At 33.5% G+C, this 72,089-nt stretch overlaps 5 protein-coding genes across 7 annotated transcripts in view; 3 read left to right on the top strand and 2 right to left on the bottom strand.

The window, feature by feature from the left end:
• Positions 1-32,143: 32,143 nt before the first annotated feature.
• On the bottom strand, positions 32,144-33,020 carry LOC130937788 (glyoxylase I 4-like). Its single transcript, XM_057867105.1, has 3 exons — positions 32,823-33,020; positions 32,633-32,738; positions 32,144-32,480 (listed from the first exon to the last, which is right to left on the bottom strand). The coding sequence occupies exons 1-3, from the start codon at positions 32,978-32,980 to the stop codon at positions 32,232-32,234; spliced, it is 513 nt and encodes a 170-aa protein (XP_057723088.1). The 5' UTR covers positions 32,981-33,020; the 3' UTR covers positions 32,144-32,231.
• A 9,326-nt stretch (positions 33,021-42,346) lies between these two features.
• On the top strand, positions 42,347-45,854 carry LOC130945679 (uncharacterized). Its single transcript, XM_057874385.1, has 4 exons — positions 42,347-43,461; positions 44,615-44,794; positions 44,889-44,940; positions 45,037-45,854. Exons 1-4 carry the CDS (start codon positions 43,199-43,201, stop codon positions 45,124-45,126), a joined length of 585 nt encoding a protein of 194 aa, XP_057730368.1. The 5' UTR covers positions 42,347-43,198; the 3' UTR covers positions 45,127-45,854.
• A 7,743-nt stretch (positions 45,855-53,597) lies between these two features.
• LOC130973256 (F-box/kelch-repeat protein At1g55270-like) lies at positions 53,598-57,109 on the top strand. 3 transcript variants are annotated; one of them, XM_057897722.1, is made up of 4 exons: positions 53,598-53,776; positions 53,936-53,988; positions 54,264-54,424; positions 55,275-57,109. In XM_057897722.1, exons 3-4 carry the CDS (start codon positions 54,398-54,400, stop codon positions 56,532-56,534), a joined length of 1,287 nt encoding a protein of 428 aa, XP_057753705.1. In that variant the 5' UTR covers positions 53,598-53,776; positions 53,936-53,988; positions 54,264-54,397; the 3' UTR covers positions 56,535-57,109. The 3 variants fall into 3 exon arrangements, with proteins under 3 accessions (XP_057753705.1, XP_057753690.1, XP_057753697.1); XM_057897714.1 differs by lacking the exon at positions 53,598-53,776 and having other exon boundaries at positions 53,799-53,988; XM_057897707.1 differs by lacking the exon at positions 53,598-53,776 and having other exon boundaries at positions 53,791-54,424.
• A 73-nt stretch (positions 57,110-57,182) lies between these two features.
• LOC130934685 (probable ethanolamine kinase) lies at positions 57,183-60,325 on the bottom strand. Its single transcript, XM_057864230.1, has 12 exons — positions 60,170-60,325; positions 59,576-59,703; positions 59,389-59,480; positions 59,180-59,286; positions 58,864-58,969; positions 58,663-58,785; positions 58,433-58,524; positions 58,226-58,310; positions 58,000-58,105; positions 57,847-57,913; positions 57,650-57,742; positions 57,183-57,568 (listed from the first exon to the last, which is right to left on the bottom strand). The coding sequence occupies exons 1-12, from the start codon at positions 60,323-60,325 to the stop codon at positions 57,407-57,409; spliced, it is 1,317 nt and encodes a 438-aa protein (XP_057720213.1). The 3' UTR covers positions 57,183-57,406.
• An 11,554-nt stretch (positions 60,326-71,879) lies between these two features.
• Positions 71,880-72,089, top strand: part of LOC130934678 (DEAD-box ATP-dependent RNA helicase 52-like) — a 2,697-nt gene continuing 2,487 nt past the window's right edge. Inside the window, exon 1 of the mRNA XM_057864225.1 lies at positions 71,880-72,089. This exon is cut by the window's right edge and continues 444 nt beyond it. Within this exon, the coding sequence (XP_057720208.1) occupies positions 71,880-72,089 (210 nt within the window).

Here is a 72,089-nt window from a genome sequence, read left to right as displayed (position 1 = left end):
TGGTTGCAAATAACCAATTCATGTACACTTCTGAAAGGAATCCTGTGAACAATGGGACTAGTCAGAAGAAAGGAGTTCTTGAGATTGACACTCTGAATGCCATACTGGCTCAGAACAAGATATTGACTCAACAAGTCAATTTAATTTCTCAAAGTCTGTCTGGAATGCAAAATGCACCTGGCAGTACTAAGGAAGCTTCATCTGAGGAAAAAGCTTGTGACCCTGAGAACCCTTCAATGGAAGAGGTGAATTACCTAGGAGAACCCTATGGAAACACCTATAATTCTTCATGGAGAAATCACCCAAATTTCTCATGGAAGAATCAAGAGCGACCTCAACAAGGTTTCAATAATAATGGTGGAAGAAACAGGTTTGGCAATAACAAGCCTTTTCCATCATCTTCTCAGCAACAGACAGAGAGTTCTAAGCAGAATACCTCTGACTTAGCAACCATGGTCTCTGATCTAATCAAAACCACTCAAAGTTTCATGAATGAAACAAGGTCCTCCATTAGAAACTTGGAAGGACAAGTGGGTCAGCTGAGCAAGAAAGTTACTGAAATCCCTCCAAGTACTCTTCCAAGCAATACAGAAGAAAATCCAAAAGGAGAGTGCAAAGCCATAACCATGGCCGAATATGGAGAGGGAAGAGAGGAAGTGGACGCCACTGAGGAAGGCCTCAATGGACGTGCACAAGCCTCAACTGAGTTCCCTAATGAGAAACCATGGGAATCTGAGGCTCAAAATGAGACCATAGAGATTCCATTGGACTTACTTCTGCCATTCATGAGCTCTGATGAGTATTCTTCCTCTGAAGAGGATGAGTATGTCACTGAAGAGCAAGTTGCTAAATACCTTGGAGCAATCATGAAGCTAAATGATAAGTTATTTGGAAATGAGACTTGGGAAGATGAACCTCATTTGCTCACCAAAGAACTGGATGACTTGTCTAGGCAGAAACTGCCTCAAAAGAGGCAAGATCCTGGGAAGTTTTCTATACCTTGTACCGTAGGCACCATGACCTTCAAGAAGGCCTTGTGTGACTTAGGGTCAAGTGTAAACCTCATGCCCCTCTCTGTAATGGAGAAATTAGGGATCTTTGAGGTGCAAGCTGCAAAAATCTCACTAGAGATGGCAGACAACTCAAGAAAACAAGCTTATGGACTTGTAGAGAATGTTTTGGTTAAGATTGAGGACCATTACATCCCTACTGATTTCATAGTCCTAGAGACTGGGAAGTGCATGGATGAATCCATCATCCTTGGCAGACCTTTCCTAGCCACAGCAAAAGCTGTGATTGATGTTGATAGAGGTGAAATGATCATTCAAGTGAATGAAGAGTCCTTTGTGTTTAAGGCTCAAGGATATCCCTCTGTCACCATGGAGAGGAAGCATGAAGAGCTTCTCTCAAAACAGAGCCAAGCAGAGCCCCCACAGTCAAACTCTAAGTTTGGTGTTGGGAGGCCACAACCAAACTCTAAGTTTGGTGTTGAACCCCCACATTCAAACTCTAAGTTTGGTGTTGGGAGGTTCCAACACGGTTCTGAGTATTTCTGAGGCTCCATGAGAGTCCTCTGTCAAGCTAATGACAGTAAAGAAGCGCTTGTTGGGAGGCAACCCAATGTTTTATAGTTAACTATTTTCTTTTGTTAATTTATCTTTTTTGTAGGTTGATGATCATAAGAAGTCACAAAAACAATGAAAAAAGCAAAAACAGAATGAAAAACAGGAAGAAAAACAGCACACCCTGGAGGAAGATGCTGCTGGCGTTCAAACGCCAGTAAGCCTAGCAGTTGGGCGTTTAACGCCCAGTCTGGCACCATTCTGGGCGTTTAACGCCAGAAAGGGGCACCAGACTGGCGTTAAACGCCAGAAAAGGGCTAGAACCTGGCGTTAAACGCCAGGAATGGGCACCAGCCCGGCGTTTAACGCCAGAAATGGCTCAAAACGTGGATTTTGATGCCATTTGGTGCAGGGATGACTTTTCCTTGACACCACAGGATCTGTGGACCCCACAGGACCCCCACCCACCCCACCATCACTCTCTCTTCTTCCCCCATTCACCAATCACCTCAACACCTCTTCCCCAAAAACCCTTCACCTATCAAATCCCATCTTTCTCTTCACCACTCACATCCATCCTTCATAAATCCCCACCAACCTCACCCTTCAAATTCAAACCACTTTCCCTCCCAAACCCACCCATTATGGCCGAACCATTACCCCCCTCTCTCCTATATATACCCTTCTTCAAACCTTCATTTTCACATAACCTAAACACCACTTCTCCCCCTCTTTGGCCGAACACACCACCATCTCTCTCTTCTTCATTTCTTCTTCTTCTACTCTCTTCTTTCTTCTTTTGCTCGAGGACGAGCAAACATTTTAAGTTTGGTGTGGTAAAAGCGTTGCTTTTTCGTTTTCCATAACCATTTATGGCATCCAAGGCCGGAGAAACCTCTAAAAAGAGGAAAGGGAAGGCAAAAGCTTCCACCTCCGAGTCATGGGAGATGGAGAGATTCATCTCAAGGGTGCATCAAGACCACTTCTATGAAGTTGTGGCCATGAAGAAGGGTCAACTTTGATCAAAGGTTGGACCAAGTCCTCATAGACATTTATGAAGAGGGCGTTCAATGAAAGAGAGATTCAAGAGGGAAGCCGGTTCAACTGAGAAGGCATGACCTCAAGCCCATCACTAAGAAAAGGATGGAGCAAACAAGAGAACTGAGTTCCAACATGGGACAACTAAGGGTGGAGCATCAAGAACACTCCATCATCCTTCATGAAATTAGAGAAGATCAAAGAATCATGAGGGAGGAGCAACAAAGACAAGGAAGAGACATTGAGGAGCTCAAGCACTCCATAGGATCTTCAAGAGCAAGAAAGAGCCGCCATCACTAAGGTGGACCCGTTCTTTGATTTCCTTGTTATTTGTTCTTCTGTTTTTCGATTTTTTATGCTTATGTTATTCCATGTTTGCGTCTTATGATCATTAGTGTCTTAGTGTCTATGCCTTAAAGTTATGAATGTCCTATGAATCCATCACCTTTCTTGAATAAAAACGTGCTTAATTGAAAAGGAAAGAATTGCATGAATTCTGAATTTTATAATAGTTTAATTATTTTGATGTGGTGGCATTACTTTTGTCTTCTGAATGTATGCTTGAACAGTGCATATGTCTTTTGAATTTGTGGTTCATGAATGTTGGCTCTTGAAAGAATGATGAAAAAGGAGACATGTTACTGAGGATCTGAAAAATCATTAAAAATGATTCTTGAAGCAAGAAAAAGCAGCGAATACAAAAAAAAATAATTAAAAAAAAAAGAGGAGAAAAACCGAAAGAAAAAAAAAAGAAAAGAAAGAAAAAGAAAAAAAAAGAAAGAAATAAAGTTGTGATCCAAGGCAATAAAAGTGTGCTTAAGAACCCTGGACACCTCTAATTGGGGACTCTAGCAAAGCTGAGTCACAATCTGAAAAGGTTCACCCAATTATGTGTCTGTGGCATGTATGTATCCGGTGGTAATACTGGAAGACAGAGTGCTTTGGGCCACAGCCAAGACTCAATAAATAGCTATGTTCAAGAATCATCATACTTTACTAAGAGAATCATTAACACTATCTGGATTCTAATTTCCTAAAGAAGCCAATCATTCTGAATTACAAGGGATAGAGTGAGATGCCAAAACTGTTCAGAGGCAAAAAGCTAAAAGCCCCGCTCATCTAATTAATACTGATCTTCATAGATGTTTTTGGAATTCATTGCATATTCTCTTCTTTTTATCTTATTTGATCTTCAGTTGCTTGGGGACAAGCAACAATTTAAGTTTGGTGTTGTGATGAGCGGATAATTTGTATACTTTTTGGCATTGTTTTTAGTATGTTTTTAGTATCTTTTAGTTAGTTTTTATTATATTTTTATTAGTTTTTAATTAAAATTCACTTTTCTGGACTTTACTATGAGTTTGTGTGTTTTTCTGTGATTTCAGGTATTTTCTGGCTGAAATTGAGGGACCTGAGCAAAAATCTGATTCAGAGACCAAAAAGGACTGCAGATGCTGTTGGATTCTGACCTCCCTGCACTTGAAGTGGATTTTCTGGAGCTAAAGAAGCCCAATTGGCGCGCTCTCAACGGCGTTGGAAAGTAGACATCCTGGGCTTTCCAGCAATATATAATAGTCCATACTTTGCCCAAGATTTGATGGCCTAAACCGGCGTTCAAAGTCACCTCAAGAAATTCCAGCGTTAAACGCCGGAACTGGCACCTAAATGGGAGTTAAACGCCCAAACTGGCATAAAAGCTGGCGTTTAACTCCAAGAAGAGTCTCTACACGAAAATGCTTCATTGCTCAGCCCAAGCACACACCAAGTGGGCCCGGAAGTGGATTTTTATGTCATTTACTCATTTCTGTACACCTTAGGCTACTAGTTTTCTATAAGTAGGACCTTTTACTATTGTATTAAGAATCTTCGGATCTTTGGAACCTTTTTCTGGAGATCTTTTGATCACATTGGGAGGCTGGCCATTCGGCCATGCCTAGACCTTGTTCTTATGTATTTTCAACGGTGGAGTTTCTACACACCATAGATTAAGGTGTGGAGCTCTGCTGTACCTCGAGTATTAATGCAATTACTATTGTTCTTCCATTCAATTCCGCTTGTTCTTTGTCCAAGATATCACTTTTCTTCAACTTGATGAAGGTGATGATTGACGCCCATCACCATTCTCACCCATGAACAAAGTGACTGACAACCACTCTTGTTCTACAAGCATCTGAGGCTTAGTGAATATCTCTTGGATTCCTGATTGCACGATGCATGGTTGATCGCCTGACAACCGAGTGCTCGCCTGACAAACGAGCCAACCATTCCGTGAGATCAGAGTCTTCGTGGTATAGGCGAGAACTGATGGCAGCATTCAAGAGAATCCGGAAGGTCTAACCTTGTCTGTGGTATTCTGAGTAGGATTCAATGACTGAATGACTGTGACGTGCTTCAAACTCCTGAGGGCGGGGCGTTAGTGACAGACGCAAAAGAATCACTGGATTCTATTCCGGCCTGATTGAGAACCGACAGATGAATTCCGCTATGCTGTGACCAGAGCATATGCAATCGTTTTCAATGAGAGGATGGGAGGTAGCCACTGACAATGGTGAAACCCTACACGAGCTTGCCATGGAAAGGAGTAAGAAGGATTGGATGAAGGCAGTAGGAAAGCAGAGAGACGGAAGGGAAGGCATCTTCATGCGCTTATCTGAAGTTCCTACCAATGAATTACATAAGTATCACTATCTTTATCTTTTGTGTTATTTTCGTTCATCATCATATACATTTGAGTTTGCCTGACTAAGATTTACAAGATGACCATAGCTTGCTTCAATACTAACAATCTCCGTGGGATCGACCCTTACTCGCGTAAGGTTTATTACTTGGACGACCCAGTGCACTTGCTGGTTAGTTGTGCGAAGTTGTGTAATGCCATGGTACTGAGCTACCACGTTCTTGGAGCCACTACCGGGAATTATGAGAGTTGTGAAGCAAGTAGGCATATTATACATTTAAGCAAACTGCAAGTAATCAAAGCAAACAAGCACATAAGAGATGCATATGACGAATGCCTATCCTATTGGCTATAATATCACATGTCGGTTATAGTGCCAAATCTGACACAAAATTCAGTCGGTAACTCCCGAATTAGTCTCTCTGTTGCGCATACTAAGGATGATTAATTCCGAGGGATGAGTACCCTACCACCTTCTCCATTCAGAGGGAAATGTTTCGAGGGAGAGTGCCTTACCACCTTCCTCTGGATGCCAAATGATTCCGTGGGTTAGTCCCCTACCACCCTGCAACTAGAGAGAAATGTGAGTGGGAAGCCCAGCTTCAACCCTCACATCTCAACGTAAGCGGGAGACTGCCACAAATCCTACGCTGGCACCGCTATCTCGACAAGAGGGAGACTACCACGGCCATTGCCTGAGGCGCATAGCAACTTAACAAAATAATACATGTCACGTGAGTGGGAGATTACCACAGACCTCACATCCGAACATAGATGGAAGTCTGCCACAGCCTCTACGACAGAAAATAATGCATATCACAATCATATACTCCATCTCAGAGATCACTGCTCATAGCACAAGTCTACTTATACTCATCTCAATAACCATAATAATTCATTTTCAAGTTCCAATCTCATCATCCATCATCAATATCTCAAATTCATCATCAACCCAATTTCCCATTAGTTTACAAGACAAATCCACCCAACTGACATACCAAGCCTAAGTCATCGTCTTCTAAAATTTGTATATAAATCCATTAATCTCATATATAAACCCATCTATACTAATCTTAGGGCCTAATTACTAGTCACAAGTCTTAAGGAGAAGTTAAAGAAGTTTAGAAAGCTAGAAAACCTTTAAAAGTGAAGAAAAACACATTTTCAACAAAATAGGGATTGTACGTATGCACCCCCTATCGTGCGTACGCATACGTTGAAGAAAGTGCATCTGCGTATGCGTGCCAATATGCCACGTACGCATCCAAAAAAAATTAGACCATCCCGCGTACGCATGCATAGGCCACATACGCGAGAAGGCTTGGCAGAGACGCATGTCTGCGTATGAAGGGGTCTGCGTACGCATGTACCTCAAATTGCAGAAAAATGTCAAGTTGTAGAAATTTCAGTTTTAAACACCAAACTTTAAACGTTCATAACTTCCTATACAAAATTCCGTTTTCCAAAACTTTATATCATTTTAAAGATCTTGAAATCATCTTTAATTTAAAATAAAAATTATTCAATTTCAATGTTTGAGACTCAAGTTATGATCCGCCAAAGTTCACCTAAAATAAATTTTTACACAAAAACATCAAAGTTCTCTAACTTCAAAATTTCATAACCAAACCAAACCAAAACATACCCAAACATTCCAAATTCAACCAATTCAATACCAAAACATACTAAATCTAGACCCAAAGTCTCTCAATCACTTTCTTACCATTTAACTCAAGATAACCTCCTCTCCACTCAATAAATCCATATATCCAATAAAGTCTCAATTTCAAACATACAACTCCAACAATTTCCATAATTTCAATCATTATTTACCAACACACATATGTATATATCTTCCTCAATACTCATCAATCTCAAAGATCATCAACAATTCTCAATAACATCATTAATCAATATCAATTATCACAATCATCAAATTTATCATATATCATCAAATCCACAATCATCAACAACCATTTCAATCATATCTTAAGGTCTACTGGCCTAAAGTTCATGAAATATTACATATTACATAGAAAAAACAAAAATCATACTTTAGTCGATTTCCAAAAGCACCAAACACCAAAACAAAGCCATCAAGCTCGATTCAAAAGCCTCAAACCAGCTCCAACAAATACCAAAACTCATCTAACATCATACAATATACCAACATCAAATCTAGAGTTCACAAAAAGAACTAAACACAAGGGTTTAGTGAGACTTTACCTTACCCAACGAGATTAGGAGCAAAACTTAACAATATTCAAATACTAGATCACCTCTAAACAAACAAAATCACAAAATCAACTCAAAAACCAAACGTAAAAATGCGAAATTGTTAAGGCTGGAAACTGGAGCTTGAGTTCCAAAATCTTACCAACAAAACGTAGTTAGAAATGATAGGGTCAGTGAGAGCTTCACGTGGCCACAACCAGCTCGTCAATCGGAGCTCCGTAGCTCAAGATATGGCCAAAAGAAGGAGGAGATGAATAGTAGCAACTCTCTTCTTCCTCCCTTCTCTCACTAGCTCCCTTTTCTTGTTTTAGCGCTAGAAATGAGCTGAAATGCTCATTAGTTGTATTTATATATGTTAGGCTTGGGCCCAACTTGATCCCGGTTCAACCTGTTAGCATTTTATGTCTGTGTTGGCCCACTTTGGACCAAAATCTTTAAGATTAGTGCCCGATTTTCGATTCTAAATTATTTTTGTCCTTTCAAAGCAATAAATTAAATTTTTCAAAATCTTATTTTCTCAATGCATGGTATACCGGTCAGACTAGAGCTGGTACTGCTGGCTTAAGTGCTGATACGCATTTTTACAAAATTTTTTTGCAAAAGATGCATTTTCCCACTCAGAAAAATCCATTGAATTCAAACTTTACCTTTTATTTTCAAAATATCATTTCTATATTTTTGAACCTATTTTGAGCAGTTAAAAATTATTATTTTATTAAAGCGATTATTCCGGTTCTTACAACACACACCCCTTTTAGATCTATTATGACTTGAACGTCGGAATGTCTTTGCAGGTACCACCCTCGCCGCTTCAGAGCTCGGATTGTGCCATCATCAAGACCCATAAGTTGCCAATCTCTTACTCAACCCGTACGAATAACCTCCTGTACATTGACGCTACCTGTGAGGACTTGCAGAACTTAGTGGCACGGCGAATGAATGCGGGGAGCAGCGTTCAAGCCACAATGACCACCCAAACTCACTAGAGAATGAACTGCGAAATGATGGCAATCCCCACCTTATGAGAGGATAGCTAGTGTAAAACCCGGTTAATTAACGGCTAATTAACCCATAAATGAGAATTTATTCTAGAAAGCCTAAAATGTGATTTTTATGGCTAAATGTGATAGAGGAGACTGAGACGAGAATTTTGGTACCAATTTTATAGAATTCGGACCAAGATTGGACCGAACGGGCCAAACCGGGCCAACCGGACCCAAAGTGGGCCCTTGACCCAACATAACTTAACCAAAACCCTAGTTTTCAGCACTCTCTCTCCTCATTTGTTACACACACAAGCTGAAATTAGAGAGAAAGGGAGGAAGAACACTCTCTCAAGTTCTCTCCCTTGGTTGATCTTCAAACCATCATAACTTTTGATCTAGAGTTCCGATTGCCGCCCCGTTTGCGGCCACGCGTTCACCGCGGAGAGCTCTACAAAACCCATATAATCAATCTTGAGGTAAGCCACGTGTTGCTGTTCGAAATCTCAGCCCTTATTTTCGAGTTTCATGGGTGAAATGTTGAGATTTTGGGTTCTTTGATGTTATAGGACCAAACTCTCTTGAAGGAGAAGGTTAATCTTGTCTCCTTGGACCTTGGGTGTGGTAAGATTCTCAACCCTAGTGTATTTTGTTGTTTTATGATGCTTGGGTTTTGAGATGTTGTGTATGGGTATGATGGTTGTGGCTTAGGTTGTGTATGTGTGGATATTGGAGCTTGATTGGTGATTTTGAAAAGCTTGGAAAGGGTTTGGTGGTGAAAAATCTGTTCTTGGAGGTATTGAGGCCTTGAGAGCTTGTGGATATTTGGTTTGGAAGTGCTCCGGTGGAGCTTGGGAAAATCGGCTAAGGTATGGTTTCGGTTTCCCGTATCTAATATGTAATGTGGTAGGAAATACTTAGACTAGAGGCCCTAAGATAGGCATTGAATGGTTGATGTTGTTAAATGATTGAGATATATGATGTGGTCATATATGTGACGATGATTATTGATGCCTTAATGGTATGATGTATTAGAAGTATGCATGTTGTGATATATGCTTGATGATTGGTTATGGTTGAATTGTGGGTTGAACCATGTTGATGGTGAATATGATATTGATTATGTATAATGATGGTTAATTGGGATTGGTGTTGTTGAAAATTGGCATGAGGAATAGTATATGATATGTCAATATGTTTGAGTTTGAGCCACTTGGGTGAAGTGGGCTAAAATGATGAGATAGTGATTTTGTATATTGTGGTAATGTGTCAATGTGTGAGTTGAGGAGGCTTGATGTTGAATTTGACACATTTTGATTGATTTCAAAGAAAAGGGATGAAATTGGCATGTTTTGATTGATTTTGAAAAGAGTTGAAAATGGTTTGTTTTGAAAATGGCATATTGTGGTTTTGTATGAAAATATGGTTTTTGGGCATACTTTGACGGGACATAACTTGGACTACGGATCTCCGTTTTGTACCAAATCTATTTAGAAATGAAATTGGATCCGGGATGTCCATACCGTTCGAAGAACGGGTGAAAAACGATTTAAAATGAGGAAGTTATGTCCGTTGGAAGATTGGGGTGTAAATCTGTGAAATTCTGCAGCTTTTAACTTAGAAAATTTTTAGCAGAATGACCCCTTGCGCGTGGGCGCACCTGGCGCGTGCGCGCCGATCTTCCGAGAAGTGCCATCCACGCGTACGCGTGATGTGCGCGGGCGCGCCGATTGTGCTGCACCCAATGCCCAGCCATTTTCCAGAGAGTTATGCCAGAACTGTGCCAGTGTTGTGCCTGGGGCACGAGAACACCCGCGCGTACGCGTGGTTGACGCGTGCGCGTCGATTGGCAAAGTTGTAATCCACGAGTCAGCGTGCATGACGCTTGCGCGTCGATGAGTTTTTGAGGCCATCCACGCGTGCGCGTGGAGTGCACGTACGCGTGGCCCTGTTTTCATCCCAAAGTTGATTTTTGAGTTTTAAAAGCCAAATCTCATACTTTTAAGCCTCCGATCTCACCATTTATGTCTTAAATCATTATGACATGCCTAGCTATTAGAAAGGGGCTAGTGAATGAGGTAACTTGCGAGTGAAGCAAGGGAAATATGAATGATCAATGAGGATCAAGACGATTATGTGAGATGCGGAGGATGGTGGTGGAAGTGCTTGTTATGCCATGGGCCGAAAGGCTGTAATTGTTAATGAAATGGCTGGTTATGGATTTAACCGTGAGCCGGAATAGCTGTGTATGCTATGAATATTGGCTGGTTATGGATTTAACCATGAGCCGAATGGCTGATATGGATGTTGATCCATGGATGAGAATTCATGCATGTTTATGCTGAATTATTGATAATTGTGATTTGCACTTCCACTATCTGAGATACGAGTTTCCCTGGGTAGTAGCAGTGGCTAGCCACCACGTGCTCCAGGTTGAGACTTGATACTCTGTTTATCCTATGTCGTCAGGGTGGCCGGGCACTGTGAAATTCCCGGACGAGCTCACTCCCAAATATTCACCTGTGATGGTGATGGATAAATATTCACCTGTGATGGTGATGGATAAATATTCACCAGTGATGGTGATGGATATGGATCATGATTATGATCAAGCTCATATTGAGCATACTCGAGTTGGGGAGACACGACAGAGGGACAGTCCAATGGTTAGCTACCAGGACTTGTCGGGTTGGCTCTATAACCGACAGATGATATCATCGGCCACTAGGGACAGGCATTCATCATATGCATACTATGTGAATTGTTTGAGATTGCCTATTTGACTGCATATTACTTGCTAATTGTCTAAATGTCTTAACTGCTCCTATTTGTATATTCTTTGTCTGATATAACTGTGTTTGCTATAATATACTCCTGCTGGTGGTTGGGAGGTTTGAAGGAATTGGAAAGGGAAGTATTAGTTAGACTGAAGAATTTTTAGTCAGATGCCCTTATATGGTTTAGCTTGTTTATAAGCTTTGATATTATTTGGAGGAAGTTCTAGGATTGCCTTTGGCTTTCCTCTATTATTATGTATTATATATGTGGAAGCTGTTACCATGCTGGGGACCTCTGGTTCTCACCCATGCGGATTTTGTGGTTTTCAGATGCAGGACGCGAGGTTTCCCGCTGAGGCATGCTGGAGACTTCTAGATTTGCGAAGATTCCTTGTGCTTGGGGACTATGTTTTGGTTTATATGTTTTGTTTAGATACTCTTATCTCCATTAAATAATACAAACTGTGATGACTCCTCTTATGGGAGATTTTGGAGAATAGGTTTTATGTATTTGTGTCCCTTTGGGTTTCCTTTGGGGTTTTCCTTATTTTATCATATGTATATATATTGTTATGCTCAGACCGGTTATCTTCGCAGCCGGATTTTGAGTCTTGATATTCCTGTTTTTGACACTCTTTTGTATATATATAATCTCGCGTTGGTTTATCCTTGTTCGTTGCGTTATCGATCGGAGTGTTGCGCTTTTGAGTTGCGGTTTTTGTTTACCCCTTTTTCTACAAAGGCTCTTAGTTATAATCAATCATTCATACTACTATACGTACTAAATTTTTATTTTAGAGGTCGTAATACCTTGCCATCTCTGAATTATGACTTAAGCATAAGACTCTGTATGGTAGGGTGTTACAGCTAGCGCCGCCCATGCCAAACCAAATCACAATCATAAAAAAGGACCACCGCGAGAAGGAGACCACATCTCTAACAAAAGTAGAATGCTCGACAGTCTAGGAGAGCAAGCGAATTGGATCATTTAAGAGATCCAAGATTGGATGTAGACCTTGGAGGATCGGATCGCCTCTAAGGAACACTACCAACCGGGGCACACAAGAAAAGTAATCTCCTGGATCGTATTGCAAAAAGAGCAAAGGAACGAGAGATCGCCAAACCGACATCACGTTAGGCACTAGAACAGAAGCAGATCACTAAAACATAAGCACCAAATTAAAGAGATTCCAAACAAAGAAGGAATGAACATGTGATAATGGCGGCCACCTTATTCACCGAAAAAGTCCTAAAGGTCAAGCTGCCAAAGGGTTTCGACAAACCAACTGACATGAAATACAATGACACTATGGACCCTTAGGAACACTTAACGGCCTTCGAAGTTAAGAAGAACCTAGAGGGAGCAGCCGACACAGTCCGGTGTAGACCCTTCCCAGTAACATTGGCTGGACTGGCCATCAAGTGGTTCAATGCTCTCTCAAACAGCTCGATATCCTACTTCGATGACTTCTCTAAGAAATTCATGACGCAATTCACCACACGGATTGCGAAAGTAAAACACTCGATTAGCATACTGATGATTGGATTTTTGACGGTTTAGAATTCACAAATAAATTCTCGTTGCAAGTATAGTTTCTAAACCAATCACTAATCCTTTCATACAAAAAGTTGTTTGTCACTAAAACAAACCCCTAAAATTAATAAACCGAAGTATTCAAACCTCGGGTCGTTCTCCCTAGGAATTGTAATAAAGTGTCTTGTTATTGGTTATGAGATATTTTGGGGTTTTTAAGATTTTAGACAAGAAATATAAATGGCAAAGAAAATAAACTAACAACTAACAAAACTCTTGGCAAGATATGAGAACTAGAAGTCCTATCCTAGTCATTCTCCTCAATTGTGATCACAAATTGTTCATTGCTCCCACTTAGTTAACCTCTAACCATGGAGAAAAATCAAGTGGATGAATCAATTTGATTCCTCAAGTCCTAATCAAATCCTAAAGGAAAGACTAGCTTTAGAGGCATTCAAATCAATTAGCAACTTCTAATTATCAATCAACAAAGGAATTAGATAACTCAAGAGTCACTAATTACTCAACCAAAGCCAAGAGGAACAAAAAACTACACTAAAATCCAACCAAGCATTTCATCAAACACTTGGAAGGCACACAAGAAAAGCATAGTAAATTGACAACAAGAATGAAATCTAACAACAATTATTGCAAAGAATTAACAACAACAATTAAAAGAAACACATTGATTATGAATTACCTTTATTGAATTGAAAGAGAGTAGAAGGAACAATACTAGATCTATAACAAAATACAAGAACAACATAAGAGAGATTACAACAAAAGAATGGAAGAAGAATGAATGTAACTACAAGGAATTGAGGTGTAGAAGTAGAAGAAAGCAAAGATTAAAACCTAGATCTAAGAACTAAACCTAATTCTAATCCTAATTCTAGAGAGAAGAGAGCTTCTCTCTCTAGAAACTAACTCTAACTACTAAACTAAACTAATAGTAAAAAGTTTTTTGATTCCTCTTCAATCCTTGGCTTAAATAGCATCAGAAATGAGTTGGATTGGGCCCACAAGGCTTCTAAAATCGCTAGCCACATGTTGCATTAAGTGGGTCATGTGCCACCATCGGCGCATCCGCGTACTGTGCGCGTGCGCGCCCCTATGCGCAATGAAACTATGGCAAATCTTATATCGTTTCGAAGCCCCGGATGTTAGCTTTCTAACCCAACTGGAACCGCATCAGTTGAACCTCGGTAGCTCAAGTTATGGTCGATTAAGTGCGAAGAGGTCGGCTTGACAGCTTTTGCGTTTCCTTTATTTCTCCATGAGTTCTCCATTTCTACATGCTTTTCCTTCATTCCCTTGGTCCAATCTTTGCCTCCTAAACCTTAAGTCACTTAACAAACATATCAAGGCATCTAATGGAATCAAGGTGAATTGAATTTATTTATTTTAAGACCTAAAAAGCATGTTTTCACTCTTAAGCACAATTAAAGGAGAAGTTATAAAACCATGCTATTTCATTGAATAAATGTGGGTAAAAGGTCATAAAATCCCTTAAATGAAGCATAAGATAAACCCTACAAATGGGGTTTATCAACCTCCCCACACTTAAACCAAGCATGTCCTCATGCTTAAGCCAAGAGAAAGCAAAGGGCATCAACATTTATTCAATGTAACCTATCTATATGCATCCTATCTACATGAATGCAACTAGATACAAAATGATTCTACCTACTTGGTTAAAATAAATCAATCTCCAAGACATACATGCACAAGTAGGGCTTAAGATCATATAACGATTCATGAGTCCTACCAATTGAAGTATAAACATGAAGTTCACATAGATTTGCAAGAGGAACGCTCGTGAAAGCCGGGAATCAAGGAATTGAGCATCAAACCCTCACCGGAAGTGTTTGCACTCTAGTCACTCGGTGTTTGGGGTTGATTCACTCAACTCTCCCCTAATCATGCTTTCCAAGATTTGTTTTTTTCATCTAATAATCAACAATTATTCAATGCATGCATACATGTATCATGAGGTCTTTTCTTTAGGTTGTAATGGGGCTAGGGTTAAGGTAGGGTCATATTTGGCTAGTGGACTAGGGTTTGAATCTTTGATTAACCTAGACTTTCCCACATAACCTATATAATGACCTAATACAATTAAGTACTAATCTAACTACCCATTCCTCACTTTTTCACATACTCATGCATTTTCTTTTCATTTCACAACACTTATGCATTGATTCTTATTGAGCTTCACTTTGGGAAATTTTGTCCCTTTTATTGCTCTTCTTTTTTTTTCTTTTTCTATATACATTTTTTTCTTTTCTTTTCTTTTTTTCTTTTTCACTTTTATTTCTTTTTCTTTCCATTTTTTTCTTTTTCTTTCAAACTATACACAAGAACATCAATGCATAAGGTCTATACATTTAATCAATACATGAGTATGTACCAATTCTCCAATATAAAAATACAAAACACAAACACCCTTTTATCCCAACCAATGTCCCAAAATTTTCCCACTCTTGGATGACACTCACACTCACTAGCCTAAGCCAATCAAAGATCCAAATAAAGGACATTCATTGTTTTCCGCTTTAAGGCTTGTAATGTGCTAAAATAAGAATAAGTGGGTTAAGCGTAGGCTCAAAGTTGGCTAACAAAGGAAGATAAAAGGTAAGGCCATTTGGGTAAGTGAGCTAATGAAATGATGGTCTCAATCATATAAATGCATGAATACACAAAATAATGGACATAAAGAATCAAACAAATCGAAGATTACAATCATAGGAAGAGAATAATGCACACAAGAAGGAAAAATAAGTGGTTATAAGATGTAACCACATCATTAGGCTCAAATCTCACTTGCTTGTGTTCTTAGCTCAAAAACCATGTTCCAAAATACATTCTTTCAAGCAAGTTCAACAAAAAATTTTCAAATTGGTAGGGTGCCCTAAAACGGTTTTTTGGGAAAGAAATCATCACCCTAACCAAGTAGTCCTAATAAGAAGAAGGTAGTAAAATATGTACAAATTCTATCTAACATGCAACCTATCATGCAAATGCAATAACTAACTAACATTGGTGTTGAAAAAGAAAATTGTTACCCATGGAGATCGGTCGAACGACCTCCCCACACTTGAAGATTGCACTGTCCTCGGTGCACGCAAAGAAGAGCAGAGTGGATGGGTTGCTACAATTGATGAGCTCCTCAAATGGTAGTGCGGATGACTTGTTTGTTGCCCCATTTAAAGGTATTCATTTCTCCCTTCTTGGTGGCCAACCTAAAAGGGGAGGAAAGAAGAACGACAATTAGGCCTACAACAAAGATATCAAAACAAGTAGAACGTAGGCCTGGGCTAATGCCAAATAAGAGTAAGGTTCTCACGACATGTTAGCTACGCATGTAGGTGAGAAAACAATATAAGCTTATGGCATATTAACTAATACTTGATTCAAGAGTAAAGTTAAAGCATGAAAAACATATTGAGCATCAAGAACAAATAAGAATTGACACAAACAAGATTAGTGATAAGTATGAGGGCATATGGTCCCAACCTAACTCAATGATGATGAAGCACAAAATCAAAGGATAATGAGTTAGGAAGGACTAAAGCACTACCTTGTGTGTGGAACAAAACATTTCAATTAATGTTAAACAGGTCACAAAGCACGAAGATAAAGCAAGAGAGTCTCAATAATTGAGTATAAGAATTCAACACCATTATTGAAATGACACTTAGAAAAAAAACTGAAAACATGCTATAGAAACAAAATGAAAATGGAAAGAGTAGAAGTATGCGAATGTAATGAACAAAAGAAAATGGAAGATGAGAAAAAAACTCTTTTTTTTTTTTGCCGACGCGTGTGCGTCATGCACGTTTACGCGTTAATGGGCAAATTGGTTGAAGGGCGCGTACGCGCCAGGTGCGCGCACGCGTGCGTCGAGTTAGGCCGGAGGCATAGTGTCGGCCCAAGTCTGGCACAACTCTCGGGTAAAAGTACCGGGGGTGCAGATTGTGCAATCGACGCGCACGCGCACAGTGTGCGTGCGCGTGCATTACGAATTTAAGATCATGTGCACGTACGCGCCAGGTGCGCGCACGCGTGCATAGACTTGTGCCCTAGGCCCAATGTTCGCACAGTGCAGGCCTGACTCTCGGGTTTTTTGGCTGGGGTCGAATTTTTCGCATCCACGCGTACGCGTACAGTGCGCGTCCGCGTGGGTGGTCGAAAAATGCTCAGGTGCGCGTACGCGTCATGTGCGCGAATGCGTGGATGGTGTTCTGTTTTTCAAAAAATATTTTTCTAAGTTCTTACACCAATCCAAGCATTCCAAACCTCCAAGCTACTACCAAAACACCCTAAAACCTTATTTAACATGTTAAAATACTAATTAAACTCAACCAACTAATCTAAACATGAAATTAAACTAGTTCTACCAATATGTACAAAAGAGAAAATGAAAGGATTTTACCATGGTGGGGTGTCTTCCACCTAGCACTTTTGTTTATTGTCCTTAAGTTGGACTTATGGGGAGCTCCTCATTAAGGTGGCTTGTGCTTGTACTCATCTTGGAACTCCCACCAATGCTTGGTTCTCCATTGTGCCCCAAGATTTCTCATGGATAGAGCCAAGTGTTGATGGAGTTCTTCACAAGCTTGGGGCTCCCAAAGTTGATCCTCTTTTTCTAATCCGGGATCCCACACTTTATTTTCACACCCGTCTTGAAGTTGATCATAATTATTAGTCCATCCGGGTGGTAAGTAAGGTGAATTCTCTATATAATGGCCAACAATCCTCTTAGACCCATCTATTTGAGCACTACTCCAACCTTTATATCTCATGTTTGATGCATCAACTATAATGAGCCTTGATTTGCAACGCCCACCACAAAACCTTTTCCGCTTACGCTTCATCCCACAAACTTTCCTAAGTTGGCCATCCGTTTCAAGAAAACCATATTCAAGTGGGATAATAAAACTAATAGAAATGAATTTCACCCACTCAAATGAAGGTGTAGATGGCAACCTAGGCAAAGATGCTTCCAAAGATCTTGACAAAGCATAACCAACCCTCGTTCTTCCATTTCTAGGGACTTCCACCTCTTCACAAGATCTCTTAATCTCAATCCTTTGTTCAACAATTTTATCTAAACCTTTTCCTTTACTCAAATCATAATAGGGAGGGTGAGAAAAATTTACCTCCTCAACGCTTTCAAATCCAACCGGAAAAGGTTCTTTATGCTCAAAGGATTCTTCACCACTAAGACTTGATGCTTGATCTTCATCACCAAGGGAACTCAATTCTTTCTCTATCCCATCCAAGTCTTCATATGGAATATGCCTTGGAAGGTGTGCACTTTCCTCCCTAGCATCAATTTCAATCATCTTGGAGGGGTTTTCTTCAACTCTATGTTCCCATGGAGGCTCCGCATCTCCTAAGTCTTCTACCACTTCTTCCTTGTTTTCAACAATTAAAGCTTCCTCCAATTGTTCCAATACAAAGCAACTTCCTTCATTTTCCACAGGAGTTTCCAATCTCTCCTTCATACTATGTTCTTCATTTGATTCTCCACATGTAGCCATGGGAGTTCCTTGAGTGTTCAAGCATTGGGAGGCTAATTGATTTGTTACCGCATCCAAGGCGGCCATGAAATTTTGCACATCCCTTTTCATCTCTTCTTGCCCTTGAACAAGAACACCAAGGGTTTCATCCATTAGAGATTGGGGTGGGTGGAAGGGTTCATCAAATTGGGGGGAGGGTTCATAGTAGGAAGGTGGTTCTTCTTGGTAGAGTTGTGGTGATTCAATGTTTTCCATTCTTTCCACTTGTTGCACAACACACTCCATGGTTGCTTGAAATTGATCCAATGCTTCTTTGAGATGATCCCTTGACTCTTGTTCCTCTTGGATTATATGATTAGGATCATGTGGCTCTTGGATCAATGGATATGAGTATTCTTCCATGGGAGGTTGTGGTGGAAAGTAGTATTCATCTTGTGGTTGAAAATTTTTATATATTGGAGGTGGTTCATCTTGCTAATAATATGGAAGAGGTGGCTCTTGAAAAGATTGATGTTGGAATGGTGGTAGCTCTATGTGTGGTTCATATGGCTCATATGGTTGTTGGTAGGATGGATATGGGTTAGGGTCATATGAAGGTGGTTGGTGAAAATGGGCTTGTGAGTGTGGTTGAGGGCTATGTTGAGGATATGATTCATAGGCATATGGTGGTGGTTCTTGAAAATCACAAGGAGATTCACCATAGCCATTGGATTGATATGCATCATAGAATGGCTCTTCTTCATAGTGCATTGGTGGAGGTTGTTGCCATGAAGATTGATCATATGTATATGGCTCCTCCCACCTTTTGTTATCCCATCCTTGATACATTTCTTCATTGTAATCTCTACTTCCTACAACATAGTTGTAATCACACTCATAGCCAAAATGAGAATTCATAATGGAAAGAGAAGATAAAAACAAAAAATATAGTAACAAATAAAGAGAACAAACTAAAAACTAACAAAGAAGCAAAAAGCAAACATATTCACAATATTCACATATATACAATAACCAATAACATAACACCATTGCAATTCCCCGGCAACGGCGCCATTTTGATGATTGGATTTTTGACGGTTTAGAATTCACAAATAAATTCTCGTTGCAAGTATAGTTTCTAAACCAATCACTAATCCTTTCATACAAAAAGTTGTTTGTCACTAAAGCAAACCCCTAAAATTAATAAACCGAAGTATTCAAACCTCGGGTCGTTCTCCCTAGGAATTGTAATAAAGTGTCTTGTTATTGGTTATGAGATATTTTGGGGTTTTTAAGATTTTAGACAAGAAATATAAATGGCAAAGAAAATAAACTAACAACTAACAAAACTCTTGGCAAGATATGAGAACTAGAAGTCCTATCCTAGTTATCCTCCTCAATTGTGATCACAAATTGTTCATTGCTCCCACTTAGTTAACCTCTAACCATGGAGGAAAATCAAGTGGATGAATCAATTTGATTCCTCAAGTCCTAATCAACTCCTAAAGGAAAGACTAGCTTTAGAGGCATTCAAATCAATTAGCAACTTCTAATTATCAATCAACAAAGGAATTAGATAACTCAAGAGTCACTAATTACTCAACCAAAGCCAAGAGGAACAAAAACCTACACTAAAATCCAACCAAGCATTTCATCAAACACTTGGAAGGCACACAAGAAAAGCATAGTAAATTGACAACAAGAATGAAATCTAACAGCAATTATTGCAAAGAATTAACAACAACAATTAAAAGAAACACATTGATTATGAATTACCTTTATTGAATTGAAAGAGAGTAGAAGGAACAATACTAGATCTATAATAAAATACAAGAACAACATAAGAGAGATTACAACAAAAGAATGGAAGAAGAATGAATGTAACTACAAGGAATTGAGGTGTAGAAGTAGAAGAAAGCAAAGATTAAAACCTAGATCTAAGAACTAAACCTAATTCTAATCCTAATTCTAGAGAGAAGAGAGAGCTTCTCTCTCTAGAAACTAACTCTAACTACTAAACTAAACTAATGGTAAAAAGTTTTTTGATTTCTCTTCAATCCTTGGCTTAAATAGCATCAGAAATGAGTTGGATTGGGCCCACAAGGCTTCTAAAATCGCTGGCCACATGTTGCATTAAGTGGGTCATGTGCCACCATCGGTGCGTCTGCGTACCGTGCGCGTGCGCGCCTCTATGCACAATGTAACTATGGAAAATCTTATATCGTTTCGAAGCCCCGGATGTTAGCTTTCTAACCCAACTGGAATCGCATCATTTGAACCTCTGTAGCTCAAGTTATGGTCGATTAAGTGCGAAGAGGTCGGCTTGACAGCTTTTGCGTTTCCTTTATTTCTCCATGAGTTCTCCATTTCTACATGTTTTTCCTTCATTCCCTTGGTCCAATCTTTGCCTCCTAAACCTTAAGTCACTTAACAAACATATCAAGGCATCTAATGGAATCAAGGTGAATTGAATTTATTTATTTTAAGACCTAAAAAGCATGTTTTCACTCTTAAGCACAATTAAAGGAGAAGTTATAAAACCATGCTATTTCATTGAATAAATGTGGGTAAAAGGTCATAAAATCCCTTAAATGAAGCATAAGATAAACCCTACAAATGGGGTTTATCACATACTCATAATCACACAAAGACAAGACGAACCCACAAGAAAATACCTTGACAAGTTCAACGACAAGTTCTTGACAATCAATCGACTCACAGAGTCCGCGGCCAGTCTTTGCCTAACCAACGGACTAATGAACAAGGACTTCAGGAAGCACCGCATAAACAAAATCGATATGGACGATGCACGAAATTCAGATCGTGGCACAGGAGTACATAAACAATGAGAGGTAAGTCAGGTCGTAGTAGCCAATAAATGGTACCACGGCAACATCGCCGCACAAAACAATCCACCAACTAAAGAATCCCTAAAGTAATGACATCGGCCCGCCTCCCGGGGAGGGAAAGCTAACCCCCAATTGGGAAGGACCCAACCAAGTTGGTAAACTTTCTTTTCTTTTTTATTTTATGTTCTTTCTACTTTGTTTTAAGGGCACTCTTTCCTACCCAAAAACAACATGAGGTTTTAACCAAGCCCTAACTTATTCAAGTTTTAATAAAGCAAGTTATCAATTCAGAAAACATTCTTTTCTCTTTTACGTTCATACCAACACAACAAACGGTATAACAAAACGGCCACTCTGGAGACTGATCATCCCCGAGGCCAACAAAATGGATATCCAAATAACAAAATGGATATCCCAATAGGTACACAGCTACCCGGGAATCGATCACCTAAAGGCCAACAAAACGGATATCTAAATAACAAAATGAATATCCAAATAAGTAAACGGCTACTCGAAAATCGATCACCTCGAGGCCAACAAAACGGATATCCAAATAACAAAAAACGGTGATCCAGAAATCGATCACCCCGAGGCCAACAAAACGGATATCCAAATAAGTAAACAACTACCCGAAAATCGATCTCCCTGAGGCCAACAAAGCGGATATCCAAATAAAAAAGTGGATATCCAAATAAAAAAAACGACGACCCGGGAATCGATCACCCCGAGGCCAATAAAACAGATGTCCAAATAAGTAAACGGCTACTTTGGAATCGATCACCTTCAAAACCAACAGAACAAATATCTAAATAACAAAACGAATATTCATATAAGTTAAACGACTATCCGGGGATCGATCACCCCGAGGGCAACAGAACGGATATCCAAATAACAAAATACAGTGACTCAGGGATCGATCACCTGCGAAACCAACAAAGGGGATATCCAAATTTGTTAAACGGCTACCCCCAGAGATCGATCACCATGAGGCTAACAAAACAGATATCCAAATAACAAAATAGATATCCAAATAAGTAATGGCTACCCGAAAATCGATCACCTCGAGACCAACAAAATGATATCCAAATAACAAATAAACGGTGACTCGGTGATCGATCACCCCGAGGTCAACAAAACGGATATCCAAATAAGTAAACGGCTATTCGAGAATCTATCACCCTGAGGCCAGCAAAATGGATATCCAAATAACAAAATGGACATCCAAATAACAAAAAAAGGGCGACCTAGGGGTCAATCATCCCAAGGCCAACAAAGCGGATATCCAAAAAAGTAAATGGCTAACCAGGTATCGATCACCCCTGAAGCCAACAGAACAGATATCCAAATAACAAAAAGAATATCCAATTAACAAAAAATGGTGACCCGGGAATCGATCACCCGCGAAGCCAACAAAGCGAATATCCAAATAAGTTAAACGGTTACCCTCAGAAACCGATTACCTCTGAGGCCAACAAAATAGATATCCAAATAAGTTGAATAAGAAAAGTATAAAAACTGGTCTACCAAGAGGCCTAAAATAAGTTCACAATAACGGCCCAAAATGACCACATAAAACAAGCATAAGCTGACTGTCTTCCAACTCGCAAAAAGCCGAACTCACCAACATTCTGCCAATCGGCGCAAGATAATGCCACACCCTTTCAAGATCCCTCACGGCATCCCGATAATAAAAAAACCAAACTTGTAAGCAGCATTAAGGTCTAAGCTAATGACTTTCTAACTCATGGAAAGCGAAACTCACTAACATTTTGCCAGTTAGCGCAGGATGACGTCACGTTCTTTCTAGGCCCCTCACAGTCTCCCGAACTACGAAAAACTGGGCTCTCCAACAACTCAGCATTGAGACCAAGCAAGCATGCTCTCATATTTCGGGGGCAACTGTTCCAAACTCGATCTCCAGGTTCTTCCTCGGAATGGTCACTGAACCCGACAATCTCAAAATTGGGCCATCTTCACATCCCAAAGACGGATCAATAACTTCTAATATTCTGACCCAATATTCAAATTCAAATTCATCCCTTATCTTAGCTAAACAAAAATAAGATAAAATAACTACCACAAACTATATAAAGAGGAGTTAGAAATCCCCTTAAATACTCACTCATTCCTCACACACACATCTCTTAAATCCATTTTGATTTAAATTTTAGAGTGTCTTTATAAATACCATCCCTACTACTTTAGAATTCGAATTGCGCCATCATCAAAATCCGCAAATTGCCGATCTCTAACTCAATCCATACGAAAAACCTCCTATACACTTTCTTATAAGTGGTATAACCTGTACACCTTATAAGTGACATAAAATTATAGTTATTGGTCGAATATAAAATTTCCAAATACATCATTATTAATAAGGAATCATTCTTATGTAATCGATGTATAACGTTATTACTTTTAGTATGATACCTGAATTATAAATTAGTTACAACCGAATTATAACAACAAATCAAAATAAAATTACAGGAAGTGATAAATATAATATAAAATTAACATGAATTTTCAATTAATATGTTAATTTTAAATTCCCTTGATTTACAGCCTTCTATAATAGATAAGAGAAATAAGCCAAAATACATTTGAGTTTTATTTTCACACTTTGTCCCATGGTATCTCTTAGTCTGATATGATTCGAATTTCTAACACTTATTTAAATAGATTAGTGAACTCATAACGCTTATTTAAACAGACTAATAAGTTAATCATTAAACCAATCCAATCAATTTCACACTTTAATTTACAGATGTTAAGCTGCGTTTGTTTACATAGATGGGATATTGAAACAAAGATATTGAAATACAAAATCATGTTTGACAGATGAGACATAAACAAAGACATTGTATCCAAAAACATTAAATTAGTGTATTTTGTGTCTATCCTGACAAGAAGGACACAGAGACACTAACAAGAGACACAACTTATTTTTCATTTTTTTCTTTTATTATTCTCGTTAATTTTTTATAATTATACTTGTTATTATTATATTTTTCGTCTCAAAACTTTTGAATTAAAAAAAAGTGAGGATAAATTTTATTTTCATAATTTGTTTTACTTTATCACTAAACAGAATATAAGAATACTAAATTTTATGTCTCTATTTTTTATATTTTGTTCTTAATATCTTGTTTTGTCCTGTTCTCAAAAATAAATATAGTGTTAAAAATAGAATATTTAAAGAGCCGTGCACTGTAATAATAATTAGAATATTATTATATAAAATTCTCTTTGTACAAAAATAATAATAAATAATTCCATTTATTGGAATAAATTATTTTATATAATAATTAAGATATTAATGCAAAAATAGACTAATTTCTTTATATACGAATAATTTTAATGTGAAATACAAAAATAATTTATTATTTTAATGTTTTACACTGTTATATTATTATGGATATAAAATGATAAAATATCATTAAAATTTTATAGTAAAAATATTTTTTAATTATATAAAAGTGTAGTAAAAATATTTTTTAATTATAAAAGGCAATTGAAAAAATAAAAATAATTAATTATGAAAAGGCTGACATTTTATAAATTAAAGGCTTAGAATAGTATATAATATAACACATAATTTGAGTTATTTTTAAAAAAAATTCACTCCTAATAATTCAATATTAAAAAAAAGTTTGCAAAAATGTGCATGCAGAAGCTCTCATTATTTCTGTGGTACATTGGTTGTAAATGTGCCAGCAGGGACATAGTTTCAGACCAAGATTCTAATCTCCTTACAGAGTTACAGTTTCCACACACAATTTTCCCATGATGAATTGTGGTCCTTCTCTGTTCCAATTCCTGTCTTTTTCCATTTTCCGTTGCAGTTTCTATAAAACACGTTTCGTCACTTCAAGCTTTACTAATAATGAAAAATAAGGCTCAACTTAGAGGTAAAAACGTACCTAGTAGCTTTTCATTGGCTATAAATTCAAATATACTGCATCAAACTTTACTCAATAAACTCTTCTTTTCTTTTTTGTTTTGTAAATAAATTGTATGATTTTTCTAGTCACATACATATATTTCAATAAATCATCATGGTCCCTCTATTTTGTATAATGTTCATTTTCACTTTTTTATCCATTCTTTTAACTATATATCTAAATACTATGAATGGAATGAAGAGACTATATACTTATAATAATAAGCAAATAGCTTGCAGTCCAATTGATATGGCAAAGTCTTACTGAAAAGGATTTTAAGCAATTCTCACTCTGTTTCATTAATTGCTTGCTTGCTATATCGGCTTTGTGATGGGTTAAAGCCTACAAGAATATTTAGTTGAGAAGTCATAAAATAAAGTGGCAAATATAATCAATGGAAAAATTGTTGAGAGAAATTGCAGATTAAGATATCTTGTGGCTTCTCATAAATCTGACTCCACTTATTCTCTAGCGGGGTTATTTTGCTTGAATTTAAATTTAAAAACTTGTATGTGTATTTATATGATGAGTAATATTATATTTACTTATTTATTATTGAATAATATATAAATTTCACACTTAAATTAAGTCTACAGAATTTTTTACATTAATAACACACCTCTTTATATTTATACTACCTTTTATTATGAAAAATTTATATTCCCTCTGTTTCAAGATAGACAACTACAAACATGAAATTATCTTTATATAAAAATAATAATTAAAAATTATTAGATGATAATTTAATTAAATATGATCAATTATTTAATAATTTTTATTTATTATCTTTATATAAAATAAACTTCATGTGAATGATCATTTTTAAAATAAAGAGTAAAGTATCATTTTTGTCCCCGACGTTTGGGGTAAGTCTCAAAATTGTCCCTAACATTTCAATCGTCCTATTTAAGTCCCTAACGTTTCAAAATTGACTCAATGTTGTCCTGCCGTTAGGGATCCGTTAACAGAATTGACGGCAGGACAAAATTGAGACGATTTTGAAACGTTAGGAACTTAAATAGGACGAAAACGTTAGGAACAAAAATGATACATAAAAATAAATTTTATTTTTATTTTATTTTTCAATAATATTAATTTTTTACTGTACATAGTATTCAATTATTTTTTAATTACATCTAAATAAATTACACTTAATCACATTACTTTTATTTTAAATAAATTTATTTTTTATAATTTTAAAGAATTTTGATACATTATAGACAAAAGGTATAATTTATATATATATATTGCAAGTTTATATACTAGTTATTCTACAAACATTTCATGATAACTAAAAATCTTTAAGAGTAAAATTATAAAAAAATTAATTTATTTAAAATGAAAGTAATATGATTAAGTGTAATTTATTTAGATGTGATTAAAAAATAATTGAATACTATGTATAGTAAAAAATTGATATTATTGAAGGATAAAATTAAAATTTATTTCTATATATCATTTTTGTCCCCAACATTTTTATCCTATTTAAGTCCCTAACGTTTCAAAATCGTCTCAATTTTGTCCCGCCGTCAATTCTGTTAACGGATTCCTAACGGCAGGACAACATTGAATCAGTTTTGAAACATTAGGGACTTAAATAGGATGATTGAAACGTTAGGGACAACTTTGGGACTTACCATAAACGTTAGGGACAAAAACGATACTTTACTCTAAAATAAATGTCTCTTTTATATTTTAGTACCATGAGAATTAAGTATTGTTTTTGTCCTCAACGTTTGGGGTAAGTCTCAAAATTGTCTCTAACGTTTGAATCGTCCTATTTAAATCCCTAACATTTCAAAATTGACTCAATGTTGTCCTGCCATTAGGAATCTGTTAATGGAATTGACGGTGGACAAAATTGAGACGATTTTGAAATGTTAGGAATTTAAATAGGACAAAATCGTTGGGGACAAAAATGATACATAGAAATAAATTTTAATTTTATCCTTCACTAATATCAATCTTTTACTATACATAGTTATTCAATTATTTTTTAATCACATTTAAGTAAATTACACTTAATCACATTACTTTGATTCTAAATAAATTTATTTTTTTATAATTTTACTCTTAAAGAATTTTACTCATCATGAAATATTTGTTAAATGACTAGAATCACATTATTTTATTGTATATATATCATTTTTTTCCCACAAGTTTATGTACTAGTCATTCTACAAATATTTTATGATGAGTAAAAATTTTTAAAAATAAAGTTATAAAAAAATAATTTATTTAGAATAAAATTAATGTGATTAAGTGTAATTTACTTAGATGTAATTAAAAAATAATGGAATAATTATGTACCGTAAAAAATTGATATTATTGAAAGATAAAATTAAAATTTATTTCTATGTATCATTTTTGTCCCCAATGTGTTCGCCCTATTTAAGTTCCTAACGTTTCAAAATCGTCTCAATTTTGTCCCACTGTCAATTCTGTTAATAGATTCCTAACAGCAGGACAATATTGAATCAATTTTGAAACGTTAAGGACTTAAATAGGACGATTCAAACGTTAGGGATAACTTTAAAACTTACCCCAAACGTTGGGAACAAAAACAATACTTTACTCCTACCATTATTACAAGAGTGGAACTAGACTATATTTTAAGAAGTGACAAAAAAATAATTTCGTAGTATAAAAAAAAGACTAAAATAAATATTTTAGAGAACTAAATTAAAAGTTATTTATAATTAAAGTTTTTGAAAATCGGACCGGATGGACTGGTTTAATTGGATTAATCGAAAATTGGTCATCTGATTGGTCCTGTCCATTTCAAAACTGTCCTGCAAAAAATTGGTAAAAAAATTGGTCGAATCGATAGTTAACTGCCTAACCAGCCGAATCGACCGGACTTTTTAATGTTACGGTTTCCAAAATCCACCAAAACGGCATCATTTTGACGTAAAAAAAAAACTTACATAGATGATTGGCCCACTCAACTCATTTTCAAAGAGCACTCACCACACCTCCTCAATCCTAATTTTCTCTTCCAACTTTCTTCAACAAATTCCACCGTCACTACTACAATTAACGCCAGATCAAAACTGCTGTCAGTGTGCAGAAGGAACTCCAATAGACAGAAGAAACTCACCTCGCAGATCGAAGCTACTGTCAGTGGCATTGTCGCTGAACTCTGAAGCTTCTAGTGTCGGCGTCATCTCGTCGTCCTGGTCATCTGTTTCAGTCAATATCGTCATCGGACATTTGTTCTGCCGCTGTGAATTCTAAGCCTCTATGTTCTTTGTCGTGGTGAGTTTTTGGGTTTTTCAATTAATTTTTCTATTTTTTGTCAATTAACTATATGAATTGCTGGTTGCTGCAGTGAGAAATTTAGTCTACTGATTTAAGTTCAGATAATTTTTTATTTCGTTAATTATATGAATTGATGGCTTGATGTAGAGTTCTTCTTCTGCTTTTCAATTTTTTTATTTTATTAATTATATGAATTAGCTATTCTATAATTCTGAATTTTGCTAAATATAAATTTGATATAAGTTCAATTTTGGATTCTGAATTTCGAATGCTATATATAATTGATAAAATTTTGGGACTCTGGATTTTAAATGCTATATTAAATTTTGCTAAATATAATTCTGAATTTTGAATGCTGTATGAATTGATATAATCGTCTGAATTCTGAATTACTGTCATAACAAACTTTGTTTCATTTCATAAAGATACATGTCATTAATATTGATTTTTTATTGAGTTTTTTTATTTTATTTTATTAGATGGAGGAGACATGGAAGTTGAAGTGGATATGCCTGATGTTGTAATTAAATTCTCAAATACTTCTTTTGGTGGTACTTCTAAAAGATGGTGGCTTTGGATTACATGTTTATGATGGAGACATCAAAACAATTAATGATGATTATGATTTCTGATGAGTAGTATTTTTGTTTAGTTGAAATATTATTTGTTTAATGTTGTTTCTTTTGGTGATAGAACATTTTGTGTTTATCATTTATGTGTGTTTTGATTTTCTTTAGTTATAAATTTTGATATTTGAAATTATTTATGGACTTTTAATAATAAATTATATTTAATTTATTGTATAAAATTGTCAAATTTTAAATTTTATTAATTTAAAATTATTGAATTTAAATATTTAGAATTATATATAAATTTTTTTTTATAATTTTTTTCTATATTTAATCAAATAAATTCAATCACGGTTTGATTTCAATTAAAATGACCGGTTCAGTTATCGCAACCTTGAATTATAATTTATAAAGGAAGTGTCATCAGATCTGGGAGGGGGATTGCCCCATTCTTTCATTGTTTTATGTGATGCTCCGTCTCCGATTATCTAAATACATTAATTTTTTAATGAATTTAAATAAAAAAGACACTTATTTTAAAATAGAAGGAATAAGTTGATCCAACATCGACATTTTTTTCTTTACTAATTTTACTTGCTTTCCTACATTTTAGGGTGGAAAACTTCTTTCCTGTTAAATTTGTTAGTACCTAATTTCCATTTCAAGAACCACATCTTTTATTAAGTAGCTTTCGTTCAACATATTAGAAAGCTTCTTGAAAAAGCTTATAAGATGTTTAAATACAAAGTTGTTGTGCTTGACATACATCCATGATCCATCTTATTGTAATAGATGCAATCATAGTAGATGAGATTCTAAAAAATAATGAAGTTAAACTATTTTTATTCTTTCAACAACAATTACATATAAATTTTGGTTCAATAATAAGCTATTGATCTAACATATATAATAAGTCAACGAAAGTAGTGATTGATACAATTTTCCATTTTGTTTGTTAGCTGTTACCCTACGTATGAAGGAAGAAAAAGACCTTAAAAATAATGAAAAGCTGAAGGCAAAGGCTAGAGCCTAGTTGAGAGTAGGGAGAATCAAAACCATGAAAGCTTGGACAAGAGAGAATTATGCACAAGAGGCAAAAAAGAAGGGACACTTTCAAAAGTTTGATACAATTTAAATAAGAAGCTAAAACTATCCACTGGCTAAATTTTAAAGAGGAATCAAATACATTGAAAAGAGTAGTAGTAGTAACAAGGGTAGGAAGGAAAGTGGATCATAAATGTTTTGTTGGAAAAGCAAAATGCAGTTCCTATCACATGCTTAATAATGGAATCATGGTAGGAATGCAATCCCATCCCTATTCCTTGATTGGACACAAAGAAGAAAAAATAAATATATTAATAAGTTTGATATCAAATTTAAAGGAGATTTTGAGAATCCTTGTGCAGATTAGTGGATATATGTAGCAAAATTCTGAGAAGGCCAAGTTAGGGACCACAAGATAGGAATTTCAATTTATAGATGACAAAGCATAAGTGCATACCCACTTTACTATCTCACTCAAAGTGGAGGAATAAACAAGAGAAATGAAATTTTATGTAATGTTATAAGTATTGTTTCTTGCTTTCATGTAGTAAATGATAGATAACAAGATTAATTATTCCCTTGTTTTTATAGTTTTATCATATTTATAATTATATCTTTATATATATATATATATATTTTTAAATTGCGTTTATATATTACTCTTAATTCTGTAATTAAGTTTTTTTTTATATCAAAAATATTAAATTAATAGAATATTTTTTTTTAAATATTTGGTCAAAAATTTAATTAGATTCTTAATTATAAATACTTTTAATTTGCGGATAAATATTTCGTTAACTTTAACATTTTTTATATTGGTAAGGACCTAATTACAATGTTAAAAGCAGTATTAGAGACTCAATTAAAAATATATATATATATAAATTTAATTATAAATTTAAAAAATTATAAAAATCAAAAGAATAATTTAACCAGATATAATATCACCAAAAACGAAATTATTAAAAAAAAAAGGTTTTTTTTTCTAGTTTGCTAGATGGTTCTTGAGGGACAAGAAAGCACGCATTGTCAAAAAGGATGAGGACACTATAGTGGGCTAGTAACGGTAACTTGATGTTAATAAATGAGTCTAGTTAATTTTCATTTATAACTCAATTGTTTTTGTAGATGGAAGGAATTTAATTTTAAAGTGAAAGTGAAACTAAATTAATTAGGTCCATTATTAATTGAATAAGAAGCAAGGTAAAACACCTATTGAGAGTAGAGTTGTCATCGTATAAAAGGACTCATTTACCCCTCTTCTTGTTACCTACACACAACAAAACACTCTCATTCAATTTGTGATATGAAGATGATTGATGATCTAATTATGAAAGTTGTAGAAATGGGAGTTCCTTGCAGCCCAAAAGCATGTCCATCAAGAACTCCATGCTCTCTTCTTTTGGACTGAAGGGAGCTCCTAGTTCTTCTCTTTCACCATATCTCTGTTCATTCATGCCTTCAAAAGTTGCAAGCTAAGTAAGTTGATGCATCAAAATAATATATATGGGGTGACCTGGCCTTCAAGATTTCTGGATTAATTTTGCTTTCTTCAGTTTCATTAATCAATATTCTTATTATTACTTATTACTTGATTTGAGCCTTTCTCTAATAGATTATCACAAAGAACCTGAAGCTGATGCTGAGGTATACAGTTTTCATTTTTGGTTTTCAATTTTTCATTACTGCTTCTTATGTTCATTATTGTTCAAGAACCTAATCCACTAATTCCTTTCAGATGACAAAAGAAAACTACTGTTTTGTGTTAATTAAGGGGACAAATTAAACCCACCGTTCTAGTGTTGTTGATAACCATAGGAATATAGGATTACTATATTCATTGATCTTATCATATATATTATTGCCATGCTTTGATTTCTGTTTCCAAATGAAAACTCAAAGCTTTGTCTTCTAATAGAATAAATTATTTTTTTAATAGAATTCATAAATGAATACCTTATCTGTTACCTGATGAGACAATCTGACATTAATTAAATTGAATGTCAGATGTAAATCAGGATAAGAATTATATGTATATCTCCTTAGCTTGTTATAGCTTTATGAATTGGAACACTGATCTTTTCTAATTTTGTTTTGTTTAATTTTTCTAGTTTCCATTCAGCCCAATTTCCTAGTTGAATTATTATGAGAAAAGAAAGAGAGAGAGAAGATAAGATGGAAGTTTTACTTTGACATTCATAATTAACAAATGATAACTTTTGTATGTACATTAATTAATAACATTAATATAAGTTTGTCACTGTTGGTCCATTGTGAGAATTTGTTGGTGAAGATGGTGGTTTGGGATATTGCAATTGAAAGGAGAGGAAGAAGAGCACAATGGCACCACAGGGAGTTTGTCACAGTTGCAGATCTCAATCATCCATCCATCTGGGTCATGGAAGAATAGCTGATCAACATAGATCCCATTTTCCTCTACTATGTTCTTCACATACTTGATCTTTATTTGCTTCAATCTTCTCTCCACTGCTGCTATGCTTTCACACTACAATAATACAATGCATAAGTATATACATACACATTATTAATTTTGTATATATATGTTTATATCAAGATAGAAATTATATATATATATATATATATATATATATATATATATATATATATATATATATATATATATATATGTGTATATACTTGGAAAGAAATGTGGTTGTCCTTGGGATTAATCTGAAGAATCTTGGGCATGCCCTCTGGATCTTCTGATTGGAGGAGGTGTATGCCAATGCCATAATTGAATAACCTACACATACATAAACATCATCATCAAAAATCATATATAATCATAAGGATCTTTGCATTAGAGAGTTGTTAATTAGAGACATGCCATGCACCGTTGAAGTCAAAGGAAGTAGGCCTCTGAATGGGGCAGAAGCCAAGAATATTGACGTAGAAATCAATAGATTTGTCCACTGATCCACACAGCAAGGAGATGTGATTCAATGACTTGAGTTGCAGAGGATTATTGTTATTGTTATTGGCCATTGTAATCTCAAAGGTTAATGAAATTATTGAAAGGTGATGATGTAGCTTAGTGCCATTGGCGGCTTTGCATGCCTTCTATTTATAGCAATAAATCAAAGTATATTATAGAAGCTTCTGATCTTGTTCTTATTACAATTTACAATGTTGGATTTGGAGTGACACGTAGATTTGACGTTGGTGAATCAGACCACCATGGACAACGCTTATCTACCATCCGACACGTTACTTCCCTCTAATATCTTTGACTTATGTATATGATCACGGTGATTATTACAAGTTCTAGCTCTCTTATTAATATAATTTTTAAATGATTTATGAATATAAAATAATTATTATCTTTAAAATTAATTTTTAGAATTGAGTTAAATTTAATTAACATGCATGTTATGATACATAGACACTAATATAGATATAGAATATATAATATGTAATATACAGATACACAAATTTTAAAATTTTATAAAATACAAAGACATGTTATATATATAAAATTATAATAATATTTTAATATTTTATTATTATTAAAATATAACTTAATTTTTTAATTATTTTAAATTTTTTTAATTGTATAAAATATTTAAAATATTTTTATTTTTGATAAAAAAGAATGTTAGAGGATTATAACAATTATTTATTATTTTTGGTCATTAGTTAATCATTAATATTTAAAAATATGGGATAAAGTATGATGTTGCATTACTAAATTAAAAAAATTAAACTAAAAAAATTGAGTTGATGCCTAAGTAATGACTAAAAACAACAAATTCTGATGACTCTCTAGTAGTATTTCTTTTTAATGAATACTAGTTCTAAACTCATTTCAAAATTATATATTAAGAATAAGACTGGATACGCTAATACGTGATAGTATTTAGGTGTGTGTAATCGTGTTTGGAAAAAAAAATTTATTACGGTTGACACACTAAACACACGTGTCGGATGAGTGTCGATGAATCTCATTTTCAAAATGTAATTGACAAGCAAGCAAGACAACTCAGCGAAGTATTTGTTTTTCATAGATAATATATATGTCCTAAGAACACATAATAAAATTACTATTAGTAAAAAAATTTTAAATTTTTTTTAATTAATGTAAAATAAATATATTAAAAATTTAAATTTTTTATATTTGTAATAAAAATATTTTAATTTGTAATATTAATATATATTCTTAGTTCAAGGTAAAAAATAGACAAACTCTTAGACGATATATTATAAGTTTCAGATCTTTAAAAAATTTGATTTTGACAAAGAAATTACACCAAATCTCAAGGACTAGAAGTGATTTTTTATACTAGATGAAAATTTATTAAGATCAAACATGCACTAAGGCTAAATAAAAAAAACTACAATGAAAAAGTTTTGACAGGAAGATCAGACTTAAAAGTTTCTTTTGAAATTTTGATTGGCTGAATAAAATGAAAAATTAAAAGCGATTGACCAAATAAAATCAACAGCTAGAAAAACGAGTTTTAAATGTTGGAAAAGATAAAGTGCGTAAGGGATCAAAGCTAGAGATAAGCATTGGCTTAGTACACATAAGAAACGTGCTTTTTAGTTTTTAGTGTGCTGAGAGAAAAGTTGGCCAAAATTGATCCTCTTAATTTTTTTTTAAATAATTGAGAAAATAAAATATAATTTTTTAATATTAATTTTATAAGTAAAATAAAAAATAAATATAAAAAAACACTAAAAATTAAAAATTATATTTTATATTCTTATTTTTTTTAATAATTAAAAGGATTCATTCTCAAAAACTGACTACTCTAAATTTTATTTCTCATTCTTAAGGTGGTAATTGAATACTTTGGTAATTAACATGTCATTAGTTTTCCTTTGACTTTGTATGTGCTTTTAATTTACACGATATATAACAGAAAAGTGTTCGAAGATCATATCTTTTATGTTTCTTTCTAGAATTATTTTATGTCCATTTGACCATAAGCAAAGGAGATACCTTATGTCAAGATGTTACATTTAATTGGTACGACGTGTAAGCATCATTTTTATTTTTTTCATTTTATATAACATAACAACTTGTCATTCTGCGGAAAGCATGCATGCAACGATTTAACTTATTTAACATTTTTTAAATGTAGTTTATTTTTAAATGTTTAGTTTCTTCTAATCTTTGATCCACTATGGATATTTTAATCAAGATTAGTTTTGATGTTCAATCAAGTAAATAAAAATAAATTGTGTTATTATCCGATATGTCTTGAAATCATAAACATGGAAAAAAAATCCTGGGCAAATGTTAATGGAAATAAGTTTTGTTCTATTATGATTAATTATTTTTTATATAACTATATAAGCTAATTATTTGACTCTATTGTTCGTTAAACATTAATTTGACATAGTGAATTTTAGATTAAAAAGCAAAAAACAGTTTTTTTGTTTTAATTTTAATTTATAAGTATAAAACTTTTATCTTTATATATATATGAATTTAATTAATCCCTTTACTCGGGTCATTCACTTAGACTATATTTAATTCGAGAATAGAATAAGACAAAATATTAAAAAAAAGATATAAAAAAATATTCTTATATTTTATTTGGTGACAGACTAAATATAAAGAAAATTATGAAAGTCTAATTTATTCTCATTTTTTTTATACAAAAATTTTTTAAAAATATATAACGATGAAAAATTGATAGAAAAATGAGAAAAAAAAATTGTATCTCTTGGTAATATTTTTGTGTCTTTCATGTTAGGAAGAACACAAAATACATTAATTCAGTGTCTTTATACACGGTGTCTAGTTATGCCACTGTGTTCATGTCTTATCTATCAAACATGATTTTGTATCTCTGTTTTTTGTGCCTATAAATAAACACAACCTTAAGGATAAAGTACAGACTAAGATGAGATTCAAACATTTAATTTTTTAGTTAAGAGAATAGTTGGTGAATCGTCACACCGTATAATTAAATTTTGTTGAGTAATTACCTAAACCAATCATTGAAATTTTTAATATCGGACGCTTTAGTTCTCTAAGTTTTAAAATATACAAAATAACTTTTAATGTTTACTTCCGTTAGATAATATAGTCCCCATTCAATTTGATATGTTTAATCGAAATGACTATTCTAAAATTTTAAAAATCTTTTAGGAATTGTTTGAGATTTTTTAACTTTTCAAGAAATGTTTCCTACTTTATTATTTGAATCAAATTGAAAAAGGACTAACCAAGTTAGGTTGGTTTGGTCTAGTAGTTAGTTCACTATTCTGTTTAAGTAAGTGTCAGGTTGGCTTGTTAGATTGTGATATATTGTCGGAAACCAAAAATAAAAAAATAAAAAGGAATTGTATTGTTTAATAAAGGTAAATTTTGGCGACTATTTTGTATATTTTGAAATATGAGAAATTAAAGTAATTATTTTTAAAAATCTCATAGACTAATTTGATAATTGCTCTTTTTTTATGTCTTTTATGAAAGTGTTGGTTAAGTTGGTATAACTGTCCACCAACTGCAGAAAAATAAAAGTTTTAGTTGGACTATTTCTCAAGCCCATATTTTCAAGCTTGATGCCCAATCTGAGCAGTACCGTTTAACAAAATTGTATCTGGGTTTGGAGCCTCATCCATGTAAATCTGACAAAAAGTCTGAAAAGAAAAATTTAAGTCCAAAAAAAAAACATATACACAAGTTAAGAAAAATCATGCTGGCTGAGGCATGTGATGTAGTGGCAAAGATATTTGTCTCAAATGAAGCCACACCAGGATTGAATCCTAGTGGAGGTGCTAGGTTAGTGTGTGTGTGGAATGTGTGTGTGAGTGTGTTATATGACCAAAAAAAAAGAAAAATCATGCTGAATATTTTTCTCAATTGAAAATAACTGTTTATTTAAATAAATAAAAATTAGGAAAAGTCTAGGAGACCAGTAATTTTATTGCATTTTGGCCAGCATATAACCAGCAGAAATAAATAAAAATTAGGAAAAGTCTAGGGGCCAGCAATTTTATTGCATTTTGGCCAGCATGTAACCAACAAAGAAAGGTGAGTTATTGGATGAAATCTCACACCATCAAATCATCATTGATAGCTAGTTGATGACTATCAATCACAAATGTCGCTGACCCCTACCAATCATCTAAAAATTATTCACAAAGTCTCACGCAAATAAAATTATATTTGTCTCAACCCTAAAAATGGTGGAGCATAAAAGTATAAAACTAAAAGACCTATAAATAGAATAAGGTAAAACAAGAACACCACAAAAATACTTAAACACCTAAAAACATGGACTATATCATATCTGCAACTTTAATTTTGACATTGTCATTAACAGCAGATTATGCTAGGCAATATTTCGATTATCAAACCTCATATTATTTTATCATTCCGACACATCACACAACTAGTTAGAATAAACAAAAACTGATATCTCCTTTGTGGTTTCTTCTTCATTCTGAATATTTGTTAGGGTAAAGTATTTATACACATTCAACCTTAAGCATGTGCAAAAAATTTTTAGCCACTAAACCAAGGATACTTATATTATTTATGAGATATTTGTGTCATTATAATGTTTTTTTTTGTCAATATGCGGGTAGGGTCGGATACTCGCGAGTTGAGTGCGGGTAGGGTTATGGTTGGGTATTTCTCAATCCGCGGGTAGGGTAGGATTGAATATTAATTAAAAACTCAACCCGCGGGTAAGATTAGGGTTGGATTCAAACCTTATCCTATCCTACTCATTGTCACCCCTAACATTAAGTGTATTATAGAAGTAAAAATTCTGGGGGATTATGACCCCAAAGTTGTTAAAAATCTTCTTTTTCCTAAAACGTTAATTAGGCTAGCTAATACGGATTATTTTCCATCATTTTGATATCTTATAGGGTTATGATAAATAAGCTTACATGAAAATAAAAAAATGAAGACAATTAAAGCACAATACCAAATAATAATAAATAAGATTGGAAAGAATGTACAAAGACAGGTTAACACTCCTTCAACTTGAAGCATGAAAAGGAAAGAATTTCCTCAAACAGGAGATAAGTACATTTCTCTTTTAATCATAATTAAGTGTGCAAGTTTGAAAGCTTGGGTATCTCGTAACCCTAGGAGTTATTAGGAGTTGGGACAGTTTATTATTGTTGCCTAAAGTTGTGGTTCTAGACTTCACTAGTCCACCTTATCACATGCCATTTTCCAATTCAACACGCTTCTTTGAAAACTCATTTTTGTGTTTATCATAAGAGTAGAAACTTCTACACCCTCCTTTTTTAAGATTGGATTTTGCTCCAACATTATTTAATTTATTAATTTGTTTTTTTAAATAAAGTTTATATTTTAAAAATTAGTGCATTTCCGATTTCTTTTTTTTTTTACTAATGGCCTTATTTTAATTTGTTTCTTTGTTATTCATTTTCCAACTAAATAATCGCCTATTAATTCATATTAATAGTTTTTTTTTTAAATCAAAAGAAGCAATAGGATATATATTATGTTGAATTATAATTATTATTCTAACACTAACCAAAGCTCCAACTCCATTGGCGTGCAAGCTAGCTTTTTTAGTAGTTAAGGGTCACCATCTTCTTTGGAGGTTCTTTCGGTGTGTTTGATGGGTAGATATTAATAGCCCAAACATAAAGCATCACAAAAAATTGATTGCATTAGTACTTTAAGAGGTTCCTTGCCTCACAAACTCATCATTACATGCATCTCCCTCTCTCTTATTTGTATTCATTCTTGTACTCTATTGTTCTATTAGAAAGTACTATACCTCTCTATTATCATGTTCCAACACCACCATAATATTATAGTACAATTTTCAAATGTATTTAGAATATCGATATTTTAATAATTTTAGTTGTTGATTTTAATTAATATATATTATATATTTTTTTATAATTGAGATCAATGATTAAAATTATTGAAATATCAGTGTTCCAAACACGCTTGAAATTCTCAATATTATGTGGAAAAGTTTATGCTTCATCAAGCATTAAACAAGAATTTACAGCCTCATTCATCACACTGATGTTTTGAACCATGTGTGAGCTGGTATTCAACCAATGTATTGAGTGCCAAACAAGAAACACTCATTGCTCTTATCCAACAATTGATTTATATGCTCATCCACATGCCAATGTCAAGTATTATTCGAGTAACTAACTAATCTTCCAGTCTTTTAATCCAATTTAAAAGAATCAAGCAACTCTTTATTTGAAGACTACTTTAGTTCGCCTTCTCTCTATCCCTCTGAAATAGACTTATAGCATGTTTGGAAATCCATAAAAAAAAAAAGTTTTTTTTTCCCTCACCCAGTAGTTAAGATGAGGGGGCACTTGCCCTCACAGTGTGATTAATTCTTTTTAAAAAAATATAATTATATATAATATGTATTCATTTTAAATTTTAAATGACTCCACTATAAATAAATTAAATTCAATTAACTAAAGTTTTAAATCTACTTTTTTTAATTATTTCTCTATCATTTTGATTATTATTTAACCTAATCAAATTTAATTCTTGTGTCGTCACTCCTTTATTCTCTTAAACCCTTTTTTTATTTTTATATTTACAACTTTTTTTCTATTCCTTATTTAGTGGTCATCTTCTTTTCATCAAAAAAATAAATTTTTTATTTTTTATTTTTTTTATATAACTCTCCATGACTCTATGTATCTTCTAATTTCATTGTTTCTCTTTTTGATATTTTTAATTGCAAATTTTAATTCAAACAATTATAGTTTAGGTATTAATCTAATATTTTATTTTCTTCATGACTTTATATATTTTATTTTATTTTCGATTTATTCATTTTTATTACTTATTTTTTATCTTTTGTTCTATTATATGTACTTATGTTGCATATAAAATTTTAAAATAAATTTATTAATTTACTAATTTAGAATATATTTTTTATTTTTAGAAATAATAATAGAAAAATATTTTAATTACAATACATAAATTAAACAGATGCATAAAATCTTTCATCTAACATTATATCAAAATTAAATTAAAAAATATATAACAAATTTAATTATTTTAAAAAGAAAGAAAGAAAAAATTGTGAATTATGTTTCTGTTGTTTTATATAAACATACTTTTCGTATACAGATTTAATTTTTTTAGTATTTATATATAATTTTTGTTTCAAATTATAAATATTAGTGTATCATTAGGTGCTAATGTACTAATTAATTCAGTCTTTTATTATTAAATGTGTATAAAAAATTAGTTAAGATAATAAGGTATCTTAATTTAATTAAAATATTTTAAGTTCAAATTTTAGAAATAAAAAATATTTTTTTATAAATTATATATAATGAATAGTATTTTAAGAATAAAAGTGTTTACTAACTCTTTAATTTTTATATCTCTATATAATTAATAATATTTAACAAAATTTATTTTAATATATATATTTTTACCCCACTCTTAAAATTTTCTGGTTCCGTCATTTGTAATTATTTAACCAATTTGACCTCAAGTATCAAATATTAAATAATATAAATAATCATTTCATATCATTCTTATAAATATATCACTTAAACATAGCTTATTTTAATTTCCATACGTTCCAAACACAATAGATTACCTTAAAATTATTTTTTAGCTAAAGTATCCAATTATAAATTGGTTGGTACATAATTTAAAGTGTCTTATTTAAATGTAAAAAAATTTCATTTAGTCTTAATGTAGTCCTATCGTGAGATTAAAATTAAATAATTAATGAAATATCTTATATGACAGCAGTACAAAAAATAAAGTTGATAATCTGAAGAATAAATACAAATTCTAAAAGCACAAAATCAACCGTAGATGTATCAATATATTTATTTATCATTTTTCTTATAATTTAAATGAAATATTTTCTATAGAACTAAGGAGAATGATAAATAAATGTATTGATACATCTACGGTTGTTTTTTTGTCTTTGAAACTTATACTTATTTTTCAGATTATCGATCTTGTTCTTGTACTGCTGTCATGTAAAATATTACATTAATTATTTAACTTTGATTTTATAGTGGAACTACATTAAAATTAAATGAAACTTTTTTAAATTTAAATAGAACATTTTAAACTTTAAAAATTAATATGTAAGTCTTAATTTAGTCTTTAAAATTTTAATTATTTTTATTTAATCTTTAAACTTTACGAATATAATTTATATTAGTTTTTGAATCAATTTTTAACATACAACATTAACAAAACGTTGTCATAAATAGTTAGATGCTACAATAAATTCTATAAAATAATATCGATTTAATTTTGATATTTAAATAATTCAAAAATAACATCATGTATTTATTGAAATTTTACCTAACAAATAATTGATATAACGCTATTTTTAGATTATTTAAATACCAAAAATCAAAATAATATCATTTTACAGATTTAATATGACATCTAACCTATATTAATACTCCATTAATATTTTTATACTAAAAATCATCTCAAATATTAATGTGAAGCATATTTATAAAATTTAAAGATTAAATAAAAACAAGTGTCAGATTCGAATTCATGATGTATCAAATATCAGCTCAACATACACTCATCAATATAAATACCAATGATGTATCAAATAAATTAAGTTGTTATATCTTCTATGTCCAAAGAATTCACATTTCAAAATAAAAAATAAGAATCTTTCACCTTAATTTTGAGCATGCTACAAAGATGAGCAACCAAAACCATTAATCTCATTGTCACTAGCAATCATACACCTTCCACGTGTTCATTATGAAATTTTTTTTTCACAACATAGAGAGACTCAAATTTGCGATCTCTTAAATAAATATAAGAAAACTATATCATTTAAATTATAATTCATTGTCTTCATTATGAGATTTTGTATTTATAAATAAAATAAATATTTTATTTACTAATATACATATTAACCAATATATTTATATTTTTATATTGTTATTATACATCTCAAATATAAGTATTAAATTTTGTATTAAATTAAACTAAATTGTTAATTTTTATTATATCTATCTAAATTTAAAATTTAAAATTTTATAATTTTATTAGATGAAATAAAAAAATAAAATTAAATCAAATCATAACATATTTCGAATACATTGAGTTGAATTTTTTTTTAATTTTATTTCGGATACACAATATCTTAAATATATACATATAAGCAAATGTAATTTGTAACATATTTCAGGTATATAATATCCAAATTTTATGTTTAATTAATTTTTAATTTGTGTATCTAAGATACGTATTATAAGTGTAAAAGTGTAAATTTTTTACACATTACATATTTCTGCAAATAAAATGTTCAAATAATAAACCCAAAAAACAAAATTTAAAAAAAGAAAAGAAAAAAGGCATAAAATATAAGGCAAAGGAACATTCGAAGTCTCCTCTTACATAATAGAGAGAGCATAGGCGCACAAGGAACGAATCTCTTCAAAGCCAAATCCACATTTTAATTCTTTTCTATGGTGGAAGAAGAAACTCAAGAAAGAGTGGCCTAACCCTTTGTCTTCTTCTTCTTTCTTTGCTTCCTACTCTCTCACGCATGCACAACCCACTCTGCTACCCTCTCTCTTCTCTGCTTCTTCATTCCGTTACTGCAACCGGAGATTCACACTTTCCGACATACCCACCATCAAAATCATTCCTTTTCTCAAGATTCACTGTTTCTGCCCCTCTGCTCCAACTGGGTCTCTTCCAATTTCTCCTCAGGGCTCTTCACTTGCGCTAGATTCTTGAATCCCCAAATCAGTTTTATTCATATAATAATCTAGGATTTTTGTTGGAAGAGATTTGCTTTCTGCATGGATTTTGGAGGTGGGTAACTGGGTAAGTGTCATTGCTAACATGGCGTTATTCTTTGGTGGATGTGGATCATTCGTTAGCTTGAGCTTTTGAGACGTGACAATGATTTCTATCCCTCGGTTTGGCTCAGCCATTGGTATGGATTTCAATTTTATATGTGTTCATTGTAAAATTCTGGATTCTGAATCTCATCCACAAGGGATTCATCTGGGATGATAATTGGGAACTCTAGTGTAGATCAAAAGTTGTTTGAGGAATTCAATTTTCATCATTTGGCTTTGGAGATCAAAAGTGTTTCTATTTTAATGTTGATTGTTCCTTATGCAAAATTGTTGACTTTATATTGAAGGGAACATAAGATTGGGGATCTAGTTATATAGAGAGGTAGTGGTGATTTGTTGTTGTTAATTTGGAGGCATTTGTAGTGAGTTTTGTTTGTATAAAGTGTTGCTGCAATGTCTGGGGGAACGCCTGTTGGGGTTGGAGGTGGATTTATGAGGCAGAGACATAGTCAAGGGTATGCTAGCAGTGGTGATGACCTAGAGGATGATGCATGTTCGAGGCAGCGGTATTTTCTGCCTCCACCGCCGGCGCGCAAGACATGGATTGAGGTGCTGGAGAATTTTCTTTGGCTTGCCTCAGCTGCTTTCATTCTATACTTTGGTGATCGGCATTCCAATTTCATATATCTGTTGTGCCATGACAATCGAATTAGAAGGTAACAAGTAACAACACACTTATGCATACCAATTAGAATTACAAACAGCCATTGCTACTTCTATTAAGTATGAATTATCATTCATCTAGAATTTCATTATTTCTCTGGTGGGGTGTGCTATCTGTTAATGCATTATCACTTTTGTTATCTTACCAAAGATAATGGTATTGGTAGGTTGGTAACAATTATAAATCTTGACTAGATTAATCCTCACTGTCATTTTAGAGGTATGAATGTTGTGGAGCATGTTGAATTTGTAAACCATGTTTTTTGAAATGGGGCAGATCCTCTTATGTGAAAGTTGTGCATGACCCGGTTACATGCATATACTCATCATTGAGCAGCTATTCGGGTCTTGTTACAATTGTAAGAAATAGAAAAACAACTTGATCATTGGTGAGAATGTGTACATGACTTGGTCATGCAATTTGCATAAGAGAATATGTTCTCCTAGTTGGAAATTGTGTAGATCTGCTCAGCTTAATATTTTGTCTTAATGGCCATTAGTTGAAAGGTGTTGGGGATTATCAAGTTTATTCACCACATTGTGAGATATGGAACATTCTAGAAGAGTAGGGATATCGGTTAACTGTGTATAAATTGAAGTTTACTCTCATATTTAAGTTAATTGAAATCTCTATATTAGGCCAAAATGTTTTGTTGGAAATTGAAAAAATTGTCTTGCTGTCCATTTTAACAGATCCAAAAATGATTGAGAAATTAAGTTATATTGAAGCATATGCTGCTTATTAAGGATGCATATTTGAAAAAGAAAACTAGTTTAACCTTTTCTTCTGTTTGATGAAAGCGGAGATTGGTGTTTATGTCTGGTTATTTATATCCAATTGTTTTTCTTTTAATAGATTATATCTACATGTATGTAAACTATATATTGAATGAAACATTATCCTAACAGATTTTTTAATCTTTGTTTTCTATTTAATTGTTTTTTCCTTTTTCCTATGAAAACCCGGTTAGATGATGTATATGATGAGTATGGAGACTGCGTTTTTATACGTGTTTGAAGATGGCTGAATTTGAGTTAATGGGGGAATCTGGAAACTGTATAGTTGCTGTGGTTCTGAGAGATTTTAATATTTGACTTAATTTCAGAACCACAATTTTCATTATCTTCTCCTTAGTTCTATTGCAGACTGCCTTTATATCTTGGGATGATAGGTGTCAGTTTGAACGCATTGATTTTCGTTTATACAAGTGTCTTGGCGTGGAGTGTCCAGAGATTTGATGAAAAGTGGGGGTTAAAAAAATGGCAGATACAGAGCATCAGCGTCTTGCCGTTTGCCACAGCATTTGGAGTAGTCTCTTTTTGCTTGTAAGGATCCAAATGTCTTCTATTTATCTTCCATTGCAAGTTATTTTTCAGTATACCCTTGTTTTGCCGACTCTGTGTACTTCGACTTCTCTAGGTTCACCTTTGCTTTGTGGCCAATATGGAATTTCTTGACGCTTCCTCTTCTGGTATATTAACAATTTCGTTTCGCATTTGTTCGTATTTCATTTGCTGCCAAAAGGTAAAATTGTGGTAACTACCATATTGCTTTTTGTATTCTGCAGTTCACACTATTCATGGCTTGCATGGTAGTATTCCCTTACCTCATTTTCGGGACATTCCGGCCTCAATACGATGAATTCCGTACAGATTAAGCCTCACGACGATTCAAGTGAGGAATAGTACTGACATAGATGAAAGAGTTTCTAACACATTGACAATGATTGATTGGTAGCTGTTGCAAAATGTGGTTTGAAGTTTTGTGGCATCGATAGAGTAGCATGATGTTATTGCATGCTATCCTTTCCAAAATTGTTGCTAACTGTAAGAGCTAAGATTGGATTCGACTTTTAGGTTGATTGTTAAGGCGGCTGATATTAACTGCTACAGGTAGAGAGATATAGGTTTCATGTTTCAACAGATCAGAGAAGTGTTTGATGCTATCAATTGAATTGCCTTCGGTTGCTGGTATCCTAACACCAGTTTTGCTTTATTGGTTTTGTTTGCCTATTTTTCAGTGTGTTTGAAATTCATCCCCAAAATTGCAAGAGAGAAGCTTTTACTCAAAACGTGAATTTTTCAAGCTAGATGCTGAATCTGAATGTGTTAATTAGTTTATGACACCCTTTTTTTTTTGTTCATGATTTATAACACCCTTTCATTAAGCCTCTTCTGACTTGTAGTTTTTGCACTCTTTCAACTTTTGTCGAATGCTTGCCACACAGGCACATCCCTTGCAAGAATCAAGACCCAAACTTTTGGTACCGAAATCAATCAGCCGAAACCCTAAACCCTAATCGAAAAACGTTTAGCCCATTTTTGTTTTTCTTTCGAAAGGATCAAATAGTAAGGATTTGAAACATGAATGATGAATGAACCATGTCCAAAAAAAAAAAAGCATGAATGGAGAATAATAATAAGTTAAAAGTACTGAGTTATCAGAAAAAAAAAGAAGTTAAAATACTGATTTAATTCTTAATGTTTGAGAAATCTTGATTTTGTCTTTATTTTTAAATATTTTATTTCATTCTATTTTAATTTTAGTCAAGATTATTTTTTTCAAATATTTTTTCCCACTGTTATCTTCTAGGTAGAGATAATAATTATAATTATAATAATTGTAGCTAGTAGCTATAGTGATTTAGTTGTAAAAATAATAGAAAAGAATAAAAAAAAGTAAATAATAATAGAGAAAAAAAGTATATTCTTGAAAGAAAAAAAAATAAATTTTGATTAGAAAATAAAAAAATATTTAAAATAAAAATAGGACATTTAAGATTTGTCAAAGTATTATGGAGTAAATCAGTACTTAATCCATAATAACAAAGAAAGTAACTATTGAAGTACCTGTAAAACTGATTTACTACATGAATTGAAGCGTAGAAACAAATACACATGGCTATGCATTAAGCGTATAGAAATATCGTCTGTTCTATAGGATGGGTGTATTTATGAGAAGTATTAGGGTTGTCCCATACATGTCTGGACAAGTTTCAATGTATAAAAATATTTGTGGGACATCTTGGACTGCCAAATATAATAACATGATTCTATTTGTGGTACGTACTACCCTTGCCCGATCCATGTTTGCCCAGCTCTCTATAAAATACAAAAATCTACGTCAACATACAAAAATTAATCATTAAATTAATTGTTATATATTGTGTATAATATATATTTTATTTAATTTATTTTTAATATATATTTTTTATTTTAATATATATTTTATATTTTTTTAAAGTAAAAAATGCTCAACACATTAAGGGTGGAGTAAAAGTCTAGTAGCAAAAGACAACTTAAAAGTACACACCAATATCAGACAACTCAAAAAGTAGGGGACTCTCTAGTCATCTTCGGTATTGCCATCAACAACCAAAAGGTTCACCACCAAGCCACTCGTCCGATAGCATAAACGACCTATTTATAATTTTCACCACACCTGAGGCTTGATTATTGAAGACTCGACCATTTCTTTCTAGCCAAATAGCCTAAAGGACAGCAAAAAATCCCACGAACCATCTTTTCCTCTCATTCTTTCTATGTGAAGCATTCGTCCAACTCTTAAAGTGTTGCTTTAGTATACCTGGCATAGTCTATATCCTTCCAAGAGCGAAAAGCCAAGCACACCACACCTGTCACGTAAGTTCACAGCCAATAAATAGATAAAAAGCAGACTCAACAGACTTACAGCATAAAACACACATATTATCATGTTGATCAATGACACCTAATCTGCTTGGTCGTTCCTTAGTATTCACCCTCTCAACCAATACAAACTAAGAAAATAACTCGACCCGTGGCGGGACGAAACCCCTCCAAATAGCACTAGTGGAACTATAGCTTGTTATTTCCTCCAGGAGAACTGCTTCCTGCAACACCTGCACAAAGGAGTTAGTAAAAAAAATACCAATTTTATCAAATTTTTAAACCACCATGTCCTCTCTCTCAGTTGGTAGCCTTACAGACTACAAGATTTCATAGAGTTGGTGTAAAAGATCCAACTCCTATTGGAATAACTCTCTCCTCCACTGAAAGCTCCATATCCAATCTAACTCATCCCAAAACCCACAGTCTCCTATAACAGATCCTTTAAGGTTTGAAATCAAGAAAAGTCTTGAAAACTTCTCTTTCAACATACCACTAGGTAACCAGGCATCCTCTCAGAACCGGATTGTTCTGCCATTCACTACATCTATAGACAAACCTCTGATCATTTTCTCTCTGATACGTGGCTCCCTGATTTGGAGCTGACAGATATCCTTTTAAGGACCCCCTCTTGTAGGGATTGGTCACACAACATCTTAGAAAGATTCATGCTATGACAAGAGCATACAACTCTCTTTCACAAGGGGCAATTCCACCTTATCAATCACCGATTTTCAAGTCTTAACTAATATCGGATTCGCTCCCAGAGAAAAGTTCATGTATCAAACTGGTAGAGAGGCTTCCTTGCAACCCAGCAAATGACACATCTGCTGCATCTAACGCTGTTCACAATTAATTGAAATGAAACTTGATTTTTCAAAATTAATACGCCATGAGTTTGATAATTAACTTTTAATATATATCTAACACAATTTATAAAAATACGGATAATTTACTTATTTAAATAAAATAAATTTTAAAATTATCCATTTACAGTATTTGCTAAATGATTACATTTCGGTCTTAAATGTAATCTATCTAAATTGCTATAAGCTATGGAGGTTTTAAAATTTTAATGTAAACTGTTATAGGATGCAGGCATGCAGCAGTTTATTTATATATGTCAATGAACTAAACTCATTTGACGGTGTCACAATTTTTATGCAAATTGAAACACAATATAAATCTATGGGGTCTAATAATTTATGAAAAGTGTAAATTGCGCCGCCCAAAAACAATTTACAAGAAATTAAATCTTTTTCTTTTTTTGTGTTTGTGTATGTATAAAATATTCTTTTTATATCTCACATGGGGGATGAGAGCGTGCACAAACACAAAAAAAAAAAAAAAAGAATTTACACTTTTCATAAAAAATTTTCATAAATTGTTAAGAGTCCATAAATTTATATTGTGTTTCAATTTGCATGTAAACTATGACACCATCAAGCAATTTTGGCTCATTTACATGTATAAGTAAACCAATACACCCTATAACAGGTTACGTTATAATTTTAAAACCTATAGCCTATAACAATTTATGTAGATTACATTTAGTATTGAGATATAATGATTTGCAAATAGATAATTTTAAGTTCTATTTTATTTAAATACGTAAATTATGCTAAAAATAATATCTCTAAGACAAAAAAGAATATTTGTTTTATAATTTTTAGAATTTGAATGATAAATTATCTTCTCTCATGTATAATAAAACTGTGTAATTATTTTATACGGAAAATAATTATAATTTTAATCAATTTAATTCATAATTAAAATTTAGATAGATTAAAGCCAAGTTTCTGAAGCATATACATTAAATATACTTTTGAATTATACAAGAAATTAATTATTCAGAATGATATTCAAATACGCTATTTCATGTTCAAACAAAATATATAAACAAGATTATTGTATATTGATTTAACGGATTAAATATATAACGAATTAGTTTAAATGAGTGTACCCCCACAATTCAGAACTCAAGGATATGATATGAAAGACCTCAACCATGTCTTGTCCCCAAGATTGAGAAAGACCTCTCTCCACAGCAATATCCCCTCCTTCAAAAAGTAAAAGGTAGCTTGATTAATCCTTCTCACTCTTAGTGCTCCACATACATTTATGCAGGCCATTATTGGTATCCATTGAATTCCGAAAAATAGAGTAAAAAATGAAAATAGTGAGGGGCTATGGAACTGTTTGTGATGCTAATTTGAGGCACCGAAAATGACTATAGCTTTTGGGGAATGGGATGAAAGCAATTGCTAAATGTGATTGTGACAACTTAGTGTACTTCATTTTATCACAAATCTCACCCTTTTTTCCCCTAAGGTGCATAAATATTTCATATGCTAAATTACATTAAGTAGTTACTCCTTAAACTTATGGTCAATTTTTTTTTTGGTTTCCCACGGTATCTCCCAACCCGGCAGGTTAAGGACTAATCCGTTGCGGTACTGAGCTCCATTTAAGGGTTTGCCGCTGACCAATGGGTTGCTGCATGCACAAGGCGGAATCCGAACCCCCGACACTTGCTTAAGCGGACTAATGAGCTAACCACTAAACTAACCCAACTTGGTTATGGTCAATTTTATTTATAGAACTGTAATTTGTTTCATTTACCCTTTTTTTTCCACGGTATGACTAAGGGCTAATTTTTCCCAACACTTGTTTAAGCGAATTAGTGAACTAATTATTAGATTAATCCAACTTGATTAATTAATTATTTTAATTTAGGACTATTAACACATGTCGAGTCTGTTGCGGTTGGTCCATTTAATCACTTTAAATGAATATATTTTTTTCTCTAAACACAAGTTCATGAAATGATTAATCCATGAATAAACGAGTTGGCCTGCAAATAAATAGGCCACCCGTGTAATCTGTTAATTTTTTTTTATCATTTTTAAAATGTTTTTAACATTTTTAACAATCCAATCCAAATATATCAAATTGTAACAAGATATCTTAAGTTATAATCCAATAACCTATTTAACAAAACAAAAAATTCAGCCCAAAGTTAATATTTTAGCTCCTAATTAAAAATTGAATTATAAAGTAATTAAATTTAACCTTGTTGACAATGATATTGGATTGAATTATGCAGCTTTTTTTGAAGCATGCACATGGCCATACACATCGGCTTTGCTGTTAGATTTCTAACCCCATGAGTAGCTTCAAAAGAAAACAGACAATTTGAGTTAGTAGTGTATATATATGTCATGTTTTCATGTAGTTGTGGATTTAAATTATATTATTCATCATTGGACCCACCATGGTTGAATACATGAATATGTTGAAGGCTACAAATTTCGACTAACCAATAATCAATAATCTATATCTATAAGCAATAATAATATATAAAATGGTGTTCTTTTCTTTTATCATTTAGTTGTAATGCCAATGAGTAACGGCCAAGGAGTTCAGTAGAGATTAATTGTAAGTAACTCCCTGCACTATAGTTGTGTATATATACATCATATGATAAAGAGAAGAAAAAAAATTGTAAATGAAATAAGTGGGGTTTAATCGAATATGTTTTCCAAGTAGCCGATCTGTCTTGAACTTTTGGTGATTATGTGTTGAGTTCTTTTGCAGAAAGAAATACAGTTTTTTCTTTTTTAATTTTTTGTGGGGTCACATTTTAGTTACGTCATGTAAGCGAAATTATTGCTTCAAATGCGAATATTAAAATAAAAGCTTGTATGCTTAATGCTGATGCATGTTGAAATTCGATTAGATTCTACTTTGTTGAATTAATTAATTAATCACTCTTTGTTTGGCAATAATCCAATTTTATTTTTCTTAATCTTTGCAGTGATTTAATGGGAAAAATAAAAAATGAGATTTTGAAGCATACCCTTTTGTTTCACATTGATTAGCACTAGGTAGAAGGTCATCTCAGTGTCACCCCTTAAATGCTTCATTCACATCATAGCATTATTGAAGTAGGGGAATATTATTATTGGGACTGGGGAGGGTGAATAAATAAATAAATAAATAAAGTGAAGAGTAAATGTGACAGCACTCTCCTTTGTTAGTTGTCTCCAATGGTAGGACCTGTGGTAAATTAAAATTTGTAAAGTGATGAGCACCATAATTGGTGCATGGTTATATTGAGAAACCATACCATGAGTTCAAAAAAAGTTGATGGTCTTCTTAGATTTCATTCATGATCAATATTTTAATAAAAGATTCTGCTCCATGATTAATTATAATCTATGCATAGTTAGTGTCTCTTTGAGTTGAACAGGACAGAGTATTGGACAAAAATTATGTTTTTGTGTTATGTATGTGGTTCAACGTTTACTTTACAACATTGAACATTGAGAGGGAAAGCATTATTTCCTCTTTGAAATATCCATTTATTATAGTACTTATGCAATAACACTTGTATGTAGAGTAGAAAAGAGTTGAAAGAATATGCATGTATAGGTATGATAATCCAATGAGAATGAGAATAAGTAAAGAGTTAGAGGAAACTGCAAAGTGCAAAGCAAGGATGTTAGATGGGGCCATTTCTAATGATATGCAAAGAATGATAGGACAATGGACAACCACCTCCACCACTAGCAACCAGCAACCCACTAAAACTACCAAATTACCCTTTGGTGGAGTAGAAATAGTATGATGTAATTAGGTGATCATGCCAGATTCAGTGTAGTGGGTCAAACACTCAAACTCAAAACACAAACACAATCAAACAACAAAGAAACACCCCCCCCCCCCCTCCTCTTTTATTCTCTCTTCCCCCTTCTCAGCATTTTACATTGCATTGTATCAAAATAGTGGGGTAAGTTCATATATATTTCTAATAAAAATACTATTTACACAAAAATAAATAATTATATATTTATATATAAATATGTGTTGTTTAATTTACTTTTAATATATATTTTAACATATATTTTATTTCAATAATTGATTTCGTGATTAATTTTTGATATACAGTAACATAATTGATCGGTAGGGTAAATTTTAATTTGGTTTTTAACTTGTAAACCTTCAATTTATGTTCTAAAAAATTTTAAAAGTTTTAATGTTATTCCATCGTTAAATTTGAACGAATAGTTAACGGAATGAGTAAGGTAGATATTAACAACGTTATTAATTAAATAATATCTTCTTATTTTCGTGTATTAAAAACGGGAACAGCTCACATAAAAATACTTAAAACATCTTTTTTAAAGATATTTTTTAATAATTAAAATTTAACACATATAATCGATTAAATTGTATTATTTTTGTTAAAATTATATCAAAAAAATCGATTTAGCTAAAAAATTAATAAATTAAATTTTGAATCGGTCTAAACTAATTTTTTTTATAAAAAATGACTATAATACCCTTATTATAGAAAAGGACTAAAATACTTTTATTATATATATATTGAGAATTCTAAATCCTAACTCTTCTTTTCTTTCTATCCCGTCGTAGGGTTAGGATTCAGAATTTTTAAAATTAATATATATAATATGAATATTTTATTTATTTTTTATAATAAAAATATTTTAGTTATTTTCTATAAAAAAATATTAATTTAGATTTGTTTAAAGTTTGATTCACCGATTTTTCGGTCAAATCAATTTGTTTGGTCTAATTTTGATAAAAATAACACAATTTAATCGATTATACATATTGAATTTTAATTATTTAAAAACGTCTTTAAAAAAAAACATTTTAAGAGTCTTTATCTGAGTGACTCTCATTAAAAAATATAGCTAAAACCTTTTTCTAACATTTCTTCTTCTTGTATAAAATTTTAAATTCTAACAATCAATCATCAATGTTTTAATATAAAAGAAAAATTTTTTATATTGATAATTGTTGATAGTTGATTTTATTTATATATTAAAAATGAACATTATGAATTCTTTAATATATTAATTATTCATGTCAAATTTAACTGTGAATAATATTGAATATTAAAACTTTTTGAAATTAAAATAAAATATTAAAAATTAAATTAAAATTTGACTTAAATGTCAAAAATATTAAAATAATACTTTAATCCTATATTAAATTAATCTATACTTAGGCTTCTTTTTTATTTTGGTACAACCCACTATATTAAGTTAATTTTAGGTATTTGTTAACCTTACATGTTTCATTTGCTTTTACCAAGTCTTTTGCCATAGTTTCATCAAATTATATAGAGTGAATACACCATCTGTCCCTACAATTATAATTTTACTAACAAATGTTATAAAGATACTAATTAATAGTGTTACGAATAAACAGAAAACATAATTGATTTAAAGATTTTAATAAATTAAAAAGAAAACACTTTTTATTTAACCAAATTCTTCAACTAAATCTCTGAATCTCATATTGTTTTAGATGCGTAAGAAAATACAACTTTGTAAGTAAGTAGAGTAATTGTGTTTGGACAGAGGTGGGCACCACATGAATTTGTTCTGAATCTTTGTCTACTGAAGTTTGCATATTTTTGCAATGAGAACACATAAGAGGAGAGGAGAGGAGAGGAGAGTAGTTGTAATGAGTTTTGACTTCCCATGGAGACTGAGACTCCACAAACAAACAAACAAAAACATTAGCTATCTTCCAACCCAAGTTGTTAAAATGTTCTTCTTTTCTCCAATGCCCATTAACCAAGAAGCTGTCATCATTTTCACCCTTCCTCTCTCTCCTCCTTTAATGGTTTAGCTTTGCACTCTCTCTTTGAGTCTTTTCCCCCCTTCTTTTTTATTTATTTATTATTTTTTTCTCTTCTCAAATTCTCTCTCTCTCTCTCTCTTCTAAAGTCTTAACCCTTTCTTGTTCTAACTCTCTTGTTGAACACACTCTTGTGCTTGGTAGGTTGTGCTGTTAGAGGGTGATGGGCCCTGAAATCCACTGAACAAGTTTTAATGGTGAGGGTCTCTTTACCCCCTTTCAGTGCTTGCTCACCCTTTGCCCCAAATTCCTTGCTGTCTCTCATTTTAGGTTCCCCTAACCTCACAAAGATAAGTTTTTTAGGGTGTTCTGATTTTATTTAACTTGATCTCAAGGTCCTAGGCTCCTTAGACTGTTCATTCTCCAAGATTTTCAATCTGGGGTTTTCTGATTGATTATATATGCATGCACTGTGAATGTGTTCTTTGAAAGCTTGCCTCTTTAGTTCAAGTTCCCATCTTGAAATTTTCAGTTTTTATAGTCACTGAGCTGAGAAAAGTTGGGTTATGGGAGTGGATTCTCCCTAAGCTTGTGTTGGGCATGGAGTTTGACGGATAAAGACTTGATCTTTGAAGTTGCAATTAGTGGACTCAGCTTCTCATTAAGATGGACAGAGTTATTCAACCTCCTTTGGTAATTTCCTTTTGCGCCTTTCTTTTTCTTCTCCCTTTTTTTGGGTGACTAGTTTGAGTTAAAGTATGTTTAAAATTGGGTTGACTTCCCTTTTAAGTTTTGGAAGTTTTGATGTTTGGAACGTCGGAGTTTGTTTGGTCTTTCGTGTAGTGTTACTGGTCCAGTTGTTGATTTTTGCCATGCCTTAATGTGCTGTTTTCAAAGAGCTTCATAAAGAAGTTTTATCCAGAAAGGAGCTTCAACTAATGAGTATTTTTTTCAGGAGGTGTTGATGTTTGAAGATATTTGTTGTTTAATAAGTAGTGATGGTTTGCTGTTGAAAGCCATCATTCACTGCACATTTATTCTGTCCATTTTGCATGTGGATCTCCCTGAAATATGAGTCAACTACAATCTATCTGTGTCATTTTCTTTGAATTGTGGGAAACTGTGGCCATAGGGCTCTTGTCCGTAACAGTTGATAATTGCATTCATTGAATCGTTATGTCACAGTCTGAGTGTTTAGCAAGGGATAAATAATGTTGGACATAAATTATAAAAAATGAGAAGATAATGGAATCAAATGAATAAGTTGTCTTCTCAAAAGGACCAGTCATTTATTGTGCTTTGAGGGCTATGTACCATTGCATATTCTGTACCCTTGGACTTGAAAAGTTGCTCTCTTTAACTGCCTTTCAAGTTATGAATAAATAGTAATTAGGGTGCTCTATCTCCTGCTGCTCAAGTTGTAGTATAGATGTTGAGACATAGATTATGGTTCATGTTTCAGTTCACATGTTACATATCATATCTTTTATTTTAAATTAAAAGGTAGCTAAATGGCACTTGTGTGTCAAATGTTTATGTGCAGGTTGATACGACTGCATGTTTATGTCGAGTAGATACGGGGTTGAAAACTGTTGCTGGAGCAAAGAGGTATGTCCCTGGAACAAAGCTGTGTCTTCGACCTGATATTAAACCATCCATTCACCCGACAAGAAACAAGGCAGCTCGTGGTGACAGAAGCCGGAATCAGTCCCCACTACTTCCAGGACTTCCTGATGATCTAGCTATTGCTTGCCTTATCCGGGTCCCAAGGGTTGAACACCGTAAGCTTCGGTTAGTCTGCAAAAGATGGTATCGTCTCTTGACTGGTAACTTCTTTTACTCACTCCGCAAGAGTCTTGGGGTTGCAGAAGAGTGGATATATGTCATCAAGAGAGACCGAGATGGGAAAATATCATGGCATGCTTTTGATCCTGTGTACCAACTATGGCAGCCCCTGCCTCCAATTCCTAAGGAATACTCTGGAGCTTTGGGTTTTGGCTGTGCAGTTCTAAGTGGTTGTCACCTGTACTTGTTTGGGGGGAAGGATCCACTGAAGGGGTCAATGAGAAGGGTCATCTTTTATAGTGCTAGGACAAATAAATGGCACCGTGCCCCAGATATGCTTCGCAGGCGGCACTTCTTCGGTTCATGTGTCATAAACAATTGTCTGTATGTGGCTGGTGGAGAGAATGAGGGCGTCCATCGGTCCTTGAGATCAGCTGAAGTTTATGATCCTAATAAGAATCGATGGTCATTTGTTTCAGATATGAGCACTGCAATGGTGCCTTTCATAGGTGTTGTCTATAATGGAAAGTGGTTCCTGAAGGGACTTGGTTCTCATCGGCAGGTTATGAGTGAGGTTTACCAGCCAGACACTGATAGCTGGTATCCTGTTTTTGACGGAATGGTTGCCGGCTGGAGGAACCCGAGCACTACTCTCAATGGACAGTTGTATGCCTTGGACTGCAAGGATGGTTGCAAACTTAGGCTTTACGACGAGATTACCGATTCATGGAGCAAACATATTGACAGTAAAATGCATTTAGGGAACTCGCGTGCTATGGAGGCTGCTGCTCTAGTCCCCCTCAATGGCAAACTTTGTATCATCCGGAACAATATGAGCATTTCTCTGGTGGATGTTTCCAAATTCGAACATTTGAACGGATCTTCCGCTGAACATTTATGGGAAACTATTGCAGGGAAAGGACAGTTCAGGACTTTAATGACGAATCTGTGGTCTAGCCTTGCTGGGAGAAACAGGCTCAAAAGCCACATAGTTCACTGTCAGGTTCTTCAAGCTTAAGAGGGTTGTATAGTGCTGAAAAATTGAAGACGAGTTACAACATCTGTATAGATGGTATATGTTTGTGAGAGGCCAGACCAAAGCTTATTACCAGAAATTCAATGCCACAGTCTACCAATAAATTTGATCTCGAATCCCCAGGATCATGTTCATCACAAGAGGTGACAGTGACACATAGATGAGATGTTTATTATTTACTAGTTATAGTGCTACAGATATATGGATACGTAGTTGTTACATTTTCAAGATTAAGTCACATGGTTTTTATCATCAGCTTGTGTTGGTGGTGGTGCAAGCAATGTCTAACTAGCTTGTTGGACAGGGGGACAGGAATAATAGTTTAGTTAGATTCAGTTTGGTATTCCCATAAAATTGAGGGTGAAAAATTCAAGAGTTAGCTTTCTAATATAATTTTTCATCTGTGAATTTTCCTCCCTCATTTTCTGTAGTGACAACCAACTGAACATGTTCTTAATATAATATAGAACTGTTATCATCCTTCACCTTGTTTTTCTACTTGCTTAACTAAGTTGGTGTGAAACTAATATGACTCTATATGCTGTCTTATGATTCAAGTGAATTTCTTCTGTAGATTAGACTCACTAATGAGTAATGAAATATAATGAAAGGATTTATATAGAACTAATCGTGAAAAGCTTGCTAAGAGGATTTGGAATGAAAAAAAGAATGTCTTACAGGTGGGTGTCACAACTCACAAACTCACAATACAGGAAAGATAATAATAAGAAAATTACATTGTAATTAACAGATTGCATTGGAAAAACATTTCGGTTGAATTTGTAACTTCTATGTAAGTCGTCTTATTCTAATTTGGAAGTGATTAACTCTGCTTTGTCACTTTACTGATCTCTTCAGTTTAGATGAGTTTGATCCGAATGAATGTTGCCATTAATTTTGCATCCAGCAATATAGGATCTTGCCAGCAACAAGTACTTGTCTTTTTGCCTTTTGTACTCTTTGTAGCGAAGGAAAAAGTAACCAAGATAATCAAAATCGATTGGAGACACCTTTGCCTATTTAAATTCCACATTCACAGTCATTATTTCGTTCACAATCATCATGTTAAGATGAAGATTAATATATAGTAATTGTACCTGAATTAGAGCCCACAATGCCCAGAAAATGTGTGATGCCAGAGCAAATGCATTTGCCTCTACATATAAAGTCTCTAGATCCTCCCTAGCTACCTGTATTAATAAATCAACATATATGTTCATGCTTAATCCATGTAATATAGTTTTATTAAGTATGATGACTTAATCAGTTAATCCACTTCATCATGGTAACAAACCTCGTTTGGTCTCTCAGGTTGTAAGTAATGCCTGAAAAAATGGTATTGCTCATTCCTATTTGGGTAGCTGCATGAAAGATTCAAAAAATAAAAGAAATTGTTCAAGAACCAATAAGAGAGAAGTATTTAGGAAGAAAGTGTAAAAAAACTTACAAGGTGTAGTCACAATCAAAGCCTGCATATTCTGCAAAGTGATTTCCTATATCATAACCTCTGTAGTTGTATGATGCATACTCATAATCAATGAGGTAAACTTTATCTGAAACCATAATCAAGAACCATATGATTATATGAATCACTTCAATGAGTTCATTCACAAAACATTAAGAATGCTAGTACTTGTGTTCATATACAGAGATGCTTCCAATGTATTCAATACCTTGTTCATTGTTGATCATGACATTTCCAGAAAGCAAGTCATTGTGAGCATAAACCACAGGAGAATTAAGCCTGTCAGTTACCTCCTGTCAAAGTGCAGAAATTGTTGACAAACACAGATTGCTTCATCAAAACCATTAATGCAGCCTTTAGTATGTTTTCTCAAATTGATCCTAGCAAATTAGATCTATGGAAAAAGGCAAACTACCTTGAGCTCCACTATTTCATCATGGACTTTCACGAAAGAAATCGTCTCATAAATCTTCTGCTTTTTAATATCATCAAATTCAAGAACAGATGCTGGAAAAGAAAATGAAGCAATAATAAGAAAAGAAAAGAAAAGTCAAAATAATTGATATGAGTATGTTGAGCATAGCTTACTTCTACTGAAATTGAAAAGTAAAAAGTAAACATAGAAAGCTAATGAGTAAAAAGGACCTTGCTCAAAGAACTTCCTGATCTCATTCCACAATTGAGGTTCCTTAGAACCTGGAATTTCCACCTGATGAAATCTTTGTAATTGCTTTGCTATTTTAGCAGCCTGCTTTGGCTCTCGCATATCTGCCATTAATGGCAATGTTGTCAATAATGGCTTCTCTTAACATGATATTTTTCTTCATTCTTTTCCCATATTTGTACCTGATGGAGTAAGAGTATTTGCAATGATAAACGAATGCACCATGCCATTCCCAAAAACTCCAAGCCACTTTGCACCAAATCCTGCAGCTGAGATGTACTTTGTGGCCTGAACACAAGATTTAATTTCACAAGCAGTTACAACCAACAAGGTCTAATGGCGATTAGTTATGAAAATATCTTCACAGAGTTGAGAACTGTTAAATGGTTTGACATGTTTAAACTAAATCGCTTAACATAATAGGCATCAACATTTAAGTTACCATCTTTACATAAAAACAACTTCATAATAATGTCATCAAATAGTATAGGGTGTAACCTGCAACTCTCTTTGACGATCGATAATGCTGTCAGTGTTTAGTCCAAACAATCTGATTGCTATAGAGACATCAACACAATTTTCTTCCTTAACAGAAACCTTGAGCACTAAGACATAATCATTGATAGATTAATCAGTGTGTTCCTGTAGAAAGTGGCAAACATAATCTTATCTGGAAGAGCAAAAAGTAGAGAAAATTATTCACTAACACAGATTTGTGATGCCACCGGATATTCTCTCAACAAGAAAGCAAGAATCATCCAGCTTTGACCAGTCCTTGAACATATCCTTGCACAACTCCCTGCAGGAATTTATAAAATAAAAATCCTTAAAACTTAGGACAAATTAAATTCCTGTGTATAAAAACTAGCTAGGAAGCATGAATTGGAAACTAACACAATATGGTTCTTGATATGAGGAAGTGGTAGTGAGGGATCTATAGTAAGAGGCGATGACAAAATATTCAGTGAGGCATAGCCTTGACATGCTTTTTGCTCTGCTACTTCCATGGCATTCCAGATCTTCTTCACTTCACAAAACTATATGCTGTTCTATACCTTAAATAATGTTCTATATATATATGGTGTTGGAAAACTGCACTTCACAAAACACGTTATTTTGACAATGACAATATACAATGATTGCTTTATTCAAACATGTGCATTTATTGATAGGGAGAGTTCTAATGTTGATAAACAAGTTTAATTAATTATATGATTTCTTTATAAACAACGTTTTTCAGAACAAAATATAATATTTTGAATACCACAACTACCATCCAGTTAATGAAATGTAATAATTGCCGAGGGAATTAAATTATTGAGAAGTATTAACTAATATGATTATCATTCAAATTAACCTTAACTAATATGATTGATACATTTACAAGCGCAATGTATGGGATGGATAATACCACCAAAAAAACATATAATTGAAAATTTTCAGTCGAAAAACTAAATTATTTCCTTGAAAGAGTGGTAGTGATGTTACTTTCAGATGGATAATCATAGCTAACAGTAGATTTCCAACTGTATTATTGATAATAGAAGAAGATCCACAATCCACATTGTCATTTATCAACTTCAACTTCACCATGTGGTTCCACGATAGCACTCGCTTCTTTTCATACCGCGCAAAATGCTGCATCTTGGTTTGTACATTAATGGTGACCACTTACTGATAAGGGTGAACGCGGATCAGAACGAATTAGATATGGCTAAAATTTCGATCCGATCCGTATTAAAATCATCGGATCGGATCGAATCTAATATCAGTAGTTTTTAAGTTTGGGTCCGATCCGCACCAGATCTAAAACATAAAAATATTTTTAAAAGTTTATTTTTATTAAAATGATATTAATAAAATTTATTTTTTCTATTCTTTTAAATATGTTTACTCTTAAAATAATATTAAAAATATATTTTTTAAATAATAAATTAAAATAATATAACATATATGATAATTATTAGTTAAAATAAAATATAAAAAGAATATTTATTTATTTATTTTTTTATTCTTGTAGATACGCAAATATGCGAATATTTACACAAAATCTGCAATTCGATCCGATTAGTGTGTAGATTTAATCCGATTCGATCCGATAACCTTGCGGATCAGATCTATATTTACAATTTTTAGATCAGATCCGATACCCTTACTTACTGATGCATCACAACGAAATTATCATTCTAAATAGAAAACAAATTGATAAAATGAGATATTTTATAAACTATATAAATATTTTTGAACAAGACAAAATATAACATATAAAATAAAATACTATGTATTTCGAAAGGAAAGAGAATGATTTAAAAAATAAAAACTAAGGATATGGAACAAATATCATTCTATTAAATTAGAATATGTGTGGACATGGAAATAATGGCTCCAACTCTTTTCAATAATTGAGCCATTGACAAATTATTTTACATAATAAGAATATAATTTAATTATTTATATTTATATATTTTATACTAATAATTAATTTAAGTGATTAATTTTAGTACATACTTATTATGATTGTTATGTTTTATGTATGTGATATGATCTTTTAAACTTGTGAAATTGTTAGATATCGCATTTAGTTTATAAAAGGTTAATCTTCTTTCAAGAATTTTTAAAATTATATGGGTATCAAAAAATTACATTTAGACTCTTTTTTTTATATGGGATAAAGTGAGTGAATATTCTCGTTTTTGAGGGTTTTCCAAAATTTGAGGATCTTTTATGATAAGCAAAATTTAAAGAATGTATTTTGCAATTATTTTTTAAAAAATTCAGAATAACAAAAATAGAATGGTTTGATTTCATTTTTCTGAATGAAAAAAGTTATGAAATTTTGTGGCTATTATAATTTTTTAAATAACTCCGTTAAAAGTAATTTGTTTCTATTTGCATGCAAGTTAATTACTTCACATTTTCTCCTTCTCCCTGCAACCACCATTTCGGATAACAAGAAGAAAGTGGTGGCTGAATTTTCTCTGCTATGAATCAATGGCTTACATTATTTTTTGGAGTCAAAGCACAATTTCAAGGGTGTGAATTTGGGATTATCACTGAGCAAGCATAACTCTGCTACTCTTCCCTCCTCAGTCAAGCTAATATCCAGATTTTAAATTTCTAATTTTGTGGTCTGAATGAAGAAAAGGGTAAAAGGGGTTTTCATTTGGTTCAAGGACCAAGAAATTAACCTTAGTGAAAGGAACCTAGTCGTGGCTCAGAACAAGTTACAAAAAGAAAAATGATTCTCATTAGAGCTCAAGGATAGAGAATCCGAAAATAGAGAGAAGAGTGAAACCTCACAAACAGAGTCTGAAATCTTGGAAGCATTGCACCTACACTAAAGGAAGCATTCCGCCAAGATGAAGAACAATATTTTGAGTTCAGAAGATGGGTTCAGCATATAGAGTCAAGGCTGTGAATAATCATCTCCTTCATGATTTACTGTTTGTATTTCTGTTTCAATGTTATATCTTTCTTTGTATTCATTATGTGGTAAAAGGTAAAAGAGAGAGGCATTGAAAAAAAGCCATTGAGTGAAAAGGCTGAGAGAAACACTTGAGAGAAAAAGCCAAGAGTGATTTCAGATTTTTTTTTGTTGCATTTCTATTTTGTATCATGTACCTGAGAGGTATCCCTTACTAAGTTGGGTAAGCACTTAGTGTGTCAAGTTTAGGTAGTTATATTACCAAATCAAGTTTATGTTGAAGTTTGATGTGTCTCAGATAGGATTTTGTTGAGTCCTAGGAAACTTGTGTATGTAATACTTAAAAGATAGTGAAAATTTTACCTATGTTGTGGTGGAGATTGGATGTAGGTTGCATTGCACAAGGCAACTGAACCAGGATATAACCAGGATATATGGCTGTGTCACATACTTCCTTTCTGCTCTAATTCTATTTTTCTGGTTTTATGAGACAAAATAAAATTGTCTCCTGCATAATCCGTTGCACATACTAAACTGAAGCCAAATTACAATTTCTGGTTTAAGGCTTTATTAATCAAAGTTAAAGAAGGTCATATATTCAACCCCCCTTTTCTAGACCATTAAGAACCTTTACATTCAAATCACATTGAAAAAAAAATCCAAATTACATTGAAAGAAAAATGGAGGCAGAGGTTATGATACGAAGACGGGGTGTAGCGCGATAGAGGACGGCGATGCATGAGAGGATGTGCCCAATTTGGCGCAATGGAGGAGTGCGATGTGAAAGCGGGGGCATAGCGCGATGGGCGATGATAGCGCGTAGGAAGCGGGAGGCAGAAGAAGGAGTGCGACAGAATGGTGGGGGCGCGACGCGAAGGGCAACGGCGGCGCGATAAGTGGCGGGAGGCAAACGTTAACGGCGTGATAGACAAGAGGAGGAGTGGAAGAGAGAGGATGAGAGCGCATATAATGAATGATTAATGGCTTAGGATTATACGGTGCGAATATGTAGAGAGTGCAAAACCTAATTTTTTGAATTTCAACATTAGATTTAAAGAAAATTAGACTAAGTTGACTTATAAAGTAGTTGGCCTTCATAATTTTTTTAAAAGATACAAATCAAATGGTTCTATTTTATTAAATTTAAAAAACAATAATTGCTTGGTGCTATTTGAGTTGAGCATGCACGTTTCTATAAACTCCTTTGTTCCTGCATTTGGACGCATTTGGACTGCTATAAGGTGAGGATATCACACAAGTAACTCCAATATTAAAAGAAAAAAAAGGTAAATGTCTATTTTTATTCCTAACCATTTGAATAAAGGACTAAGCATCCCCAACAATTAGAAATTATCCAAAAGGTCCTCATCCATAAAAAAAAAGTTTCATATCTCTTGCAATTGGTTGAAAAATGGTAGAATGTTGATGTGTTAGTAAGTCTTTCACATGAAATTTTGTTCCTCCAAAATTAAGACAAATTAAATCCTACAGAAAATTCAAAACAACAATATGAAGAATAAAATTCTAACAGAATACACAGACATTGGATCAATCCCATTAAGTTCAGCCATAGTAGGCAATTTTCAAATCAGAGCTTGAGCATCATCCCTAGCAAAACAAATGTGCCTAGAACTTTGCAAAGTCCAAGCAATATTACAACTTTATTATTGGGTCAGCTTGCTCCTTATTTTGTTTTAACATTATATTGTTGGGTATTTCAGTTCTCTTTATGGTTAAAAATTGAGCAGTTTTACAAATAGGTTTTTCTATTGCGCATGATTGCCAAAAGCAAAGGAGATGGTCTAAACATAGTTAGATTGGATTTGATATAGTGGCTTGCTTACGCCTTTTTATTACGCAATTTTTCACTATGATACTAATAAAGTATTCTGCCTCAGGTGTTAAGGTCCCAGAAACAATAACAAATGAAGAGAGGCTCTGCTACTCAAAATGCTGGGAAAAGAAAAGAAAGTCTTGCAATTGATTCGGTAGAGATGGCTCATGAGAAGTTCTAGATAGCGGCAAAGGCAGGATGTGATCTTGGATTCAAATGGCTTGCTAGGTTAGAGGAGGAAGAGAGGCGATTACTTACAAAAGGCTATTTGGATTCAAATAATGTGTTCAGCTAGTTTTTGCAGCTGAGCTGATCAAATGTGATTTATTATAGAGACTGAGTATTCTCAAAGAAAGAAATGGAAAATAATTGGATGTATTTGTGTTTTCTCTTTGTATATATATATATTTTTTCACTTGTATTTTTTTAAAATATTTCTTGTAAATTGTAATGATGGAAAGAAAAAATGATGAGTTATTTATATTACATTTCATTTTGTTCAATAATTTTGCATATATTTAAAATAATAAACATGTTTGGAAGTTAAATTGTGAATAACTTTCATCTTTATGATGTAAGCGGTCAAATTCATAAATTATGAGGGTTCATTTGTTGCTAAGTATTTTCATGAATCTATTTGTCATCAGTCATTGTGTGCATTTTTCAAAGATTCATTTGATTTAATAATAGTAATATTTCTTTATTGGTATGTACTATTGTACTAGTTACTAGCTTGGCAGTTGGCAAGATTAAACATTCGTTGTTAGCAATTTTTTTTGAAACAAAAGAAGCTTCACACAAGAGTGGAGCGAAAAAGTTAGAAAAACAATAAAACAACACCTATTATAATCACCTAGTAATTTCTTAAACCAGTAACTTATCCCAATATCATTTCTAGCAATATCATTAATAACAAAAGGGATCATCGCACCTGTACTCTTTGTAATTAAGAAGAGACATATGTTGATGATTTCTTCAACACATTTTTTTATTCTGAAACGACCTCTTGTTTCTTTTCAACTAGACGTTTGAAACAATTGCGAAGAAATTTATGAACCTTGTTAGCAAAATCACTCTCTTTTGCTTTTAGACAAAGGCTTTGCTATAGTGCTGAAAAAAAGATCCTTCAGCAACTGCAGATAGTAGATGTCACTTGGTGGTAGGAACACGTGTCCCATTGAAGTGATAATTGTTGTTGCAGGTACTGCAGTTAGAGGCAGGCAGTTTAGTGGAGGTCCTGCGGTTCAAAAGAAGTGTGTGAAATATTGTTGTTAACAAATAGATTAAGAATTAATAATGAGTTTAGTTTAGGAAAAAAATATAATATAATAATAAAGTTTTTTTTTGTTTTTATATTTGGATTGGATGGATGAAAAAACATTGTATGAGCCATGGGTTATTTTTTTATTTAGATTGGATGGATGTAAAAAGGATTTTTTTCAATGACAAAAAAAGTTAGAAATCAAGTCCAATAATTGAACACAACAAGAGTTAAGAAACTTTTGCTTTTGTTTATGGTAGTCATGGAAGGGGATCTTTTTTCGCATGTGAGCAAAGACAAGCTTAGAGTCTATCGTGAAATAAATGTGTGAGCGAAATGCATATCATAAGCCGAGTTATATAAAGTAAATACATGGTAAACACTATCACCTTGCTAGTGATGCATCGACGTCGGTGGTTTCCGGTGCTTTCTTGATTACAGTGCTATTCACCTTTATTGCGCTTTCCTCTTTCTCTTCCGAAGTTGGGAACTTCATTTCTTTTCTCTCACACACAATATCATAACCAATTGAGTGAGACAAACAAGGAAAGGTTGTTTCTTTATTGTCTTGAGCCACCACTCAAACAGGCCCAATAGAGGCCTAATTACTTTTGCGAGGCCCAAGTTGCCGATATCATCCTACGTAACTACGATTCATTTGGTTGCATCATAAAAGTAGCAGCGGATCCAAAAAATGAAATCAATGAATCATAACCATTCATTTGTTGCTTATTAAAAAATTAAATGAACTCGATTCAAATTTTCAATAAACAATAGTGGAGTGAGGCACCTATGATGTAATAAGATATTCATTTCTCAATAAACAAATTAAACCCTTATCAAAAAAGAAATACAACTGTTGTAATCTCCTGAGAGGGTTGAGGTGACCCTCATAAAGTAGAGGATAGAATTAAGCTTCCTCTGACTAGGGATAAGACTATTGACAACTGAAAACATTATATTCCTCTTTAAAAAAATTATTGATATACTTCAATTTCACATTATTTTAGTCATGACTCCATCATATCTAGTATTAGCTATCGAGTTACAATAACTATATGTCAATTAAAACTAATTTTTTTAAGACATCTACTTAGGTTAAATTAAAAAAATATTATGATAAAAAATACGTTGTTACTATTAGACATTACTTTCGAACTACGTTGACAAATGTGCATAACTAAATATCTTGCAACATTTGTTATTCCCACTTTTAATGATACACATTTTTATTCCTTAAATAACGTATTTACATTTGTTATCTAATGTATTACTCCCACTTTTGTTCACACATAATATATTAATTAATCTAACTTAGGTGATTAGTGGGTTTCACCCCAAATTTTAGTGGACAAGGTAAGGATTCTCTAAACCCTTATAGTTTGTCATTTTTGTGAATCCTAATGTTTGATTATGTTAAATTACTTGAAGTTGGATTGAATTATGTTGATTTGGAGTTGATTTGGCAATTGGCTTGCTTGGAATTGAGTTTTTGTGGTATTTGGAAGCTTGGGTGAAATCGGTCAAGGTATAGTTTTGGTTTTCTTTAGATAATATATAATGTCATGTGAAACATAGGCTAGTTGCCTTAAGATAGGTATGAATTGGTTGATGGACTACGTGTGATTAATTGGATGGAGTTTTGGTATGACCATGTGAAAGAAATTGATGTGTAATTAATGATTGTGATGATAAATGTTGGTGAAATTTGAGACGGAGGCCGTGACCACGTGATAGATTGGAATGAATGATAATTATTGATTGTGATGATGATTGATGTTAATGTGAGCTTAGTGATAAAATTTGGTGAAATATTGTTGGATTTGGAATTTGTGAATTGAAATGATTTGGGAATGATTAGGTTTGGATGGTTGGAAAATGATTGAGGAATAATTGATATATGTAGAAGTGTGTAGTATTGAGATTGGTATGGAAAAATTATGGTTTGGTTTGGAAGTTTTGAAAATTAGAGGCTTTGGTAAAATTTGGTAAAAAAATATTTTTAACCAACTTTAATGGGTCATAATTTGGTTTCTGAACCCCCAAATTTTGTGAAACTTATCTTAAATAAAAGTTGGGTTCGTGTAGTTTTTGACGTTCGAAGAACGTATGGAAAATGATTTTTAACAAAAAAGTTATGCGCGTTTAAAGTTTCGTGTAAAAACTGAATTTTTTGCATTTAGCAACGTTATGGAAAAACCCATATTCATGCGTATGCAAGTTTCCGGCCCTGTTAGTGATCTCGGGTACACAGAACTTGTATTCGTACGCGGAATTGACATTTTTGAAGGTGTGCGTACGTAGCAGATGGCATGCGTACGCAAGCAAACCTTTTTATCCTGAATGTTTGCGTACGCGGACGTGGCTCGCATACGCGACATGTGAAAATTTTCCATCATATGTACGCGATGGGTGACATGCGTACGCATGACCACTTTGTTTTGCAGAAAATATATTTTTGTATTTTTGAGCATTTCTCTAACTTTCTAAATCTCCGTAACACTTGTTTAAGATTTTCTAACTAGTGTTTAGACTTTGAGGCAAGCAAGAATGTACTGCGTAAATTAAACAGGATATTTCTGTCATGAAATTAGAGACAGTGACTTAGCTTTGTAATGTAAAGTGGATGAAATAATTAGAGTAGGTTGGTGGAGCAGAATGATGATGAGAACTTGAGATAAGGAAAACATATGATGTAATATTATTGGTGATTTCATTGTGTACCTGACAAGGACGGTTGGTTAATCTTGCTTGTCAAGGTTGTTGCTCATGAGGTTGTGGTAAGTCGCTATGCGTCTGGCAAGGACGGTTGGTTAATTTCGCTTCTCGAGGTTGCGGCACCGACATAAGGACGGTTGGTTAATCTCTCTTACGTTCAGACGTGGGGACGAAGGTAGTATCCCATCTGCATCCTTTCGGACACTATATCCTGTAAGAGTATGCTAGGACACTATATCCCAAGGTGCTTATATATATACGTGACAAAAAGGCGACATCCCGAGTGGATGTGTCGGGTTGGCAGTTGAACTGACAAGTGATATCATGGCCAATAAGATATGCATTCATCATATGCATTACCTACATGTTTGATTACTTTGATTAATTGCATTATGCCTAAATGAATAGCATGCCTAATTGCTAATCGAATTACTTGTTGTAGATGAACTCTTCTTGTGTTTTACTTGTCTGCATTACTTGTGTTTTCTTGGAGTTGAGGAGGTTCAATAGGCGGTGACGATGGGATCGCGATGAGGGTAGGATCGCAACACACCTCGATGAGTTTGTGGATGTGGTGACAAAATGGAGGATGATTCAAGTTCTACTTTTGATTTACATATTTTGTTGTAGTCTCTCACTTTTGTAAACTTTGCGCCTTAGAGACTTTTATTGTGAAAACTTTGAGAGATAGGGTGTTAGCCGTTTTATTATCAAAACTTTGTTGTATCGGGTTTAAAATAGTTGGCTTAAATTTTGCGGGTTGCGGCTGGTCCCTTTTTGTATATCATACATATAACTTGCTAACTTTATCTATTACTTTATATATCTTGGAGTTTTTGCAAGGTTTTATATATTTTGTTGTTACTCGTGCAACGTGCTTTGGTTATATATATATATATATATTTGAGGTTTAAAATTGTCGTGACGCTTTGTCATCCGTTACTTTATGGCTAGGATAAAGCTTAGGGTGATAAAGTATTATAAGCTGTCAATGAAATACCAAACTTGTCTCGGTGCTTACTGAATCTGGCAACAAATAATCCAAGTCAGACTATTCCTTATTCACCAAATGAATGACTTCAGGTTTCATTGCAAGTTTAGCATATGTGGATGATTTTGTCTTGGCGGGGGATGATGCCAATGAGATTGAACACATCAAATCAGTTCTGGACGCCAGATTTAGCATCAAAGATTTAGGAAAACTCAATTACTTATTGGGAATCATGGTTACTTATAACTAGGGGTAAAAAACGGGCCTAAACCTGCTGGGCCGACCCACGTAACCTGCCAAAAAAGACGGGCCGGGTTGAAAAATTAGGATCCCAAAAGAGCAAAAACCTGCCTAACCTGCCTAACCCGCACCGCTTAAACCACGAGCTTTGGCGAGGCGGGACGAGCTTTCTCGTCGGGCTTAGTTTTTTTTGGTAAGGGGGTATTTTTGTAATTTTTTTGCCAAAATCCAACTTTCCTCAACCCAACGTACAAGAGTATAAAGATGAAAATTGAGTGTTTTGGATTTTGTTTATGTTATTTTGGAGGCAATATTTATAATTATGTTTTGGATTATGTTTATTTTGCTTTGGAGAGATTATTTATAATTATGTTTTGGATGAAAATTTGGTTTATAATTATGTTTATTAGATATTTATAATTACAAAGAATTTAATGTTTGTAAATATAAAAGTATAATTTTTTATGCCTTTAGAAATTATAAATCTATTAATATGATTGTGAAATTATATATATTATTTAGTAGTTAATAGTTAAAAAAAGGAGCTTTGGTGGACTTAGCCCGCCAGCTCGCAGTTAGGCGGAGTGGGGTAGGATTCTAGGACTGCCTCGGCGGGGTGGGGTGGGGCAGATTTTCCCGCTTGCTACCCCTACTTATAACACAAAGGGATTGTCATTGTATGAAAAGAAGTATACAACAGATCTCTTAGAAGAATTTGGGCTATTAGAGGCAAACCTGCTTCAACACCAATGAACTATTCAATGCACCTCTCCAAGACCTCAGGAGAGCCCTTTACAAAGCATATTTTGTGCAGAAAGGTCATTGGCAAGCTCCAATATCATACCAACACTAGAGTTGACATTACTTTTGTGGTGAAAAAGTTAAGTCAATGTTTAGAATTTCCTACTCAATGACCATTACAAAGCGGTCTTGCGAGTTTTATGTTGCTTGAAGAGCACTCCAGTCACAGACCTAACTCTTTTTAATTTCTTTCTTGCTACTAACTTCAAACTCACTGGTTTTATCGATGCGGATTGGGTAACATGCTTCGATACTAGGCGACAGGTTACTACTTCTTTCTTGGCACAACGCTGATCTCTTGGAAAAGCAGCAATCAGTAAATTGTGTCGAAATCGTCCTCTGAAGTGGAATATAAAACCTTGGCAAATATTACTTGAGAATTTTTCTGACTTCTCTGCTTGCTAGATGGACTTGGTGTGAGTAATCGATAGCAAGTCTGCTCTAGCTATGACAACCAATCCAATTCTATGAATGAACAAAACACATAAAAACGGATTGCCATATAATTCGAGACAAAACCAATGAGAGAGTCATCAAGTTACTACTACTCATGACCTTTAATAATCAAATGACTGACTTTTTAATAAAGACATTGGTACCAAGATTTTTTCACTCATATTATTTTAAATTAGAATTGTTTGAATAGTCACAGTTCTTACACTTCTCGTTTAAAAGGAGAAGTTAACTGATATAAATTCTATTTTTGCAGATTAGTCAATAGTTAGTTAGAGAGTAACTAATTTATTGTAGTTAGAAGTCTATTAGTGTAATTAGATTTAGTCATAGTTAGTTGAACATAATTAAATATATGTATAAATACTACATTATAATACTCTCGTTTGCGTGACTGTATTATTTTTCTGCAACTAATTTTCATTCACTTTTATACCTCTTCTCTCCCTCTTCTCTCGCACCTTCTTCTACTAGTGCAACTCTTTTCAACTTCAAATTTTATTAATATACAATTGTTTTTATATAAATTTATTAATTAAAAATTATTAAATAATAATTTAACAAAATATATCTAATCATCTAATAATTTTTATCTAACACAAGCGACACTTGGCAGCGCTGGAGGGTGTAGAGCATCGTGGAGTTGCATATCGCTAGTCCATTGTAGATTCACCTTCAACGTTGACTAAGTGACTCGAATCGATCCGGTTTTCACCGAATTTGACCGATTTTCACCGGTTCACACCGGGTTTGACCGGTCCATACCGGTTCTCAACCTTATACAGTCTAAATATCGGACCGGACTGGTATATGGTCCGGTTTACCGGTTTTCCGGTCGAACCGGTCGGTCCGGTCCGGTTCTGACAACTATGAACACAAGTGCCCATGTGCCAAGTCACCCAAAAAAAAGGTGCGCCTGTGCCTTCGCCCTTAACTAGACATGCATTCCCAGGTTCAAGAAAGAGTAAATGCTGAAGTTAAGAGTGAAAGGAAAGTAATTAAGGCAACCAAGGTCCAAGGAGAATGAAATATGTAATTTGTAGTTCCCAAATCAATATGCAATTATAGGAAAATGAGAGGGCCGCTTCTAGTTGCAAATAAGGTGATAGAAGGAATATGAAGTTAAGATGGTTGTGAGAATTGCATCGTGGGGTACAACCGGTACGTCACCTCCTCACGCCCACATTAAATGCATTACCATACACTCTCTCTTAAACCTATTTCCTAAACCCCCATGCACCAGCCATATTCCCAATAGAAGGTCGACACGTATCCCAATAAAGATTTCACAAGATTCCCTCGTCTCCCCCTCTCCACCAGCTTCCCCCCAACAACAAAAACTTAAAAACATCCATTCCTCCTTCATTCTCTTCTTACACTTAATCAGTACCATAATTAATTAACAACCTTTTCTTTTTAACACTCTTTTAGTCCTTTTTAGTCTGTAGTCAAAACCTGCCTTTTCTTTGAATCACCATGGAACGGCGTCGAAATCCCACTAGCTACCCTCAAAACAATGCTTTCTCTTCTTATCCCTTCTCCGATAATGCATACAGCACTTCTTCTGCCCCCGCGCCACGTGGCAAGGGTCGTGCCGGTTACTCAACCGCCCCTTCCGGTGCTCGGGAACGTGGCCGCCGCTCTTCCTGTCAACAACACGAACCTTCCTCCAACTGGAATAACCGC

The sequence above is a fragment of the Arachis stenosperma genome, chromosome 1 (genome assembly GCF_014773155.1).
Source record: "Arachis stenosperma cultivar V10309 chromosome 1, arast.V10309.gnm1.PFL2, whole genome shotgun sequence".
In the NCBI taxonomy this organism is placed as follows: Eukaryota; Viridiplantae; Streptophyta; class Magnoliopsida; order Fabales; family Fabaceae; genus Arachis; species Arachis stenosperma.
This window is presented reverse-complemented; position numbering and strand designations above follow the sequence as displayed.

What these genes read in the sequence shown, in the direction of transcription:
- LOC130937788 (XM_057867105.1), bottom strand. Translation starts at nt 32,980, where the DNA reads ATGGCCAATAACAATAACAATAATCCTCTGCAACTCAAGTCATTGAAT. An exon ending in TTTGACTTCAACGGTGCATG is followed by an intron (nt 32,739 to 32,822) that starts GCATGTCTCTAA and finishes ATGTATGTGTAG; the next exon opens with GTTATTCAATTATGGCATTG. An exon ending in ACAACCACATTTCTTTCCAA is followed by an intron (nt 32,481 to 32,632) that starts GTATATACACAT and finishes GTATTATTGTAG; the next exon opens with TGTGAAAGCATAGCAGCAGT.
- LOC130934685 (XM_057864230.1), bottom strand. Translation starts at nt 60,325, where the DNA reads ATGCAGCATTTTGCGCGGTATGAAAAGAAGCGAGTGCTATCGTGGAAC. An exon ending in CAGGAAGTTCTTTGAGCAAG is followed by an intron (nt 58,525 to 58,662) that starts GTCCTTTTTACT and finishes TTTCTTTTCCAG; the next exon opens with CATCTGTTCTTGAATTTGAT. An exon ending in ATGAAATAGTGGAGCTCAAG is followed by an intron (nt 58,311 to 58,432) that starts GTAGTTTGCCTT and finishes GCACTTTGACAG; the next exon opens with GAGGTAACTGACAGGCTTAA.
- LOC130945679 (XM_057874385.1), top strand. Translation starts at nt 43,199, where the DNA reads ATGTCTGGGGGAACGCCTGTTGGGGTTGGAGGTGGATTTATGAGGCAG. An exon ending in CATGACAATCGAATTAGAAG is followed by an intron (nt 43,462 to 44,614) that starts GTAACAAGTAAC and finishes GTTCTATTGCAG; the next exon opens with ACTGCCTTTATATCTTGGGA. An exon ending in GGAGTAGTCTCTTTTTGCTT is followed by an intron (nt 44,795 to 44,888) that starts GTAAGGATCCAA and finishes CGACTTCTCTAG; the next exon opens with GTTCACCTTTGCTTTGTGGC.
- LOC130973256 (XM_057897722.1), top strand. Translation starts at nt 54,398, where the DNA reads ATGGACAGAGTTATTCAACCTCCTTTG. An exon ending in GAGTTATTCAACCTCCTTTG is followed by an intron (nt 54,425 to 55,274) that starts GTAATTTCCTTT and finishes GTTTATGTGCAG; the next exon opens with GTTGATACGACTGCATGTTT.